Below are 68,754 nucleotides of genomic sequence, written 5' to 3'. Positions count from 1 at the left end.
CACAAATAGTAAATAAATATCTTATTATATTTTTTTCATAATCAATTGGTCCAAATATTCTATATTAATAAATATTTATAGGGTTATACAATTATAATTATAGTCTTATATGGGTTAGTTTGTCAAAACATGTAAGATATTAAAAATGATTTAAACAACTAAACTGATGGATTAGCAAATTCATAGATATATAGATTGTTTATATGTAAATCTAAATTTACATAATAACAAAGTTTATAATTAACATTAGATCAATGTATACTTAATTAACGTATACTTTTATTTTACTAATATACAAATTTTACTGTTTAAAATTAAAATATGATAACAATTTATTGATTTAAAAAATAAATAACAAAAATAAATTATATCTAAACAAAAAAGATAAATGCAACTTACATTAGAAATAAAAAATAAAACATTCTCGTGTGGACGCACGGGGTTAAAATCTAGTAATCCTTTAAAACTCATGAATACATATGGTAAAAGCTTTAGCTTGCTTTCTTGCTCCCCAAGAAAGTAATTTTTTATTAGTTTGGTGAAGTATATTTACTATATGTTTCACAACGGCCAGGATAATGTCGCTGTAGGCCACCTCCAACTTTAGTTTAGAGCACTGCGATGGAGAAAAAAAAAATGTTATTTTCGACAAGTTAAAGCTCATTTGATTTGGAGGTGGATAAAAAGTAGAGAACGAAATTGAAATATATTCTGCTTACTTGTAGATGTAAGAGATGATTCCAAGAATCACACAGAGAAGAATGATATCGATGCAGAAGTTGCGACTTGATCTCATCTGCAATCTCCAACCAAGTTTAGCACAAAGTTGTCACAAGGAAATGATTGAAATTTCCAAGAACCAGATTCTGATTTAGCTTTTATACCTTCACAAGCTGTTGCTTGAGCCGAACATTGGTGTTCTTCAAATCCGAAGTTGCTCCATCAACCTACAACAATCGTAGAGAAATTATATGTCATCGTTTTTTTTTTCTACTGACAAATGAGGAGGAAGAATTCATCAATTTGAAAATGAATCTCACCTTTGTTTCCATTTCGTCCATCAATGAGACTTGCTTGTCAAGTTCCTGAAACCGAAAAATGTAAATCTCCATCGGATATGTAGAAAATCTCTTGTTACATGGGATATGACAAAACAACGAACCTCGTTCATATCACGCGCTAAGTTCTTTAGTGCGTCCAAACCTTCTGATATGACATCAAGACCCTCGTCCTAAAGAAAAGCAAGAACATATACACTAATCAAAAATTCTCAATGACGAAAGAACAAAAAAAAAAAAAAAAGCTGATCGATGAAATTCAAGCACCTGTTTCTTTCGTCTCATCTCATATTCTTGTCTAAACTGGCTGGATTCTTCAGTTTGTTGGAAAAACCCATCATCCATGTCTTCCTCTAATGGTAACCACACAAAAAAAGAAATAACTCATGTTTATCTTTACATAGCGTTAAAAATAAACACAAAGAGGAAAGAAATATTTCTTACCAGACATATCAAACTTGATGTTCTTGTTGGGTGCAGAAGCACCTCCCCATTCATTATTAGCTTGTTTTGTTGCATGTTGATTTCCATCAGGTATCACTTGAATCCTATCAGCTAGTGCGATAACTAGATCGCATCGCGATTCTCGTTCCTCTTTTGTAAGCCCTTTGACCTGTATGGGATACAAAGTTAATCGAAAGTTTGAACACAACCAATTTGATGATATTTCTTCATATTTGACTCATTTGTGAATTAACAATAAGTAATTATAAAGTTAACCTTCTTAACGGCGAGTTTCTGCAGTTTAACAACATCTTCAGCTAAACGAGCTTTTGTCCTTCGAACCTCAGCATTCATGGCCACAGCTGCAGCTCTATTGTTCTCCGTTGATGCCAAATCCGCTTTCTACATAGTTTGATACAAAAATTAAACTCAATAACGTTAGAATTCACTGAATTGTAGCAATGAAACGATATATAAACGCATTTTTCTCATTTTTTCATTAATCTTTCTTTGTTGTTTTTGAGGTGACTTCAAATCCGATATAGACTGTTATTATGAGTGGGCGGATTTTTTTGAATAATACGGTATCCTATTAATTAGGTTTAAGAATAACAAAATTTACTAATCTTATTAAAATCAGGTTTGGGGCGTTATAAATATGGGTCTTAAGGGTTTGTATTATTCATTCATTCACATGATAATAAAGAAATCCTAGAAACGGATATTTCTTCTAAAGAAATACGTTTTTCTCTAAAATTTTCGATTTTCTTCTAGTTTTGATTCGCTAAAATCTCAACATTCTTTGATTTGCTTGAACTGAAAAACAGTAAAATGTTTCCTTTCTGATCGCTATGATTCCAACTCTATTTTAGTATTTTATATTTTAGTCTTTTATAAGCAGAAATCTTGGCATATACAGATTTAAAAACTTTGTAAAGCAAAATCAAGAACAGAGAAATTTCAATGGAGGAGAACAATTTCACAATCGTGACCAAATGAGAGTGAGTATAGGATACGAACGCGGAGAACTGCTTCAATGTCAGAATCAATGGAGGAGTAAAGGTGAGAGAAGGCATCGTCACCAGAAGCTCCAAGCTCACGCTGCTTGTCGACGTCGTACTTGTCATACTTCTTGCAAATCTCTTCGACTCTGAAGATGATATCTATGACCGGCATGTCTCCGTGATTCTTCCTTTTCTTCTTCTTCTTCTTCTGTTACGATTTCTCCGGTTTGGTCCATGTTTCTTAGTCACCACATGAACCTCTTCCTTCTCCATTTTTGGAGACTCTGCATAAACGAGGCGTAGAGCGTAAACGTTGGCATTGAAGGATTCTATTTTTGTCTCTATACTCTATTTTTAAAGTAAAAACGATCTCTAATGATACTCTATATATATCTCGTTCTAAAAATAGAAGAATGATTATGTTAATCCAAATTTAGCTATATAGAGTTACTCTACGTCAAGTGTAATTGTTTAACATAATTTGTTACTAAAAATAGAGAAATATAGTGTTACTGCATGCTCGTGCTTTGGTGGTCCTCTGTCAAATATGTAATGATATACTTGTAGAGCACTTCCCATATGTGATTGTATGACTCTCCACGGATATTCATATCTTCCATGCAATACAAGAGAGATCAATTGAAAGCAAAGGTGATAAAGATTGATGGAATTGGAAAGTGAGCAAGAGATTATATTGGTAATTGAATGAATACAGTATAGAGTTTAATTAGATATTAATAAGAGTTTTTGTGATAGTTAGGGGGTTCAGATGATACGTGTACGATGTTTTCTAGATACCATCATACACATATCATTTACCTATTTGACATTATCATGAATAAGGACACATCTGGATTTTCTTATAGAAAAATTAGTATTTGAATTGTTAGAACAATCGTATCAGCTTCTTCACAATCTTATTCTTCTCTAACGGTAACCACGAACTAAATTCCTAAACTTCGGTTTGATACAGTTTCTGGTGAAAAATAAGGTGAAAAATAACAGAAAGAACTGTTTGAAGCCATCTTTATTCTTTCTAATTGTGAAGGTTAATGAGCACAATGTCAATTTTTATATACTTGTTCAGAATGACAATGTTCACATTGTTATCATCTTTGACAGATCATAAAAGGAGACTTAGATAATTATCTCTATGGTTCTTTGAAAAGCTCGCGACCAATGACAATCCTTCTAATCTCACTTGTCCCCGCGCCTATTTCATAAAGCTTTGCATCTCTCAGAAGGCGTCCCGTTGCATATTCGTTTATGTATCCATTTCCTCCTAAACATTGGATAGCCTGCAACATCAAACCAGATATAATGGACTCAATGGTCAAGAAGTATTCATGGATGATAGTATAAAAAGAAAGCAGAGGAGTAAAAAGGTACTTGACCTGTAAAGCAACCTGTGTTGCTCTTTCGGCTGCACAAAGAATAGTTCCCGCGCAATCCTAGAAGAATAATAACATACAAGAGAGGCTATTAAGCAGATATAGAATGAGGATTCTTTTCATAAGAGATAACGAGAAGGGATGATCAAAAAATCACCTTTGGGTCAACTTTCCCATTGTCACACTCCCTTGCAACAGAGTAGACATATGACCTGAGATATACCAAAAGCAACATCTTTTTTCTTTAAAGCTCATTTTCGGCTGTTATGGACGAAATGAGTTTCAGAGTTTTTGAGAGATGTTTTTCTACCTTGAAGACTGTAATGCAGTGTACATGTCAGCAACTTTACCCTGAGTCATCCAACATACTTTAAAGATTATCACGATTGAAAGTTAAGAATTTTGGAACCTTTATGTTAAGGATGCTCAAAGATTAACCTGTATAAACTGGAACTCCCCAACAGGACGACCAAACTGTTCTCTCTGGCGTATATATGGAAGTACAGTGTCGAGGCATGCCTGCATGATCCCTAAGGGCCCAGCTGCTAAAACAAGTCTCTCTAAATCCAGACCTGACATCAGAACATACACTCCTGCACGTAGAAAAACACTATGTCCATAAGACAAGTATAGAGAAGGGGCTTGTAGCCTCGGATCAAGAAATTGTACCAAGCGTGGAGATCAAAGTAAAACGATGAAGTTGCAGCAATAGAGAATGAAGTGCAACTTATCCATCAACCTAAAGAATCAAAGTAAAAAGATGAAGTTGCAGCAATCAAAACCTTTTCCTTCCTTGCCAAGAATGTTATCTTCTGGAACAAAGCAATTCTCAAAAACAAGCTCACACCTGCTCAGAAGAGGAGACATATATCAGATAACAAGAGGCAATGAAGAAGGACTTTAATTTAGACAGAGAATCCTGAGAAAATAGGGGATTACGTGTCGCTTCCTCGCATTCCCAGTTTGTCCAGTTTCTGAGCAGTACTAAATCTGCAAAACCACCACTATCAGAGATAGATTTGAAGAACTATCTCTCAAGATCATAGAGAGGCAGTTTCGACTTCGGGAAACAAGATTGAGAAAAAAAATACCCGGTCATGCCCTTCTCTATAACGAAAGCTGTGATTCCTTTAGAACCTGCTTTTGTATCAGTTTTGGCGTAAACAATCTGATTGAACCAAGCAAACAAATGGTAGAAAATTGTTAAAACTAAAAAAAAAGAAAGTATGCGGCTATGTGCCATTCAAATTCAGACAGTTAACATATTAGCTAAACTGCATTACCAGTGTTTCAGCAGACGGACCATTAGTGCACCACATCTTGTTGCCATTTATTATATAGCCACCATCCACCTTATCAGCCTTGCATTTCATGCTGACAACATCTGAACCAGCTGTATAAAGATCATAAAACTAAAATCAGAATAAATCGTTCACTATACATATATGTCTCTCTCTCTCTCTCTCTCTCTCTCTCTCTCTCTCTCTCTCTCTCTCTCTTTCTTTATCCAAACGGTATGCATCTTACCATTGGGTTCACTCATTGCAAGTGCACCAACATGCTCTCCACTGATAAGCTTCATAACAGCAAAATCATTAGTTAGCTAAACTCGTAAGGAGAGATCTCAAAAGAGTTCACAAATGAAGAAAAATCGAACTATAAAAAGCCAAATATCAGTCTTATTTCCATTCATATCACTAATAAGGTGAGATACTAATTTTCTGATAAACTCAGATGAAACCGTACCTTTGGCAAATACTTCTGCTTTTGGGCTATAGTTCCATTCCTCACCTGTAAAGTAGTAGTAGTAGTAAATAAGTCTCCTCTCTTGAGTTAACAAAAGCTCAGATATTGCAAGTTTTGTCACTTTGTGAGCGCTTATATTTACCAATTGATTGATGCAAAGGTTGGAATGGGCACCGTAAGACAGAGCAACTGACCCCGAGGCCCGACTAATTTCCTCCATTGCTATACAATGATACAAGTAACCAAGACCTAGACCTCCATATTCCTCTGCAGGCAAACCAGAGGATTATGAGTCAAGGTTCCCTTCTAGACATATATGCTAAAGAAACAAAAAACTTCACCATTGAGCTAATAGCAAAAGCTTATGATATGTGATAGGACAGAAATCTACCTGGTGCAGTGATTCCATGGAGATTAAACTCACCCATTAGCTTCCATAAGTTGACATCCTAAGTGAGAAATGTATTAAAAGATTAGGTTTGGGAGATATATATAAGCAACAAAAACCATAAGAGGAAGGAATGAAAAAGACTAGAAATCAAGACAAACCTTTGGAAATGAGTTTGTTCGATCGATTCTTTCTGCGTGAGGAGCGATAACATCTTGTGCAAACTTGGATACACTTTCTTTAAACTGCAGTTGCAATGTCAATGAAAAAAAAATTTAAAAAAAATAAAAAAATTACAGAGGGATTCAAGAACGTTTCATGAACTTTGAAAATCAGGAAAGTCCAAGAAAGGAAAAAAAACTGGTGACAAGCATTAACAACCACAATCACACTAAACAACCCCATTTGATATCAACACAAAACAAGATGCAGACCAAAGTTCCGATTTTTAAACCGGCATAATAGCTGGAAGATTTTTGGGAAATAAACTTCGTACAGACACAAACACAGAGATAATGGAGAGAAGAGAGAGAGAACCTGTAACTGAGTGTCGTCGAAGAGGAGGGACGAAGAGAGAGAAGAGTAGTAGTGTCTCCTCCGCGTCTTGACGGCGTAACCGAGAATCGATCTAGCGGCCAAAAACCTCTGCATCTTGCGATATTTTGGTAATCAGATCGACGGCACTAGGAAGATTGTGTTCGTGTAAGTATGCAGAAAACGTTTTTTTATTAGAGACCCAAATATACGCTTCCAAATTGAGATTAAATAATGAAATAGCAAATGAAGACGAAGAAGAAGAAGCTGATAAGGATTGTGAAATAGAGATATGAACAATGAGTCACGCACGGTCCGACAAAAGTCCGAGGTTCCGTATACCACTTTGATCTTTATTATTTAGAAATCAATCATCTTTATCAATAAATTAGACACCTTTCTCTTCTGTTTCCTCACACTTTAGTTGAATCAATAAAAACATCCTTTTTCTTTTCATCTCTTGAGGAACGACAATTCATACGAAAATGGTAATAAAGAAGACATAACAGGCAAGATATGCTAAAGAAAGCATACAAACAACAAAACCTCAATGCCATCTGCTTAATCTATTTCGTATATATAAATCTTGCTGTTCCCAAAATGTAAATGTAAGATTCTTTTTTCAAGAGTGAAGAGGAAACAGAGCTGATTTTTTTTTTTAATTTACATTTACAAATGCTGTTTCTCCTATTGGCTAATATCACCTTAGAACACAGCTTTTTTGGAGTAACTATCGACTCAAAAAAAAAAAAAACCCCCTATCCCACATACATTTACCAATTTAAAAGCCTCCTTTAATTTTTCCAGTCTTTCATTTACTTAAATATAATCTTTCCCTCCTTTGCAAATACAAAAAACAACCTGCAACGATAGAGAAACTTCAGATTCATAGAGTTGATATAGTAGTTGTAAAGAAAAAGGTTACGAGATGTCAAGAACTCTGGCTTTTTACCTTTGCATAAAGCGCCTGAAGGTGCCAAGCACAGAGGAGAATCAAGGAAATCTTGGTAAACTCTGGCTCTGATGATCCATTTGATTGTTCGGTGCATATGCGTACTTAAAGAATCAAAGGAACACCGAATTATCCCGCCAAAAAAACACAAACAAGCGAGGAGGCTATACATCGTACATACAAACCAAAACTCATCTCATTCTGAGTCTGAATCAATTGAGAGAAACAGCCGAGGTCTTACTGAACGCTTTTGCCGAGGAAATGAGAACGGACTATCTGATCTTTGACTACTTGCCTTCTCTTGTCTATTGTCGTTCATCCCCAGAAGCAACGACGCTGCAAGTATGCAGATTATACAGTCAGTAACAATTATAGTGATGAATACATATCTTTTCCTTCTTATGCAACATTGCAAATTCACAACACGCAGTATTAATTATCCCTAAATGTTTCAGTTTTAGTCAGGGGAACGAACCAGTCTCTGACAGTGTATCCAAAGCACCATCTCTCGTTGATACTGGATTGGTTCCGTTATGTCCATTTGCTCCTATCGTCTCACCATGATCACCGAGCCTAAGAGAGATCCAATCATCACTGTGGATTCCGTTTGACATCTCAGCTTGATTTTTGAAATCGGACTGAGCTGAGGTCTCTGGTCTTGTTGGCAGAAATATCTGAAGCGAGGGATCGTCTCTACTAAATGCCAGAGGATTGTCGACTAATCCATTGTTTGCAATTGCTTCAGATTGTCCAACAGACTCTGGAACCATAGGAATAGATGGCATTGACGATGTATTTGGAGCCATAGAGTAACCACTATTTATTGCAGGGTCACAGTTCAGTGGACCAACTAAACCCTCTGATACATCAGCATCAGATGCAAATAGTTGGAACCCTGGCCCACCTTGGGTTTCTGAAGGCAACTGCCAAAGGCGCATATCATAATCATCATCATCGTTTGTGAAAAGACCCAAGCCTGAATTGCCTGCAGCCGCTGCGTGAGGAGGATCTTCATGATATGAGTTAGCAATATCAGGTGCGTGCAATGAAAAATTTACCACGCCATCAGCTTGATTCTCATTGTATCTCTCAGTGATAACAACATCGTTCTCTTCCTCAGAATCACTTAAAACGATTACTTCGTTATTACTAGCTGCTGCTGGTTGATGATTCCTATCAGGAAAGTTATAGCCTGAATCTACATTCATGGATAGAGAGTCAAGTTCCATCCCGTTGTTTCCAAAATCAAAGGTTCCAACAGCATCCTGGTTAACGCTAGGGTCATCACCATCTCTACCACTTCCACTGGCACTACTGCTCATTGGTATAAGATTCTGCTTCTCTTGCCTATTGCTGGAAGATAAACCATTAATATTCGGTTTGCTGACTTCCCAAATGCCATTGCGATTCTTCCTTATTCCAAGTTTCAGAGGTGTTGGGCCATCTGAGCAACCTTCTTGTTTGATTGGTGTCAGCATTTCCATCTTGGGTTTGATCTCATCAATGGTGGGGAAAAGACTACCATCAGGTTTGTGCCATTGTGAGAGTTCCCCTAATTCCCTGCGCTCACTCTCACTTTTGAACTTCCCACGCCAACAACCATCAGGCTTCATTTCAATTTCAGTTAACTCTTCATCACAACGTCTCATCTGCCATGCATAAAGACGACCTTTATTAATGTCGATTGATGAATTTAATCATAGAAATATCAAGAATGCTAATAGTCTACAAAATTGTACCTTTGATGTGATTCGGTTAAAATATGGATCCACGATGATATGCTCAAGAGAGTAATTTTTCAGACAAATGGGACACTGCCACTGTAATTAAACAAAACAAATAACAACTAAACTCAGTTACCAATATGAACATCCCACAATTATCTAGACTATGATAGAATACCTACCTTTCTGGAACGTTGGTTCAGCTCCACAAACACCTCAAGGTCAAAACATCCCATATGCACACAGGGTTTAAATCTACCAGCAACTTTCATCCGAGACCCGCTCATCTAATAACACAAACAGAAACGTACCTCAAATAGTCAATAAGATAAACAACAACTGTGATTACAAAAACTTATTTATAGTGAGCTACATCTACTTACAGGACAGCGGAGATTAACACCAAAGAAGTCAGCGACAACCTCAATGTCACTATCACTGTCGGCATTATCATTTCCAGCTGCACCTCCAATACATCGACGTACACGTGCAAGAGCATCTTCAAAAGGCTCGCCTTTAGCCTCCTCTGGGATCATATTTAGGACCTAGGTGAAAAATAAATGTGAATTTTAAGGAAATATAATGTTTGAGCATTAGAGAACACTAGAGTTGGTGATGAATATTGACTTAATTTTTTAACGTCTCTCATGCAGTAAATATAAGTACCTGTTGCAGAGACCTTCGCTTCACAAGTCTTACACCCAAACAAAAAATGCGGGAGTCACATCCACTCAAGGATATCTTGTTAATTCCATCCCTAATACAAGGAGTAATCTGCCAACAAAAAAATGCAATGAGAGCATACTAAATCACGAACAGCAAGAGTTTATTTTTTGAGAAAGCATAGTATTATTAAACAACAAAGAAAGGTAGCAGGTAGGGATGAAAAACATACAATTGGTCCATCATCGCGGCCATTGGCCCCAAGAAGCTGTGACCCAGGTCGGTTAATAGCACGAACAGGTATACCTATAAAATAGTGAGGTAGTTTTTGAGAGCAAATTTATTCCAAGGAATTCAATGTCTATTCATACACGTATGATTATGTGTTTGAAACCCATTCAGTTTACCAAGAGATGCTAATAACACAAAATTAGTTTACATATCAAAACCAAGCTCTGAATTTCACTAGCATACCATTGACCTGCAGATCAGCATATTGAGGCCACTGTATTCTGAACAGAACTTTGTCATTCAAGAGCATACACCAAGCCTGAAAACAAAGCAGATTCCACTACCAATTAGAAAACACATACGCATATATAATCTTACATATCTAACCTAGTTGTAAAACCAGCAACCTGAACATCGTACTCCTGTTTCACCAATAAGTCTCTGTCCGTCCTTGTTATTTGAAATGTTCTGTCCACACTCTGTATTGGGTTTGCACTGAAAATATTGCAGAGTTTAAGAATAAGAAAAAACCATCAATTTTTGAAGTTTAAGCAAGCGTGGTGAATCTGGCTAGGAAACAGTCATGATTCCTCTTTCTAAATACTAGAATGAACATAAAGTCCCATCAAAAGGCTAAGTGACTAGGCTTCACCTCATGACTCAATTGAAATCAACCCCATATTCAGAAACAGTATGCATTGCGTAAGACGTAAATCTTAGAAAAATTATATATTACACATAGCAGAAGTGCTTCAGCTTTCCAAACTAAAAAAGTGCTGATAGTTGTACTTCCAAGATTGGGATTAGAGTACATAAATCTATATACGATACCTACAAAAAAAACTTGGTACACTTACCCATCAGTTGGAATGTTCGTAACAGTCAATCTCACCGGTAACAATGTATGTGCCACTGTGAGCCAAAATCTGCACATTTAAGACCATATAAGACAGCCAAAATATGTCATAACCTGGTTAACCTAAAGATAAATTCACATTTAGCAACAAAGTTAGAATTATCTTCAATGCTGGACATATATGAACAAAGATCAAAGAGGAAAAAATGTAGCAAGCTGGACAGAATTGTCTGTATTAAGGAGAGATACAAATAAACTTTTAATCATTAATCTCATAGTCAGGAGAAAAAGGGAAAGTTCCTGAGCATCTTACGGGTCAGCTCGGGTAAGTCGACATATTTCACAGTAAAAGGAATCAGGAAGCGGTGGATTTCCTCCCATAGGCTTCTCCGGGATAATAACACAGCCAACATGCTCCCAGACATGGCATTTCGGATCCTCGCACTGAAAATTACAAATCATAATTGAGATCGTAATAAGGTATCACCAAAAATTTTACTGAGCCATAAAACACCAAGAAGCTGCTGCTAAATTAATTGTGTCACAAACTTACCTGTATCATTGACTCTGTCTCCAGTGAGCTTCCACAAATACAACGAACTTTAATATTTGGTTGAAAGGAATCTTCGAGCTCTCCCTTAACTTTCACATTACTGATATCTGAACTAACTTGTCCTTTCGATGCTAGGTCACTTGCCCCAGATGCTTGCATTCTCCTGTGGAAAACACAAATTTATGGTACTGGAAAGAAAATCACTGGTCACAAAGAGATAACATGGCCTACCATAAGAAAGCCGTGGCTAAAGCAAGCACTCACCTATATGTATCGTTCACTAGTTTTGCAACTTTTTCCCTTGCCACGACATCCTTTTTAGACCACAACCTGGCAACTGTCAGTAAACAGTAAGTAATGGAGAAAAACTCTTATCAGAAGATGGTGCGCCAGCACTGAAATGGTTTCTTTGATCACAGTTAGGTATGAACACATAAACATGATTGCTCAATATACCTTGCTCATTGGAAAGAATGGCCAAGATCCGCTCGACAAGGTCCTGCACAAGCCAATTGCGAAAGAAAACATAGTTCATATTTAACGACAATCCAAATTGGTACGCAACTACGCCTATGAGCTTACATAGTAGATAACACTCTATTCCAAATAGATGGATATGCCAGAACTTCGCTATTAGCAACTCCATTACAATTTTATGACAATAATAACTCCCAAAATGATAAAAAGTCCAATAATTTACAGAGTTCCAAACCATAATTCAAGTGCAAGATTAGCAAAAAAGAGTTTTTTACCTGCTTCTTTCCCTGTTTAGAAAGTCCCAACTGAGTAAGCACATCCTTGAGCTCCTTTATCCGGAAATATGCAAGTTTCTCCTGAAAATATATCAGATGAAACACTGAGCTTAAGTAAACCAAGATAATCAAATTCACTGCGAACACGAACAATGTTTTTTTCTGCAACGACATCAAATCAGACTCTGAGATTGACTAACACCAAGATCAAATACACAGACAACAGTAATAAACCATAAATCCAAACATAGGATCTCAATCTCCCCATGTCATGTGAGAAGCAGACTGTGCCTAATAACCATCAGGAATTGTACTACCAAAGTTAAATACCTAATAACTTCCAGAAACTAAGTAATGTTCGTGAGACAGAGCATCATTTTCTTCTACTCAGTAGTATAGTAAATCGATCTTCAGGCCGAACATGAGCAACAAAAAACTAAAAACCAATGTCTTTAAAAACCTCTGCTCAATTATCAAGCATTTAAAGTATTCGAATTTAATCCACAAGCATAAGCATCTAGACAATACCTTGCAACTAGCGACCAAATCCATCTCTTAAACCCCACCACAACGACGAGAAGCAGCAGCTCGGTTTCAAAATCACACAAGCCCGGAAAAATTAGTAACAAAGCCGGAGAATTTCACAGCATACAGTCTCCATACAGCAGCCGATCTAAACAAAACGAAAATGATCATTCAAAATTAAAATCAATTTCCCTGAAGAAACTCACCAATTAGCAGCAACAAAAATCTCAATCGAATAATTACCCAGGGATCGGATACTGCATATCAAATCATCAGTGAATTGATATATCAATTGGGAAAGTTAGTCCTCCACAGCTTTCGATTTCGAACGACGCCGACAATGTTCCCAGTTTTCGGATTTTTTATTTTATTTTACCAAAGAGAACAAAAAACCAGAGAGATCGATTTTTTTTTCCTGAGACGAAAGGAAAGAAAAGTATAACCGGACCAAATGCTGATTATCAAATCCGGTTTAATTTATTGCAATACGTCCGGGTTAAGTTCCAGTGTGCTCACGTACAAGTACCAAAGTGTCTCATAAACTATAAACCTCACCTAACTTTCCGTCTTTGTTTGTCTTTTCTTCTCTTACAGAAACGTATCATATCGTATGTATATGTTTTGACTTTCTAGTAGTATTATCTGGTGTAATCTGATCTCGCCACCTCAAAATATGTAAAACCGTTGAAACATAAAAATCGGTTTCATGTTTCTCGAGAAAGGCTAATTCGTACTTAAAAACAATCTCCAAAGGTTTCTCTCACTTTTTTCTTTAAAATGAATGAAATAAATTCAAAATAGGTAGAGTTTTACTCTAATAGTCTCCCTCATTTTTCTTTCAAAAAAGAATATTTTAAGTATATTTTTTTCTTATTTTATTATTAATTACAAATAACACTCATTATTTCTAATTTTACAAATTATACCCAATTATTTAAGAAATTATGAAATTTAAGCAAAAAAAACCTTATAAAATTTATAAAATTACTTATAAGATTTCATAAGATTACTTATCAGAATTTATAAGATTTATTATATTATTTTATTATTACCTTGTCAAAATGTCTATGTTGTATTAAAAATTATATTTTCACATTTTTATTTATAAATTTAATTAATATTGATTTATATGTATATTTTAAAAACCATAATATTTTATTTGTATAGTAAATAAAAGTTTAAAACTTTGTTTAGATATAGATGAGATACATGTAAAACTATAAGGATTATTTTGCAAATAAATAAAGTTAAAAAGTAAAATGAGAATAGTGTTCCCTCAAATTTGATGTAATACTGTTCATAAACTCATTTTTTCCCTCAAAATAAAGTTTCATTGGAGAAGAGTTTTCCTCATTTTTTGATGTTTTCCCTCAAAATGAGAGACCATTGGAGATAGTCTTAAGGTGGTTATTTTTAAAATTAGTAAAAACTTCCTCCACTGAATTCGAAAAATACATTATCATTATATTTTTGAAATTAAATAATAGACAAATATGATCTATTAAAATTATTACAATTAAATTTTTAAAAAAGAAGTTTTTTTTTCTCTCTCACTTCCTCTCTCACTTCTATCATTGAGAAAAGAATCAGTTTTTCTCCCATATCTAAATATTCCAATCAAAATCAGATATTTTTTTATTTACAGATAATAAATTCCGATTAGATCGGACTTTTTTTGTTTGTCGAAATCATCTTGCTATTTCACTTTGTTGATTTTCTCTATTTAAATGCTTCATTAATTTTAAGACCATGTCCATTAGGGTCTGTTAACCCATTTTTGGCCCAAAATCTTAGGAGAAACTGATTTTTTTTAAAAGCTTTATTCGATGAACCCGTATGCTAAATAGCATACTTATCAACTTGTCTCTTAAGCAACGTGTCAGCAGGAAATTGGTTGAATATTTGGGGATGATAATTGAATTATTATTTTATCAACCCGTCACAAATGCTAAAAGTATTATTATTTTAAATTTAACAACTCCTAAAACAGTCTTACTAATGGACATGCTCTAAGTGGAGTGACATGATTTCATTTCGGTAGAGAAATCATGGTCTCACTGCAATTTAGCAAAGGTTTCTGGCTTTCGGACGTTAGAAGCCATTTCTCCTCTGCATATGGATCCTCTTATATTTGAGGCGGTGATAATTGGATTTGGTATATGTGTTAGGGATTTTCTTCTTCGACCTTGGGAATCATCTTCTCTTAGGCTGGGAGTTTGAGATCTCCCTAGATCCTCTATCAAAAGCCTTGTTCAAAGTGATGAAGAATTAGTCATGAGTTAATGATGATCGGCGGTGTATTTTATGGAGAGGTATATTCTCCGATCAAGGATACTCACGGGATCTACAAGGAGGAGTAAGCAAAAGGCGATGAAGCATTGGTTTCGTGTGGCTGCATGATGGTCCACTTAGCTAACGGAGAAATTTTCAGGCGGTGGCTGTGTTGTCGACGAATCTTATCGGTGGGATAATTGGCAAAACAACGCAAATGTTCTTAGCCTCACACGTGTCTTAGATATGTGTAAAGTATTACATGTGTCTAATGGTTTATAATGGATCTGTATTGGGCTTCCTTTATATATTGTGTTGGGTCTTGATTTGCGTTGTAATTTGCTCTGGCCAAGGTTATAAAACGAAATGACGACAAAAAAAAATATTACAATTAAAATTTTTTTGCCCCTTAGATGTAGGTTATCACAAAGTATTTTTTTAATATCAGCATTTTTGTTTGTCCCTTAAAAAAAAATGATATAAACAATGATAAAATGCTGATACAAACTTTTATTAGATAAAATTCAGCTTTTTGTCAAACTTTTATATTTCTATTAGTTTCTAAATCATGTTGTATATACTCTTATATGAATCTATTGATGAAGTTGTTTTTCCCTTCTTTTGTTTCTTTTAGCCAATCGGATTTTTTTTTTTTAACATCTATTTTTATTAATATGAAAATCAAGTTACATAACAATAACAATACATAAAAATAAACATACAAAGCAATAAGACAACAAAGATGAGTTTGAACAATTTTTCCTTCAGAGTTTTTTGCGCTGTAAGAGTGTCCACACTATCCTTCCTTGTAATCGCATTTGATCTGATGCGATTTTTTTTTTGCTATGATCCATCCTTTCTCCTGTTGTATGTCATTGACACATTCCAAAATAAGAACTAAAGATATTCTTCGAATAAGAATCTAATTTATTGATTCATTCGATAGAAATTTTTTTTGGAATTGCCAATTTTCAACAACTGTACGAATGTCGCCATACCACAAGGAGATTGCATCTTCCGTTCCAAAACCTCGTCCCTTCCATGGCGGTTTCCATGGTGATTGTTTCCATAACAACGCTATATCCAGCAAAGTAAACACACCAGGAAAAATCGAACCAAAATCCCAACTTCGCCGACCATTATCTTCAATTCTGAACCATGGTGGTTTCCATGGCAATTCTTTCCATAGCAAAGTGGTTATGGTTAGAACACAACCACCCTTATAAACCGTCTCCAACATATAAATAGTAAGAAAAATATGAGAAATCACCGGGAAACACCACCAACCATTGTATGATTATATTAAAAAAAAATTCTTTTTTAATGTTGGATGATTTTTTTCTTAATACTGTAACCGTCTCAAATCGTCTTATTTCAAGGATTTTCAACCTCTGGCAGCGGCTCTTCTCATTTCTTCTTTTCTTCATAATTAATCTAAAATTCTATAGATATGATTTTAATAAAAGTGATGTTTGTTACATCCATGGAGAAAGACGAAAGACTGTAATGATCTGTTCTAGAAATCAAATCTGATTTCTAAAAAACTTCAACGAGCCATCTTCGTTGGCGAGATTTTCATCCTTTTACTTTTCTCTCCACAAATTTCAACACAATTTGTCGGTTCATATATGTAAATGTTCTGTCTCTCATTGATAGAATAGCTTTCCGGCAACTATGGCTTGATTGTGTTTCTCGGCATCCTTCCTACTGATATGAACTGTATACATTAGTGATATTCTGGCATCAATTTATCAAAACACTTTTTCTATGCTACCATATTCCACCGCTTTTGTGGGATATTTCTAGCCAGTATGTCTTCAATTTCTCTTCTTGAGGTTCCTTTTCTCCGCTTTCCAAACAAACATTTTTGATATTGTTGGTTATTCGTTTGGTTTGTTATCTAATTTGGATTTGTATACATACAAATTCATCGCATTTAGGATCTGAAAAATTGGTTGTGGAAAGACATATTCAGGAAGAAGTTTGGGTGAAACGACCAGCAAATTGCAAAGATATTATTTTGATTTGCCCCTGTTGTTATTCCCCATTATCATCAATTGTGATTGACAATCTCCAATACCGATTGCAAAATATAATTGTCGATGTTGACAATTCACCAAAAATTTCACAAACGTAGGTATATGTTTATAGGACAGATTTGAGATGTATCATTGTTATTGGGTCTCTTTTGTACCTCAAGACAATATATATTCTATGTTTGGATGTTTTAAATGATGGTGAGCGGTTAAGAATTTGTGAAGATGAGACAAAGAATTCTCAAGAATTATGGTGTTCCATAATAAAGTATGGTTCTCCAAACCTTTTTTCTTTGGATTCACTTTCCATCAGTTTTAGTATGCTTCTGAAAAGTCCACTTTGGCAACAACTACAGGGAATAGGACTTCTTGGAACTTTCAATATATGTATTTGCAAACTTTATAGAACACAAGATAAAACCAAAGACACTAGTAGGAAGCGATTTCACATATTGAATTCAAAGGGGAGAAAAGTAAAGTCATTTAACGAGGGATCAAAATCAAAGCCAAACCCTGATAAGAAGACTTAGGTACAGAAGTCTTAATATCCAATTGTAGAAACAAAATTTTATATAACAGAAGTCTTGAGTTTTATCATAAGATTTAGTCAAGAGTTGCTAACCAAACACAATTCATATTGAAAAAGAATATAAAAAGGGAAAATAACAGACTTACTCATCTGTTAGAAAGTAAGAATTTTGTTAAATTCACTTTTCATAGTATGTCATTTTTAACATATAATGCATATGTAATAATTTAATATGAAATTTTCAACATATTATGCATAGGTTACAGTATTGACTAACCCTTCATATTTTTGGCCTTACTAGACTAACCTTACGATTTTAGTCTAATACGATTTTATTCACATCTTGAATATTATTACAAAAATGTCATTCTACTTAATAAAATTTAAAAAAAATTGATTTTTCAAATATTAATTAAATCAAACAATTTTATCCCAATATTCTATGTTATTACAAAAATAGCATTTTGATATTTTTTTTTATAAATTATTTTTTCAGAATTCAAATTTATTTCTTGTCGGACAAACTATTTTTTAACAAAAAAAATAAATCAAAAAAAAAAATAATAATAATACAAAACCAAAAAAAACTCCAATTCATCTTGTTTTCTCTCCAAAGGCGCTGCTCTTCCTTCCATTCCTCTCTTGCTCTCCTTTTTTCTTTTTCTTTTTTGTTTTTGTTAAATTTTGTTGCATGAATAATTACCTCTATGAACTTTAAAGCATTGATGTTTAAGATCAAGAAAAAGAGGACTAGCCCTACTGATTTTTTGTACCAAGGCGCCTCCAACGTTTCCAAGCTCGAAGATTTAGATCTTCCCATAGCTTCTACAATTCGTTCTGCTATTACGAGAGTTTTCTTTCTTAATTTTTGAATTCTTTGATTTTTTTCTAGATCTGGGTTTTTGGAACTAGTATCGATGATAAACTAAGGAGATGCGGCGGTTGGCGGTGACAAGAAAACTTTTTTTGTTGCAGATAACTTGTTTAATCTGTGGTTTTCATTGACGGAACGAGATTCCGGTGAAAGAAAAAAGATTATCCGGTGGAGAATGTTAAAGAGAGTATTTTTTGTTGTAAAGTTTGTAATATGTGATGGTAGATTTATTTGAAAAATAATATGTGGTTTGATAGATTTATAAGTTATTTGAAGGTAGATTTATTTGATAAAACGATATGTGGTTTGGTAGATTTATTAGTTATTTGATGGTAAATTATTTTAGAAACAATATGTGGTTTGGTAGATTTATTAATTATTTGGTAAATTTATTTTAAAACGCTATGTGGTTTGGTAGTTTTTTATTAGTTATTTTATGGTAGATTTATTTGTTAATGATGGTACATTTATTATTTTATATGATGGTAGAATTGTTAGTTATTTGATGGTAAATTTATTTGAAAATGATATATGATATAATAGATTTATTTGAACTGTGAATATGAATGATGCCATTTGTTTGTTCTTCTCTGACAGGTTATGCGCTTCATATGGCAGACAAGTCTCTGACGGAATTTCCGGCATCGATCTAGCGTGTTTTACTACGAATTGTAGATTTGGATTTGGTAGATTCATTTTTAAACTGATGGTAGATTTGTTTTGAAATTATGATAAAATTATTATTGAAGTGATGTAAGTCTATATTTGAATTTGTACAAATGATAATTAGATTTTAAATGATGATAGCTTTGTTTTCAAATATAATTGTCGCAAAACACCGAATCAAACATTTCATTTATTTTTTATTATATATGCTAGTGATATTACCATTCAGTTTTTTTGGTCTTATATGTTCACTTTGATGTATAACCAAAGTGAGTGACATGTTAACCAAAACACATGACTAAAGTCATATAACATTGTAGTGTTCAAAAACTTAATGTAAACTGAGTTAAATATAACAGAATATTCACAAATAAAAAAAGCATAAGTTAAAAGATGAATAAAAAAACTGATGTCTGTGTTATGAAGTATTTTTCTTCTATACTATAGTACTAAGTGATAAACAGAGTTCAAATTAGATGTTTATCTTTATAACACATCATTTACCTGATACCAATTATCCCTTTCTTATGCAGCCATCGTGATCTATGTACTAAATTCATTGTGATCTATGGCCCAATAATCTTCTGTGATCGGATTTAAAGTTTTCTACAAACTCATGCAAAAAAAAGTCAATGGTTACAAAACCAAACCGCATATAACCATGGAACAAGTATACCACATGTAAGAAACATGTTTACCACATATACTATAACAATACTACAAAACAAGTCTACTACACCTCTGGTTTTTGTTTTTGTAGATTGCAATTTACGTTTAGGGCCAAAAAATAATTTGCTGTGAAAAAGTCAAATGTCTACCGCACTCATTGTACATAAGTCTACTGCAAGCATTGTACATCAATCTACCACAAGTCATGTAAATATTTCTACCATTCATAAAAGTCTACCATCAAGCTCAATATAAATCTACCAAATCGAGTATCTTAGTAAATACTAAAGTTTTTAAGTCTACTCTATTAAATTCATTTTAAGTCTACCATACGTGAAATAATTCTACCAAGTACTTCAAAATCTACCACAACTACGAACAAATCTACCAATAGTTTCTAAGTCTACCATACCTATTGGTAAATCTACCAACGTTTGACTTGAATTTAAATCTACCACACTGCTAATAAATCTACCAATTCCATAACAAATCTACCACACTGCTAATAAATCTACCAATTCCATAACAAATCTACCATAAAAGAGATAAATATATTGTCATGTTAACTTAAATTTTAGTAAATAACTCTACTACCAAAATGAATAAGTCTACCAATTCGGCTATTAACCCATTGTTAACAAATCTATTAACAAAGTCAAACATTTCTTGTAAGTCAACAAATTAGTTAAAAAGTCTACCAATACATAAATAAGTATGTCATATATGACAAAATATCTACAGAAAATAAAAATCTACCGTGTCATTAAGATATTTCTACCAAAAAAGTCTATCAAAAGTTTACAAATCTACCGACTTTTGACTAATCTATCATCCAAAATCTTGCGTTGACTAATATCTGATAAGTCTACCTAAAAAAATAATAGACTTTTGAATTTTGAAGCGACGTTTTTTGCCTAAGTGAAGGTATTTTTGTAATTATGTTTTTTACCAAAGGCGAAAAATGTATTTTAGGAATGTTAGACTAGTTTTATAATAAAAATAAAAATATGTCAAACAAATAATAAACATAGATTTAAAGGTTAGTATAATAATCTTCCATAATTTAGTTTTTGGAAGTATTGTATATTGGCTTAAATTGTTTGCCTAAAAAAAAAAAAGAATACAATGATGAAGTTAATAAAAGGTAGCTGAGATTCAACCGAACTAACTAACATTATATTATTGTTTTCGACTATACATATATAGAAATAACGAAGTCCACAGTTTATGCAGTTTCTGACAAATACAATCAACATTATTTTGAAACCTTCTTTTTCTTAGCGTCGGTGACATTATTTGATAACTCTATGCACTATAAACGTATATAAATTCACTCCAAGTAAATACACGTTTACAACAATTTCGTCTTTTACATCAACCATTTTTTATCGCATATATGATATAACCAAATCTTTGTCCACTCTTTTGAACATCCAAAACCCAAAGTCCCTTGTTACGTGTTTGAAAACCTCATGCCACAATCGGGTACGATGAACATGTAGCAACACCTACCAAAAAATCAAAGAAAAAATCAATGGGAGAGAAACAGAACTATAAACCAAATTTGAGAGAAATAAACCGAACCAAACCAAACCTAAATTCTGTTTTTCAATTTCATTTCTTCTTTACTAAACCGAACTAAACTGAAAAAAATAGAAACTAATTTTTAAAAAAAGCTTACCACACATATTCTTCCCCATTTCCATCTTGAAGTAGCCATTGTCTCCCCAATCACCTCCCCATGAGTTCTTTATAAGCCAGTACGGGACACCGTCTTCAACTCCATAACCAACTGCTAACACAGCATGGTTTACATCCTGTTCTCACCAAAAGACCCGGTTAACTCACCAAACCAAAAACGAATCTCTGTTGGTAATTGTAACATTTGTAAAAGAAAAAGAAAAAAACTCACCATTGGAGTGTTTCCACAAGTATTGCTAGTAAAAACTCCCTTCTTGTAGAATCTGAATTCATGTACAACCTCAAATGCAACACTCACTGGCCTTACTAACCCCACCGCATGCTTCAGTTCATCTTCTGCACCCTATTGGTATATTTTGTTTATATATTAGGAAATGGATCATCTTAGCAGGTTAAAGTGAATTCAATCTCAAAATTATGTTGTTACTTGGGTGATGTTGACAGAGTCGAGGACTTGTACGCCGATGTTTTCAGCCGAGAATCTGCAGCTACTGTCTTTTCCGATGTAAGGATAAGCCTCCTCTGTGTCGATTCCACCGTTGTATCTGATGTATTCAAATGCTTGGGAAGGAAGTCCACCATGACAACCAAAGTTATTGAAAGTTCCAGCACAGTCCACAAGCTGCTGCTCTGAGAGAGATATTTCTTTTCCAAATGCCTGATGGTAAGCTGCCTCAAGAGCTCCAGTTGTGCTGAATTGAAATTTGGATCATATATATCAGAGATTATGATCTTTCTTGCATCAAGAAAACACTGAAATTTCATGAGATGATGGTTCAATATGTTTTCACCTGAATGTCCAGCAAGATCCACAATGACCTTGCTCTTTGACAGGGCTAACAATACCATCTTCTCTCCAGTCTTTCTGCATTTACACAATCTCAGAACTCAGACCCATATTTTTCAAATGTCATTTGAACTATAAAGAATCGACCAAGCAGCAGAATTTATAATCTCCAAAGAGCTAAAGATGGTTACTGTTTCTGGAAGTGCAGCTTCAGTGATCTTATGGCTGCCTTTAGAAGTCGCTGAGCAGTTTTGAGCAGCTCCAAGACTGTGTCTTTGAAACTCTTGCCATGTCAAATCAGCAAACTCTGTATAGAAATTCATTAACATAAAAAACAAAACATTTTCAGGTGGCTCAAAGTCAACCAATCACCAAAAAAAAGAAACTGAACAAATCTTGGAGTGAGACAACTTAAAAGCCTAAAAGAAACAGAACACAGTCTTAAGTCTTACGATTAAGAGATAGTGTGTAAGGTAAGCCTTTCTTGTTGGTGGATCTGATTAAACCGAGATTCTCCTTGAAAACCGAGAACCGGAGCTTCATCTCCTCCGGGCTCTGATACCTCTTCCCATATCTTCAAAAACACAAAACTTTTGAAATTTGAATTCGATTTCAAAATAAGTCAACGGCGAGAATATTACCGGTGAGCGAAGCGAGAAAAGGAGAGTACATGGCGAGACTGTCCAAGTATCTGGAGGAAGGTCTCATCAGCTTCCTGGAGTTTACCGGAGACCATCCTGATTGGATTGGATTCGTCGAATCCGATCGCTTTCGCCGTCGCCGCCGCAACGAGAATCAACAGGATCGCCCAAGATAGAATTAGTCTTAAAGACATGGCTTCTCTTTGATTGTTTTACTCTTCAAAATGCTTCTACGTGAGTGTAAAGTCAAGCACTGTTACGAAGAAGAAGAAGAAGGAAGAAGATGGAGGGAGATTGACAGATTGTATATCTATCTCAATCGCTACCTTCGAGATTTGATTTCTGTTTCTGTCTTTTGTCATATTACGTCTACGCGGGACCCAGTTTCCAGAGGTGCAGTACACGTGTTGGATTTTTATTCGTTGCTTTTTAGCGTCAATAATTGGATCCTGACGTGTAAACGTGACATACAATATGGTTCATCTGACTTAGTAGAAAAACATTATTTTGTGAATGGTCGTTAGTTTGCATTGGTATGAGTAAAAAAAAAACACATTATCTCCATGAATCAATTAAGTGAATAACTAAATTTCAATAAAGTATTAAAGATATAACCATGGATTTACTAAAACGAAGCAAGTAACAATTAACTAGTTTTTTGACGATTCTATCCTCTTTGACATACATATAGACAGTTTATCTACTGTACAAATTGTTACCCTATAATTTTATTTTTTCTGTTATTAATATCATATTAGTTAATTCAATCTTGTATAATTACATAAAAATACTGATTTATTTTCACGTCTAATATGATTTGAATTATTGAAAACTAACATATTTTTTTCATACGTGAATAGTATCACCAATAACATAACAAGTCTATTTTTAATTTTTATCAATAACAAGTCTATTTTAAATTCATATACACTACTATTAAAGTCTAACATGACTTTAATTTCGAAAAACAAACCCATATTTTTTTTTCATATGTCAATAATGACACTAATAACATAGAAATTCTATATTTAATCAATAATATAATAGGTCTATATATACAAAAATATTAGGGAATCAAAATATTTTTAACTGATTTTGGAAAGTCACAATATTTTATTGAAAAACTATTGACAAAGTCAGTTAATCTACTTATCTGTATTGTATATTAATCTTTTTCTATCTATCATCATCTTCAGTGGTACAAAAGAGAAACAATTATGTTCCACGTATAGAACATGCTTAAGTTAATATAGACAATCTATGTGTTTTATACATATGCCAACTTTTTTGAATACATTACATATTAGGATTTAAATTGAATATTATAAATATTTACATTGACCAAAATACAAATATATAAAATAGTATGAATTTGATAAGTATAATAGACGAGGAGACGAGATGAGTAAAATAGAAAGAAAAATTTAATAGATTACACTAATATGAAACGAGTTGGGGATTATCTGAGGAGACAAGGGGGAGAATATTGTGGGAAGAGAGAAGGAGAATCAAGGGGGAGAAACATATAATCTGGTGGAAATTGAAATTTCTATGTGATTCTTCGGTGAAGTTATTCATAATGACGATAGTGTTGGTGCAGAGAAACAAAGGATAATATTTTTTTCATATGTCAATAATGACACTAATAACATAGAAAGTCTATATTTAATCAGTAATATAATAGATCTATTTATATTCCCTCCGTTTCACAAAGAGTGTCGTTTTAAGGTTTTATTTTTGTTTCACAAAGAGTGTCGTTTTATATTTTCAATGCAAAATTTTAAACAATATTCCAGTTTTAACTCTATTAATTTAATGTATTTATTAGATAAAAACAAGTTATTTAATGTATTAATAAGAGATAAAATTGTACTTTTAATAATTTTCTTAATATGTGTGAAAAATGTCAGAATGACACTCTTTATGAAACGGAGGGAGTACAAAATATTAGGGAGTCAAAATATTTTTTAACTGATTTTGGAAATTAAAGTTAAAATATTTTATCGAGAAACTATTGACAAAATCAGTTAATCTATTTATCTGTATTTTATATTAATCTTTTTCTCTATATCATCATCTTTAGTGGTACAAAAGAGAGAAAATTATGTTGCAGGTAGAACATGCCTAAGTTAATATAGACAATCTATGTGTTTTATATATAGGCCGATTTTTTTTAATACATTACATATTAGGATTTAAATTGAATATTATAAATATTTACATTGATCAAAATACAAAAAATATAAAATAGTATGGATTTGATAAGTATAATAGATGGGGAGACGAGATGAGTAAAATAGAAAGGAAAATTTAATAGATTACACCAATATTAAAAGAGTAGGAGATATCTGAGGAGGCAAGGGGGAGAATATTGTGGGAGGAGAGAAGGAGAATCAAAGGGGGATAAGGAGGAGAATATTGTGGAAATCAAAATTTCTTTTGTGATTGTTCGGTGAAGTTGTTGATAATGACGGTGGTGTAGGTGCAGAAAAAATGTGAAACACTGTTGGAAAGAACGAAGGAAAGAGAGAGGATGAAGCATTGTGCGAGAGAACGAAGGAAAGAGAGAGGATGGAGCACTGTGTGAGAGAACAAAAGAAAGAGAGATGAGGAAGGAAAGAGAGAGGAGAAAAGAAAGAGAGAGTGAAAGAAGAAATTAAAAAAATGATAAAAAAGTATTAATAAAGAATATATAGAAAATATTATGTTCAGTTTTTTTTGGTTAGTTGTTAAATTATAGTTTGTTTGATGATTATTAAATACAATTTCTCTTATCTACATCTACTTCATCTTCAACTTCTCTGATGACTCGGATTCACGTGTGCTCTGTGTTGACGTGGAATTAACTTGTTTCTTCTTGACATTTTTATTGAAGATTAGCGAATTGGATAAGAGAAATTGTGAAACTAGAGAAGGTTTAACGAATATTGAAATGGGGTGAAATTAAGGATTTGCAAAGATGATTTGGGAATTTTTTTTTGTTTCAATATTTTAATTTTAACGAAAAAATTAACGAAAATCAAGACAAATAAACGGTAATTAGTGTTGACTAATTTAGTATCTAATCTGTCCAGGTAAATAACATACATAAGTTCATACCTTTTATGTCTATGTAATTTTTTTTTTTTGTCGTCTTTTGATTAGATCAAAGCCCAACGTAGCAGCTTACAAGATGTTTTCGAAGCCCAACCCGAAACTCATACAATTTAAACCCAACTGAAACCCATTAGAATTAAATCAGATAACTACTGATGACATCACAACACGTGTATAACACGTGGAATTCTAATATGAAACTAGGATTGACACGAGAAACGCCGCAACACCTCGTCGGAATCAACTTCGCCGGTCACCAAATCTGATGAACTCCGACCGTCATGTTGCAGAAATCCAGTAGATCGAGGTTGTCTTCTTCAAAAAAAATCATGTAAAACTTCTTCTACAAATGATTATAGCAGATCCCAATTGATTTTTCTCCTCCATAAAGTCACCTCCGATCATCACCGCTTCATGACTAATTCCCTCCGCCTTGACAAAGGCACTTAGTAGAGGATTTAGGGAGATTCTACTCCCGGTCAGGAGAGGATGATACCATTCGATGGATTAGAGAATTTATCATCACCGGATCTGCAAAACCTGTAGAAGAGACACACAAATCCGAATACAGAAAACCTTTTACCTTATCATATAAAAGCTCACTTTAATCGAATCTTCAACTTTATAAAGATCTTTGCTCCACTAAGGATTAGCAAAGATTAAGATTCAGTGAAGAAACGATCTTAAATAGCAAAAGGAAATCTGAAAAACGGAAAGTGAAAATCCGGTCAAAGCCGGAATATTATTCTCCGATCTAAGTCGGAATCTGATAAAAACAAAAACACATCGATCAAAAGATCGAAAACAAGAGAGAAAAGCATTCTTTCCTTGTGAAAGATTTAAAGAGAGAACAAGGAAAGAAGAAAAAAACTCTCAAAGTATCCTTATGTCTATGTAATTTATTCCTTATTTAAGTAGTCTTTTTTTTTGGGTGCAAGAACATGTAAGTTTTCGGGAAGTTTTCTCATTATAGATGGAACCGACCACCTTTATATCGATCTAATGCCGACAATAGCTCATGTCGGTTTTGGCCCAATTTGGCCCAATCGTTTGTTCCCCATCTCCCTTTATTTAAACCCTAAAGCTGCACCGTGTAGATCGAGAAAGAGTCACCGGCGTTTTCATCCTCAGTTAATTACCAATTTACCATTATCCAACTTCTTCACCGAAACCACCACTCTTCCTCTGATCCCGACCTCGCATCTCTGCTTGCTTCTCGGCCACGTTCTTGTTCATCATCCTCGTACTGTTTCATCGTTAACACCATCTCGACTACATCAGCGTTTACTTTTCACGCGAAAGACTAAAAGTAAGGACTCGTATGCTATTTTCCGCCTTACGATATAATATCTATAAGGTTACGTATAGTCCAAGTCTAAATCGACCTAAGTATCTTATATATATATTTGTTAGGTTTTTATACTATATAGTGTTGTTGATTGTTTGATAACGAGTGATACGAATAAATACTTCAAATCACCTAACATAACCTGAACTTAGTATATGATCTTTCGGTTTGCCAAATTCTAACTCGAATCTCGCTTTTTGCAGAATGCCGAGGACCTTTGAGGAAGCGAAGAAGAGAGCTCATGATCCTCTTTGGGATAACATGGAAACTAAGATCAAACCACGCCCTAAGTACTATGTCGTTCGCGATTGGCCACCAGGCTGCGGACCATTAGCGGCCAAGAAGCAGACTCTTAAAGAAAGTTCAGTGGAAGTCAAAGTACATTCGAGGGAGGAGTCTTGTGGAGTAGAGCAAGGGAACATATGTGTGGAATGTGTGGCAGAGCACACTCCGAAGCGTCTCAAGAAGGAGGAGGATTCCTTTATTATCATCAGCGACAGCGAGTACATTAATATCGAGAGTTCCCAAGGCCTTGAAGAATCAACAAGCCTTCATGATCTTGAAGAACCTAAGAGTCTCGATTCTGTTCCTGACTCCGATCCTGAGTATGTCACGGGGACACTGAGGGGTTAGAGCTGTGTTCCACTGTAGTTGGACCGGTTTTCTTTCATTTATTCGAGTTGTTGCTTTACCTAATGTGAGGAAACAGAGAAAAACATGTCACACGGACTAAGACATCGTGTCTTCTCCTCTAGTCCGATCCCAAGACGCTCCTGGCATCTGTTACTTGGATTCTCCACCAATTGGATATATATTCTGATAGATTGACTTTCTAGCTGAATGTTCTATCTTGTAACCTAATAAACTATTCACTGTGACACTATAACATAAGTCTGTGATTTGGTTTTACTTCATGAGTAGATTCAATTCGTTTTTCTCTTTGGTAAGTTAACAGTGCTGTGGAGAGTTACTTTGCTATGTGGTTGATGGGGAGATGATAAACTGTTCTATCTTTTATTTTTTTCTCTTTTTAGGTTATCTAACTTGAGGGTGGGAAATTTACTTCTTTTTGACAGAGTCTTGATTACATTTTATTTACCGGTAACAAATCTGTCTGATAATGTTGGCTTTTTCAGTAACAAATTGATCTTCCTATACTACTACACACCATTTTTCTACTATGGGAAGAAAGCAAAGGCGATTTAAATTTTGATATGTATATTTCCCTGTTCATTTAATATGGATGATATCTTATAATTTTCATTGTTTCTTTGCTCCATAGTTCATGTCTCTACTTTTTAAGTGTTTTGTGGAAATTGCTCTGTAGGCAAAGACTGCAACTTTTTGCAAGGAAAAGGCGTTACTTGATGAATGATATATTCTTGTAATATTATTTTCCTAGAAAAGTACCAAAATAAAGTAATTTATCAAACCTCTCAAAAATTGTTTTGCTGTTTTCTCTGGAGTTATTCTCTATTGTTTTGTTATGATATGTCACTCGCGTTTTTGTTTAAATTATATTCAAGTCAGCTGTGTGATGCCTATTTGTGAATATATTTGCAAGTTGGCTGACAATATTTTCCTTAGCAATTTCTACGAATTGTGGACGAGATATGGAATGTTGACATTTTAGTTTGACTTTTCCTGAAGTTATGACTAGACCTAGTTTCTGTAGCTCAAGAGATTGCTTGTTACCAAAGAAAAAAAATTATTTCCACCAATTTCAGACTCTCTCTTTCAGTAGCTATGGCTTTTAGACTTCATCTTGTTTTGATCATCTCATGCGTTCATCTGATTTGCCTGTCAAGTCAACAACAAGAAACCGGGTTTGTCTACAATGGCTTCGAACAAGCAGCAGATATTTTTATGGGTGGGTTCGCCAGGATCCTACCTGGTGGACTTTTACAGTTGACAAATACTACAGAGTTACAAACGGGCCATGCTTTCTACAAGCAACCATTTGATTTTGATCAATCTTCATCATCACTCTCGTTCTTTACACATTTCGTGTGTGCGCTGGTGCCTCCTAAGTTGGGAGCTGATGGTGGCCATGGGATTGCCTTTGTTGTATCTCCTTCCATGGACCTCTCTCATGCACTCGCAACTCAGTACATGGGCGTCTTCAGCAACCCAACAAATGCTACTTCCTCTTCTTCTTCTCATCTACTGGCTATTGAGCTTGATACTGTCAAGACAATAGAGTATAATGAGTTGGAAAAGCCTCATGTTGGGATTGATCTGAACAGCCCCATATCTGTTGAATCTGCTCTTCCTTCTTATTTTTCCAACACCTTAAAGAAGAATATCAGCATAAATCTCCTGAGTGGGAAGCCTATCCAGGTCTGGGTGGATTACGATGGATCTTCCTTAAATGTTTCTCTGGCCCCTATAGAAATTAAGAAACCAGATCAGCCTCTTATGTCAAGATCCATCAACCTGTCTGAAATATTTCAAGATAAGATGTATGTTGGGTTCTCTGCATCAACAGGGAACCTTCTCAGTAACCATTATATACTTGGGTGGAGTTTTAGTAGAAGCAAAGAGCTATTACAGGCCTTGGACCTCTCTAAACTCCCTCTGGTTCCTCCTCCTAGAGAGGAGAAAAAGGAACTATCTCCACTGCTTATTGGTTTGATCATCTTATTGGTGATCCTTGTGCTGGTGGTTCTTGGGCGAGTTTATTTGTATAGGAGAAACAAGTATGCAGAAGTAAGAGAATCTTGGGAAAAGGAATACGGTCCACATCGATTCTCTTACAAGTCTCTGTACAAAGCAACAAAAGGGTTTGGCAGAGATTGTCGTGTTGGGAAAGGTGGGTTTGGAGAAGTCTACAAAGGAATTCTTCCCTTGAGCAGGCAAATAGCTGTGAAAAGACTTTCACACGATGCAGAGCAAGGAATGAAACAGTTTGTGGCAGAAGTTGTGACTATGGGAAGTCTACAGCATCGAAACTTGGTTCCTCTTCTTGGTTATTGCAGGAGAAAAGGTGAGTTACTTTTGGTCTCTGAGTACATGCCTAATGGTAGTCTTGACCAGTACTTGTTTAATAACCAAAACCCATCTCCTTCATGGTTGCAAAGGATCTCTATTCTTAAGGATATTGCCTCTGCTCTCAGTTACTTGCATACAGGAGCCACACAAGTTGTTTTGCACAGGGATATAAAAGCTTCTAACGTCATGTTAGATTCCAATTTCAATGGGAGGTTAGGTGATTTTGGTATGGCAAAGTTTTATGATCATGGAGCCAACCTATCTGCAACAGCAGCTGTGGGAACCATAGGTTACATGGCACCTGAGCTAATAACAATGGGAACTTCTACAAAAACCGATGTTTATGCCTTTGGTGCTTTCCTTCTTGAGGTAACTTGTGGAAGGCGACCTATGGAACCTGAGCTGTCAGTGGAACATAAATATTTGGTCAAGTGGGTCTGTGAATGCTGGAAGAGCGCTTCTTTACTCGAGGCCAGAGATCCAAGATTGGGAAGAGATTTCTCAGCTGAGGAAGTCGAGTTGGTTCTGAAACTCGGTTTGCTCTGCACAAATGCTGTGCCAGAATCAAGACCTGCCATGGCACAAGTGGTGCAATACCTAAACCTGGACCTGCCCTTACCGGATTTCTCGCCGTATACTCCAGGTATTGGAGCTTTTATGCCAGTCTCAATGGAAGCCTTATCTGCTATTGTGTTCCCCAGTTTGAGGAACTCATCGTTTTCTATGTTTGTTACTCACACGATCTTGGAAGGGCATGGGAGATGAGATTTTTAAGAAACTGTGTATTTCTCTGTATCTAAATCTGTTTGGCTACTACAATGTTTTAAACTTTAAAGCCACAACTATGTTGTTGATTGATAATGTAAAGTAAAACAGCTAGTCTTCCTCATCTTCTTGTCTTTGTAAGCAGCGTTGAAATAAACTTAATATACTCAAAAAGCTGTTTATCTATTAGAAACTATGTTTTACCATAAAAAGAGATCTAAATGAACAATTAACAAATCATCAACTTACAACATTATTATTTTTCTATGGTGAAATGCAGAAACCAATTAGAATAAGACTTATCTCTCTGTCTATAACCTATGATTTGGAGAAAAAGTTCACAAATCATCTGATCCAACATAAACTTCTCTCTACACAAAAACAATTCGATGGCCTTCCTGAGAAAACGAAGAACAACAAAAATCTCATCTTTATTCACCAGAAACTCCGAGGTATCAATGACGACCATCTTGATTCTCTCTCTGTCTCAGAAACAGATTTAGAATACCTTCGAGACTTATGAATCCTCATTTTAACACCAGGGACTTTCCGTGCAATCGCTTGCCATATCATCTGCACTGCATCATCTACTTTCGACGGAAAATGGAACTCATAGAATTTCTCCACTTCCTTTAATCTATTCCACATCCGTGTCCATTCCTCTTTGGTTATTCCCCTTATTAAGTTAACCAGAAAATTCTCTTTCAAGGCATCAGAGGTGCGAACAAACACCGAGAACTCAGAATAATCAATAACGTCCTCAAAAGGAAGCTCAATGTCGTCACTGATGATGACAGGTACGCAGTGACTGGCAATGGCGTCAAAGAGACGGTTTGATGAAGGAGTGTCTCCAGCAATGTTGAGACAGAACTTGGAGTTGTGCATTCCCTGGCTTGCTTTGTTTACGCCTCCGTTTCTCACACTCCCAAACGAGAAATGCACGTCTTTCTCATCTTGCAAGAGGTAGAACAATTCTTGACGCACAAACCCTCCCTGAGATATTATAACACATTAAAGCAAACCAATATTCAATATTTGAGCAAGGCAACGTAGAGGAGAATTCACTTGAATTAAAACATCAGAATCCGATTTGTGAAGAACAATAACAAAACAACAAGCACTAAAGCAAGGCAACAGAAGAACAATTCTTGACCCACAAACCCTCCCTGAGATATTATAACACATTGAAGCAAACCAATATTCAGTGTTTAATCAAAGCAACGTAGAGGACAGTTCACTTGCATTAAAACACCTGAATCCCATTTGTGAAGAACAATAACGAAACAACAAGCACTAAAGCAAGGCAAACAGAAGAACTCACATCTTTCCTGTAGATGGCACCTTGAAAGTAAAGCAGAATCGGTCTAGTATCGAAACCGGACGTATCGTTTTCGTACCCTTTGATGACATGTTTATAAGGCGCAATAATATCTTTCTCAACGTTGGCCACAGTAGGAGGGTACCTTCCAAAGTCAGAGAGTATAAACATTGCAGGAAACAGCTTATTCCTAGCATCCAACATGCTATTCGGATGATGAGCAAGAACCACATGGTCTCTACCACCAGATCTCTTCCATTCCTCTTGAGTAGTCAAAAAAGCAACAAGCTTTCCTTGCAGATCCTTGTTCCTGCTGGTTTTCTGGTGAGGGTTCACTTTAGAGAACCGATTATAACTCAAAGAAGAGAAAAACGGCACAAAGATAACATCAGCTTCAGTAGAGTTATGAACCCGTTTCGCAGCAATAGCTCTCGGTGCGTTTGGATACTCAGATGCAAGAATATCCAAAGTGAGCCAATACTCAATGCTGTGTTGCAAATTCAAGCCTCCAGGGTAAGGAGGTATATACTTTTGAATATCAGGCCACACACTATTCTTCTTCTCAGGCTTCCAGTCTAACAATCCGAAATGAAACTCAGGATCCATGTCGTACATGTAAACCTTAAGAGGTTCCTTGCTGCATCTACAATTCTCTTTCTCTTGCTTTGCCTCTTTCACATTCACATCGTCAAGGAACGATTTTGATGGAAATGTTGAGCTAAGGAAGCGATTGTGTGCAGTGGAACGCAACACAAAGTAACAAGAGAGAGCAAAGAGGATCGTTGTGACAAGGAATAAGCAGAGGAGGAGGTTTCGGGCTACATACCCGATTGTAGAGCCATTCTTCTCCACCATTGCCATTATGGGAATCACAGAGAGGAATCAAAATTCTCTAAGGAACATCATAAATTAGGGTTTCTAAGGCACAAAACCGGAGAATTTTCACGATTAATCTGGGTAATGTTCCTTCCTTGAGAGGCTAGCTCGATTCCTTACAAATACGATCTACTTTTGAGGATGAAGAAAAGAGAACTTACTTTTTCGAATCGTAACGCGAAAGCGCGATTTGGGTGCTAAGAGGAATGTGGAAGAAGAAGCTTCTCTGAGAAGAATTTCATCTCTCATTGAAGCGGAGAGATTGCGGCGGAGAACAAGGAAGAACAAACGGTGTTGAAGCTTCAGGGATCGGCAAATTTCCTATAATTAACACTTAATTTTAATTTATTTTTATATACTTGTTTCCCTTTTGGTATAAATACGATGCATTGTAATCAATAATTTAATTTAATTTTTATTTTTGTATGTAGAAACAATAATTTAAGTCCCTACATTTATTGTAAGAAACAAAAATAATTAGTGTAGTAACTGACTAACTGTAGTTAAAGAAAATGGGACCGAATTTGAGCCAAACAGAGAAACAGGGAAAATGCTTATTTAATTCTTCAATTATTTGAAATTGGCTCATACTTATTTATATGTAAATTAAAGAAAATTATTAAACATACAATTAATAAATATATTCATATAGAAACACAATTTTTTACTAAAAATGAACATATAAATAATTTTTTGATGATTATTAATAAAAAACAATATGCATGCATACCAAATAAATTTCCAAGTAAGTAATAAACATTAATAAAGTAATAATAGTATCAAAAGATTTAAATAAAACTCTAAAAGACATAATGAAATCTCAAATCTTAACTTTCATATGAACATAAATGTTTATTAAATTTATCATCAAATGAAATGGAAAACATAAGCATACCAACTAAATTACTCTCCAATCCCCATTCTTCCCTTCTATAATTCTAGAATGTGGTCGCCCGTAGGCTCAAAATTGATTTATGAAAGTTCTTCTTTATCACATATGAATTTTTTTCATGTAACTCTCTGACTTAATTGAAATCATATGTTTCATTTCTTCTATAACCAAGTACATACTTCCATCATCAACAATCCCATCAACAAATCCATACTTGAGCATTCCTAGTATGATGATTGTAGGGTTAATTTTTAATGGAGTAAAACTATGTAGTTCTGGTTATTTGAAAAAAAAAAAAATTCTTGATATACTCATATACCGTATAAATGCCGTATGTATGTCAGTATTAATTTGCATTCTATAAACTAATTATATTAGCAAACAACAATTTTGTTCTAACCATATAACATATATACACGCGTAACTGTTGTTTGCTGATCAATTTGGATGTTCGCGTCTAATTTTTTTAAATATATCTTTTTATTTTTTTTCAAAATTAAAATAATAAAAATTAAAATAATCAAACTTCATAAAACAATCAAACTTCATAAACAGTTTGTAAGAAAAGAAAAAATCCCACAAAACATATAGTTTATTGCTGAAATATATATCTTTTTGCATTTTTTCGTGCAAAATTGTTCATTAAACTGTTATAGTCGAATTTTTCAACCATAAATATCTCAAAAGTTTGTTCATACTTTTAGAACTGTTCAAATTTGGATTCAAGAAAAGGTAGAGATTGATCCCTAATATTTTTTTTTTAACAAAAATATGTCTATTTTGAGTGGATGTAGCAAAAATATGGCCCTTTAGAGTGAATGCCCTGGTCATCTCCATCTACCCTCAAAAGGCCGGGCCTGCATACATACAACTGTGTAAGCGATTTTGTAGAACACTGGTTTTTGGATATTAATTTCGTACGAAGAACTATTATTTAGAAATTGTATGATCCTAATCTTCACATATTTGATTCTTTATCCGGCTTTTTTGTGTATTGTATAATTGTTTCTATCATCCATTTAATAAAAGCTCTATTACTCAAAGATTCTTTGGTTATACTAGATAATTACTCATTACAGTAATTTATCATGACTCAAACGGGTAAGTTCGGTTCGATTTCGGTTCAGTTTCGTGTATAAAGCAAGAAATGGGTTTTGACAAATAGAGTAGGACTTTTACTGGATGCTTCTTTAGCAAGTTACCAGTTTACCACATCTCCTCTTCCCATGGTCACGGAACTCAATTATTCAACACACACCTTCGTCTCCAAAAGTATAGCTGAAAAAATCTTTGTTAATTTCATGGATGTCTTTTACCAATTATTGTTTTTTTGTAGGATATTTCATCTTAATTTAATTCGACTTGACATTGTTATAAACGAGAGTAGACTGTACAGACCATTTACTTTTCTAAAGAAGAATTAGTATATTTCTAAATTCTAAGAAAACTATTGTTTTTAGAGTAACTATCACGGTTACATATATAAATAAAAGTCAAAAGTCAACTAATGCCTAGAGAGAATATTTTTCGTGGACTTGGAACATCGAAAATTGGGTTTTAACTCGTTCCCTTATAACTTGAATTTTGTGATTCTTGAAATCCAGAAAACGTTCTTGAAAATCTTCTCTCTATAATCTTCCATTACCAAAATGGCTCAAATAAATCATCATCTTCTTCTTCTTCTCTCTGTAATCTTCTTTGCTAATCTGATTTCTTTTTCATGTCAACAAGACTTGAGTTTCGTCTACAATGGCTTCAACCAAGGCCAAGCCATTCTTCACCTAGACGGCGTTGCAAGATTCCAAAACTCAGACGGATTGTTGCAGCTAACCGATGCCACGGCTCAGAAAATGGGTCACGCTTTTTTCAACCGCCGGTTCGATTTCGGTTCGGTTTCATCTCAATCACTTTCTTTCTCAACTCACTTCGTTTGCGCTTTGGTTCCTAAACCAGGAGCTGATGGTGGTCATGGGATTGCCTTTGTTCTATCATCTTCAATGGATCTCACACAAGCAGATCCAACTCAATACTTAGGACTCTTCAACATCTCAACTAATGGATCTCCTTCTTCTCAGCTTTTAGCTATCGAGCTTGATACCGTCCAGAGCGCAGAGTTTGACGACATCGACAAGAATCATGTCGGTATAGACGTAAACAGCCTCCAATCTGTTGTGTCTGCTCCAGCAAGTTATTATTCAGACAGAGAAAGGACCAACAAAAGCTTGACACTCTTGAGTGGAGATCCAATACAAGTATGGATTGATTATGAAGATACTCTACTCAATGTTACATTAGCTCCTATAAGAGATCAAAAGCCAAGTAAGCCTCTCTTGTCAAGAACGATAAATCTTACAGAAATCTTTCCGGATCGAAAAGCGTTTGTCGGGTTTTCTGCAGCAACTGGATCATTGATCAGTTACCAATACATCTTGGGGTGGAGTTTCAGCAGAAGCAGAGTTTCATTACAGAGTCTTGACTTGTCAAAACTCCCCTCTGTTCCTCGTCCCAAGATACACAAGAAAACATCTCCTCTGCTTATTGTTCTACTGGTTATACTCGCGCTTATAGTAATGGTGGCTCTTGGAGGAGTTTTTGTGTACAGGAGGAAGAAATACGCAGAAGTTAAAGAGCCATGGGAGAAAGAATATGGTCCACTTCGTTATTCTTACAAATCTTTGTATAAAGCAACAAGAGGGTTTAACAAAGATGATCGTCTTGGAAAAGGTGGTTTTGGAGAAGTCTATAAAGGAACTCTACCTCTTGTGGGAGATATAGCGGTGAAGAGACTATCACACGATGCAGAGCAAGGGATGAAACAGTTTGTTGCTGAAGTTGTGACAATGGGAAGCTTGCAGCACAAGAATCTGGTTCCTCTTCTAGGGTATTGCAGGCGCAAAGGAGAGTTATTGCTGGTGTCTAAGTACATGGAAGGAGGTAGTGTTGATCAGTATTTGTTTCACTGTGATAAACCGCCTCTCTCTTGGTCACAAAGACTTGCTATTTTGAAAGATATCGCATCTGCGCTCTGTTACTTGCATACAGGAGCAAGTCAAGTTGTGTTACACCGAGATATCAAAGCTTCTAATGTCATGTTAAATGGGAATTTACAAGGTTTTTTAGGAGATTTTGGGATGGCTAGGTTTGATGATAATGGAGCTAATCTCTCAGCAACAGCAGCTGTAGGAACCATAGGTTACATGGCGCTTGAGCTAACATCAACAGGAACTTCCACTAAGACCGATGTGTATGCATTTGGTGCATTCATGCTTGAAGTAACATGTGGGAGGAGACCATTTGATCCAGACATGCCGGTTGAGAAACGACATTTGGTCAAATGGGTTTTTGAATGCTGGAGAAAGGGCTCACTAGATGAAGCTGTAGATAGAAGATTGAGAAGTAAATTCATCCATGGGGAAGTCGAAATGGTTCTGAAACTTGGGTTGCTATGTACAAGCATTGTACCCGATTCAAGACCAACAATGGAGCAAGTGGTTCAATACATCAACAGACACAAAACGTTGCCTGATTTCTCTCCAGATACTCCTGGAATTGGAGTTTCTACACCGGTGTTAATGGGTTTACCTTCCTTAGCAATCACTTCCACTTCAATGGCCTCATCAGTTTCTTCTTCCTCTGCCAACAACTCAATGTTCATTTCTCACACAATCATTTATGGTGATGGAAGATGAAATCTAACAACTTTCTTCACATTCTTTGGTAGTACAGCTTAGAGATCTCATTGCCGCTCTGGATCATCTATCTCAGCGAGTCCTTAACAATTTTACACTTTTATCACTTCTGTTGTAAAAAAGTTTTTATTTGATTTTTCAAATTTTCCATTAACAGATGTGGAAAATTTCTCTGTATAACTTTTGTCTATACAATGGTTTATAGTATTAGACCATTGTATATAGTTTTACGAAAGCGTGAATTTATTAAAACTCTTAATACAAGAATTGAATTGATGAATTATCGATTCATTACAAATTTTGGAATGAAGAACGAGAAGAGACTGTTGTTACATAGTCATATTAAAACTCAATACATATAATAAAGCCTAACTTCCTCAATGAGAATACATAATTTTGAATATAAGAATAATGTTGACGACCTAGCAACAAGTCAAGATCATATCTTGAGATCTTGGAGAGCAAGACCTAATCACAAGAAGATAACATCCATAACAAGGTGGTATCTGATTCTACTGACCACACTGGAGAAGTGGATTTTGTGTCTTGTCACTGCAACTTCTCATCAGGTCACCAAATCCTTGTGCCCAAAGATGATTGTTATTATTATAGGTAGAGCCCGTCCTGAAATTTAGAGGCTATAAGCAAGGAAATTTTTTTTTTTGGTAAACTAATTTTGATCATAAAATTTTGATTATTCATTTATTTGTCACACTATTAAACCATACAAATCATTAAATCTTTTAAAAAATAGATCCTCCACAAATTTATAAGCTCAAAAACTCCAATTACATGTTTGATTTACTTGTATACTTTTTGACAAAATTTAACATCACTAAGAGATTCATGTTAATTAATTATTGTTGCTCAGGTTTTCTTAATTTTTAATAATAAAAATAATAATTTTGAATTTAAATGAAAATCACAGCTAATCGATATGATTGTAGACAAAAAAGCCAAATTAAGACATGATTATAATTGTCCACTAATGTCATCTCTCTTCACGTATGTTAATTTTTTTTTTAATGTCGTATTAGTGTTTGCTTTGATTTTAATAACAAGTTTATTTATAACAGAAACCTAATTTTCATTAAAAATTCCTCCTATACATTGAAATCGTGGCCAGCCCCATTCACATTATTCACAAACCAATCAAAATAACTAAAAAAAAACAATATTGACGTAAACAAATCATTTACAAGAAAACATCTAAAATTCTCAACAACAAAAATCGATATCGACGTAAAATAAATCATCTACAAGAAAACATCTAAAATTCTCAACAACAGAAATCAACGTAAAACAAATCATCTACAAAAAAACATCTGAAATTCTCGGACAGGATCGCCAATATCACTCCGCTAAGTCGCAGAGTCTGGTTACCAGAGCGATTATCGCCATCAACACCACGAACAAAGAGACTGTGGAAATCTTGCACGGTGTAATATCCATCTCCCTCTCCCATGCATTGAACCATAGAAAAATCAATGCTCCGTAAATATCGCTAATAACGATAAGAGCGACGATTCGTGCTATGCGTTCTTCAATCTGGTATCCAATTAGCAGTGGAAGCAAACTTCCTACACCAAAAGAAATTCCGGCGATCATCGCTTCTAGCAACGAGGTTGACCAACCTACGAGCATCCAACTAGAAAATTTTTAAAACTTTTGTTCTATAATTCATAGGCCGATAACCAGCATATATATTTAGCATCAACAACTTCGATAAATACACTTAGTTGCCCAAAAAAAAAAACATTTGCTTGATAAAGCAGAACTATAATTTAATTTATGCTATTAATAGATCTGTTTATTCATAATTTTATAATGTGTTGTCTTGATCTCTATCTGATATCTTGAATTTTGATGTTTCTCGTATTTAATTGGAATTTCATGGTGTTTTCTTTTCATAAGTACATTTTGTTTTGTATAGATCTTGAAACATAGATTTAATTTTTTCTATTATAAAAAGAAAAAAAAAGAATTGAATGTAAACAATACTATACTTCATCAAATGTCAAGATACCTTAAACTAATTAGTCAAAATATATATTGTATTTATTTGATAGATGTGAGTCACATCATGTGACTTATATAATCTTGTTATAAGTAATTTGATATCTGGCCCCTTATCATTTATTTAAAAATATTTTCAGTTTAAAAAAATTGTCAAAATTACAAAACATAGTCTCAAAGACAAAAAAAAAAAGAAAACAAGAAGAAAAGAATGTAAAGAAAAGGAACATTTGCCAACTTGTTTAATTAAGCAAAATAATAAAGAAAACATAGCTTCCTAGCCTCGAACTTTAGACCCAGATGTAAAAAAAAAAAAAAAGTCTCGGCGATTCACAAATTGGCCCAAACACATGCTTGAGCTTCTGGCCAGGCCCGCCTCTGGTTATACGGAGTCAACGCTTGGTCATAGCTTGGAACAGAGTCAGCTAATTGAGTAAGAGTAGCGTTTTCATGGTTATACAGAAAAATCGAGACCTTGCTCTGATGATGACTCAACGAATCTGTTGCGAAGCTTGATGAAGTTTGATCGTTTGATAAATTCATCAATGTATCCGTTGAGAAGAAGCCAGACGAAGAAGAAGAACCCATAAAGTTTTGATTTTTTTGTTCCTCGGCCATTGAAGAACCGGATAAAACCGCAAGGCGGCTCCGGTCTGACTCGGTTTGATGATCGTGGAGGTAAAGAACCTGACGAAGCCTTTCTTGTAATATCTGTAAATGATTTTCCAAAGAATCTTCAATCTCCAAGACTTTCTGCGAGAATTTGTTGTCTTCTCCTTCTCTCTTCTTCTCGTCGTGGATCTTCTTGTTTAAGAACTGAGAAAGGTTTGTGCTTTTCTTGTTTTTCTCTTTGTCGCTTAGTTTGCTAAACCTCTCGGCCATGTCTCTGACTTTGGATTGATCTTCCGGCCATGTCTTGATGAGTTCTCCGTCACGATTGTAATAGATTACGCAGAGTTCGATCTCGCATAAAGTAGAAAGCTCGTAGGCTTTGTTGAGAAGTGTCTGTTCTCTCCGAGAAATATCCGTCTTCTTTTTCGCAGAAGGAATGTTTTTGTTGACAGAGGAAGACGATTTCTTGAAACTGGTTTGCTTTCTTCTCACGGACAATTTGGATTTCATCTTCTTTGTCGAAGAGGAAGAAGAAGATGAAGAATCCATAGTTTACGCGCGAAAGGGCAAAAAAAAAGCTTCAAGATTTGGGGAAGAAGAGAATTGTGATTACCGTGACGAATGTTTAGGGTTGATTACGTATATATACATATATACTTTTGTTGTTGTTAATTGTTGTATAGTCTGGATTGATTGCCTTTTTTTGTGGAGTATGTTAACGCGTTCATTTAATGATCTGATAATTTCCTTTTTCTCTAAATAATATAGCCGTTAGGGATTTTACCGTTGTTTATACATTTTTGTAGTGTATAGAATTAATTAATTTAATGCAGAGATTTGGATAAAAATTGCATAACAATACATGTTGAATTAATACCTTTCCTCTCACTTAGAAACTATGCAGAAGACAAGATCAAAAACTCAACCAACAACAGTTAATTCTTGAAGTTGAAACATTTAAGTAGCTCAAGATATTAGATAAAAAGCATACACAGTTTCTTAAGATCTCTCATCTTCCATGCCCTTCTAAGATCGTGTGAGTAACATACATAGGTATTGATGAATTTCTTGAATTGTGGACACCCAATGGTAGATTCTGCTACCATTGACACTGGCATAAAAGCTCCAATACCTGGAGTATACGGAGAGATATCCGGCAAGGGTAGGTCCAGGCTTAGGTATTGCACGACTTGTGCCATGGTTGGCCTTGATTGTGGCACAGCTTTTGTGCAGAGCAACCCGAGTTTAAGAACTAACTCGACTTCCTCGGATATGAAGTCTCTTCCCAGTTTTGGATCTCTGGTCTCAAGTAAAGAATCCTGTTCACAAACCCATTTGACCAGGTATTGCTTTTCCACAGGCAACACGGGCTCCACAGGTCGCACCAAAGGCATAAACATCAGTTTTTGTAGAAGTTCCCATTGTTATTAGCTCAGGTGCCATGTAACCTATGGTTCCCACAGCTGCTGTTGCAGATAAGTTGGCTCCATGGTCGTGAAACTTTGCCATACCAAAATCACCTAACCTCCCATTGAACTCAGAATCTAACATGACGTTAGAAGCTTTTATATCCCGGTGCAAAACAACTTGCGTGGCTCCTGTAAGCAGGTAACTCAGAGCCGAGGCAATGTCCTTAAGAATAGAGATTCTTTGCAACCATGAAGGAGATGGATTTTGGTTATTAAACAAGTACTGGTCAAGACTACCATTAGGCATGTACTCAGAGACCAAAAGTAACTCACCTTTTCTCCTGCAATAACCAAGAAGAGGAACCAAGTTCCGATGCTGTAAACTTCCCATAGTCACAACTTCAGCCACAAATTGTTTCATTCCTTGCTCTGCATTGTGGGACAGTCTTTTCACAGCTATAAGTCTGCTTCGAGGGAGAGTTCCTTTGTAAACTTCTCCAAACCCACCTTTCCCAACAAGACCATCTCTACGAAAGCCATTTGTTGCTTTGTACAGAGACTTGTAGGAGAATCGGTGCGGGCCGTATTCCTTTTCCCAGGAGTCTCTTACTTCTGCGTACTTGTTTCTCCTGTACCAATAAAGTCCTCCGAGAACCATCATTGCAAGGACCAAGACGACCAAACCAATAAGCAGTGGAGATAGTTTCTCCGGTTCATCTCTCGGAGGAGCCTTCTCTGGTTCGTCTTTAGGAAGAGGAGCCTGAGGGAGATTAGAGAGGTCCAGGGTCTGTAATAATTCTTTGCTCCTACTAAAACTCCACCGAAGAATATACTGGTTACTGGTCAATTGCCCAGTTGATGCAGAAAACCCAAGAAACATTTTATCTTGAAAAAATTCTGAAAGATTGATGGATCTTGATATAAGAGGCCGATCTGGTTTCTGTATTTTTATAGGGGCTAGTGAAACATTTAGCAACGATCCATCATAGTCCACCCAAACTTGGATAGGCTCCCCACTCAGGAGATTTATGCTTATATTATTCGTCAAGGCATTGGAGAAGTAAGATGGGAGAGCAGATTCAACAGATTTTGGGTTGTTCACATTAATCCCAACATGAGGCTTTTCAAGCTCATCAAACTCTATCGAAGTAACAGTATCGAGCTCGATAGCTAGCAGATGAGAAGAAGAAGTCCCATTTCTTGAGATGCTGAAGACGCCCAAGTACTGAGTTGCAGATCCATGAGAGAGATTCATGGAAGGAGATACAACAAAGGCAATCCCATGGCCACCATCAGCTCCCAACTCAGGAGGCACCAGCGCACACACAAAATGAGTGTAGAACGAGAGTGATGAAGATTGATCAAATTCAAATGGTTGCTTGAAGAAAGCATGACCCGTTTGGCGCTCTGTGGTATTTGTCAACTGCAAAAACCCACCAGGAAGGATCTTGGCGAGCCCATCGATAAAAAGATCTGCTCGATCAAAGCCATTGTAGACAAACCCGGTTTCTTGTTGACCTGACAGGGAAATCAGATGAACACAGGAGAAGATCAAAACCAGATGTAGTCTGCAAGTCATTACACTGAAAGAGAGAGTCTGAATCCTATGCATATAATTTTTTCTCTGCTGTAAGAATCAATCTCTGAAACTGCAAAACAATGTCAACTCATAACTTCAGGAGAAGAAGTCAAACTAAGTTTTCAACATTCCATCTCCTCCACATTTACAAACATTTTATTCTACGGAATTATAGCCAGCCAACGATGATAAATTCCCAATAAGCATCACATAGAAGACTTCATAATAATATTAATCAAAGACAAAACCATGACAACGACCATAATTATTGCATAATCTAATCCATCATGTAAATTAAAATAACGTATAAACATTTTATGGTCTACTCTGGTTATTCCAAGGTCAACTGAAGCAAACAAAACCAAGCTTAAGTACTTCCCTTTAGCAGAAATGTTTCATGCTATTCCCATACGAATCTGAAATGCCTTGGAGTATGTTCTAGCATTCAGAAAGTCAAGAGTTAGATAACATATATCCACACATATATCCCAAAAGGTTATCAAACCTCTAGTACTTAGGTACTTGTCCCTTAACTGTTCAGAAGAGACAATCCTATGTCCAAAGAAGCAGTAAACCAACTTTTCTTAGTCATATTGCTCCACAAACTTTGGATTACATATTTTCAATTTAATCAAATTGATGTGATCATGCAACTTTCCTAAGTAAGTCAAACGCAAAACAAGTGAAATCAATTGTCTATTTCCATGATTTTCAAATCAATTTACCAAGAATTTGAGCAAGAAAAAAAAAAAAGCTGACCAAGTCATCTCTCAAGAATTCCAATTTACTTAACATGGAACGAAAGAGTAAGTAACCGGTCATTTTCTCTGCGACTATTGCAAGTCCAATCCCAAATTTATCATCTAATAAACAAAACAACTCTTAAAAATTCCATCTTTATCCAAGAATTTTAAGACGTACAATATACCTGTAGAATTTTAAGCTTTGTTGTTTATCAAACGTTTCCTGCGAAATCTTCTGGTTGAATCGGTCGGAATCTTTCAGAATTGGAGCTGCAAGGTTGAAATCTTCGGTGACTCTCTTTTTCTTTCGCCGGAAGAACAAAGACGACACCGTCGCCGGCAGCGAGAATCCGGAACTGTTGCGACAAGGTCACTCACTAGTGGAGTGTTTAGGCGCGTATTCACGCGTCATTATGGGCTTAAAGATCCTTTTTTAATCACTATAAAATCGGGCCAGTGACTTTAGCCCGTTATTTGGCCCACTTTGAAAGAAAGTAATAACCGGGTAAAATCAAACCGATCCGATCTCTTATTATAATCAGAAGAAAGTAAGAAACTGAACAACCTTAATTTGGTTAATAGTAGAAGTTGTTCTTCAAGATTAAAGCAAAACACACTCAAAATACAACGAAGACAAGGCCTGAAACATTCAGAAGTTAGATGATTGTTCTAGAGAATACACTGCTTCAAATGAGATAACTGTCTTGATACTCAAAAAGTAAGAAACTGAACAATCTTAATTTGGTTAATAGTAGAAGTTGTTCTTCAAGATTAAAGCAAAACACACTCAAAATACAGCGAAGACAAGATCTGAAAACATTCAGAAGTTAGATATGATTGTTCTAGAGAATACACTGCTTCAAATGAGATCACTGTCTTGATACTCAAAACTTGATCACCTGCCACTGTTTGGCCTAGGGAGACGAGACTCAATGTCTTCAGATTCGTCAACTACGTTTAGAGAGCTCTTAGATTCCAATGGCTGTTCATGGTCCTTTGAGTTGTTGGCTGATGAAGAAGACACCGAAGGAGCTGACCAGTTCCTCGAAGTGCACGAGACTGTAAGGGAAGCTGCATCGACCACTACAGGAGTAAACGAGCCGATCCCAAGTGTATAAGGCGAGAAATCAGGCAACGGTAAGTTCCCGTTTAAGTAAAGAACCACTTGTTCCATTGTTGGTCTTGATTCAGGCACGATGTTTGTACATAACAACCCGAGTTTCATAACCAACTCGACTTCCTCCTCGGGTAAGAACTCTCCAACAAGTCTTGGATCTTTAGCATCAAGCAAAGAATCTTTCTTCCAACATTCACAAACCCATTTGATCACATACCGTTTCTCAACTTCCAGCCCTGGTTCCACTGGTTTCCTACCACAAGCTACTTCAAGCATGAAAACACCAAAGGCATAGACATCTGTTACAGTGGAAGCTCCCATAGTTATTAGCTCAGGTGCCATGTACCCAACAGTTCCAACCGCGGCTGTTGTGGCTGCATTGCCTCCATGGTCATGAAACCTAGCCATACCAAAATCTCCTAACCTACCGTTTAACTCAGCGTCTAACATAACGTTAGAAGCTTTGATGTCTCGGTGTACAACAACTTGTTCAGCTCCCGTATGGAGATAAAAGAGAGCCGAGGCTATACCTTTTAGAATCACAAGTCTTTGGGACCAAGAAAGAACCGGAGTTTGGTCATCAAACAAGTGCTGGTCAAGACTACCGTTGGGCATGTACTCGGAGACGAGTAAAAGCTCGCCTTTTCTCCTGCAATACCCAAGAAGTGGGACAAGATTCCTGTGTTTCAGACTTCTCATGCTCACGACTTCAGCCACGAATTGCTTCATCCCTTGTTCACCATCATGAGACACCCTCTTCACAGCAATAGGTTTGCACTCAGGGAGATCTCCTCTATACACTACACCAAAACCTCCTCTTCCCAGAAACCCATCCTTGTGGAACCCTTTTGTTGCTATGTATAAGGATTTGTACGAGAAGCGGTGTGTACCAAACTCCTTTTCCCATGGTTCGTTTACTTCTGCATACTTCTTCTTCCTGTGGTAATAAACTCCTGAAAGAACAGCTATTACTATGATAGCAAGAGCAGCGACCGGAGCGATGATTAGAGCGTATGGTTTCTTATGCTCAACTCTAGGACGAGGAACTCGTGGAAGTTTTGAGATGTCAAGTAGCTGCAAGAACTCCCTGTTTGTGCTGAAACTCCATCCAAGAAGATAATGGTAGCTGATTGCTGTCCCTGTTGCTGCAGAGAACCCAACGAACAATCTTCTACTCGGAAACACTTCTGAGAGATTGATGGGTCGTGACAAAAGAGGCAAACTTGGCTTCTCTGCTTCAAGAGGAGCCAAAGAAACATTGAGTAAAGTTCCTTCATAATCAATCCAGACCTGTATAGGATCACCACTTGAGAGACTAATACTCACATTCTTCTTCTCTGTTTTGGAAAAGTAAGAAGCAGGTGCTGATTCTTCTGAAATGGGATTGTTCACATCGATTCCGACGTGGTTATTGTTCTTCTCACGGAAATCTGAGTTCTTGACAGTGTCGAGCTCAACAGCAAACAGTTGAGAAGAGGCAGATCCATTCGTTGAGGCGTTGAAAATCCCCAAGTATCGAGTTGGTTGCGCCCGGGAGAAATCCACATAAGGAGATATCACAAAGGTAATGCCGTGGCCGCCTTCGAATCCTGGCTTAGGCACAAGAGCACACACGAAATGCGTTGAGAACGAGAGTGGTTTAGAGGAGCTGAAACCAATTGGCTTCTTGATGAAAGCATGACCCATCTGATGCTGCGAATCTTTGGCGAGCTGCAACAATCCATTGGTAAGCCATGTAGCAGACCCATCAAGAGAAAGATTCGCTTGGCCAAAGCCGTTGAAGACAAAGCTGGTGTCCATTGATGAAGTTGACAAAGAGACAAGATGAGAAGAAGTGATCAAAAAGAACAGAAGCAATCCACTAGACATTGCTGCTGATGGAAACAGAGAGCTCTGTGCAGAGAAATATGAAGTAAATATGATTATAAGAACTACAGTGTACTAGCATCATCTGCACTCATTACTGTGACAGCTTGGTAATATTATACAAATCAACATAACTTCTTAACATGGTTTTCAAATGCTCAAATTCAGATATTAGTTTAACAGAAATAATCCAAAACTGGGTCCAAAGAAACAAAGGAAAGTGCTAGAACCGTACTAACAAACTGTAAAAATTTATTAAACTACTCATTTACATGTGTCTTGGATTCAGTACCCACAATCTTTCACCGGATTTTCCTCATATTTCAGCTACTTAAATAATTTCTTATGATGCTTAGCAAGAAAAAATATAGTTTGAAATATACCAGATGAGAGAGATCCACGAGCCAATGCTGCTGATGAATACAAGAGTTCTCGTTCTCTGTGCAGATCTTTTTCCTCTCTGATCGAACTTTGCTGGCTGCAGAAAAGAGGATATAAACTTATGTTAATGGTAATTTTTAATTGGATATGAAGTCTGCATCACATGCATTTGCTTTATTTTTATTGGCTTTATAAACTGGACTGCAACAGGTTGTAAATCTATATAAATTCACGTTGGCAAATATTCTAATTCAGGCATTATTTTAATACATTAGATCCCAACATCAGTCAGAAACAAAGGCAACTGCTAAACGCGGTACCCACAAAAAATTTCATTGAATTAATCATAATGAATTTTAAATGCTAAGTAAAGAAAAAGTGCTCAAAAGTAAAAGGAATCAAAGCCAAGCACCCACCTTTTTATAGAACAGTTAAGTAGGTGCATAGATACAAGCTTAGGCAAGTCAAAACAGAGAAAATAAAGTCTTAACGTTTAAGTCCTCTCCTATTAAAATTCAACTCTGTACAACTCCCAAATTTTGTTTTCTTTTGGCTCTTGACGCGGCTTACTTCAAATTCAACAACCTAACATCCTAAAAACTACACTTTCTTTAAACGATTCCTACTTTTGAAAACTGTAGTCTTTGAAGGTTCAATTCAATATTTATATATTTGAAATAAGTTTTTCTACAGTTTTATAAATCATCTCTCTAATACCACAGACAACAGCTGAATCTGTTACAGATATAATAACATATATGCAGGCTTCAACAGTTTCAAACTTTCAAGAAGAAGCCTCTTAACTTTACCTGTCGAGAACTTGATGATGCTCTCTTGTGATCCCACTCAGCTCCACAAACTGAACTCAGTTCATCTATTGAAGAAAACAAGTGGAAAATAAGAGAACAGATGAGAAATTAATGTGATTAGTTAGAAAATCCATCAAAAAACGAGCATGTAACAACCACAAAGTTTCATAACAATAATATTAGCAACATAACTTGAATTCAAGAACTTTTACATGAAACAAAGATCAGGACAAGATGGGATATATACTCACTTGAAAGGAGAGTCACCTGAAGAAGTTGGAGAAACTCACATGAAACTATCACACTGAAAACGACCCTCCCCAGACAAGTCATTGCATCGTTAACGCTACGAACCGGAACAACTGTTTCTGCGAATCTGGGGCTTGTCGTACAAAAGGTTTTTATCGAATAGAGAAGTCACAGAATGAGATCAAATAAACAGACAGAATGAAGAACAACTTGTAAACATCTGTACAAGAACCTTGTTCACTGGAAAATCAAACTAACTAGAAAGAGAAATGAAGATAGAATGGTTAAAAACAAAAACTTTTGTCAAATTCAACTAAAGCATTTTTACAAAAGACTCCAAACACAACATTCACGTGCTGGATATCTTTGTGAAATATCAAGATATACTTCACAAGTGGATCACAATGGTAACTAGAGTCACTTCATACAAGCCTAGAATGGCTTTACCATTCCCAACAAAAGAATCTAAGATTAGAGGAGCATAGTTCTCAAAGTTTTACCGTCCGTGCCCATGGACAATCGAGTGAGTAACAAATGTAGAGTCGTTGGCTGAGGAAGAAGAGTAAAATGATGCTGACACGGTCTTTGTAGTGGGGGAGGCAAGGAGGGAGTTTGATCCGATCATCAGCGGGGTAAAAGTCCCTATACCAGGAGAATTTGGAGAGATATCAGGCAGCTTTAGGCTTTCGTTTAAGTATTCCACGACTTCTTCCATGGAAGGTCTCAGTTCTGTCACAGCATTTGTGCAAAGCAACCCAAGTTTCAATACCATTTCGACTTCCTCAGCTGAGATTTCACCTCTCATTCTCGGATCCCTAGCTCCGAGCAAAGAAGCCATTTTCCAACATTGGCAAACCCACTGAATTAAATACCGTCTTTCAGCTGGCAACTCAGGTTCAACGGGTCTCCTCCCACATGTTACTTCAAGTAAAAAGGCACCAAAGCCATAAACATCGGTTGCAGTGCAAGCTCCCATTGTAGCAAGCTCCGGTGCCATGTAGCCAATGGTTCCTACAGCAGCAGTTGTAGCAGGGTTTGCCCCATGATCATGGAACCTTGCCATACCAAAGTCCCCTAACCTTCCATTAAATTCAGCGTCTAACATAACATTAGAAGCCTTGATATCCCGGTGGAGAACAACTTGGGGAGCTCCTGTATGCATATAACTGAGAGCTGAAGCTATATCCTTGATGATTATAAGTCTTCGACGCCATGAAAAGGGCGGTTTCTCTTCATGGAATAAGTATTGGTCAAGACTACCATTGGGCATGTATTCAGATACCAGAAGTAACTCACCTTTTCTTCTACAGTACCCAAGAAGTGGAACCATGTTCTTGTGCTTCAGATTACCCATGCTCACGATTTCGGCCACAAACTGCTTCATCCCTTCCTCTGCGTCGTGGGACACTCTTTTCACTGCTACTTGTTCATTGGAAGGCAGAGTTCCTTTGTACACTTCTCCAAAACCTCCTTTCCCAAGAAGTCCATCCTTGTGAAACCCATTAGTTGCATTGTAAAGAGCTTTATAGGAAAAACGGTGTGGACCATATTCTTTTTCCCATTCCTCTCTTACTTCTGCATATTTCCATCTCCTGTACAAATAAGCTGCTCCAAGAGCCAAAAACACAATGACTCCCAGTAATATGAGCAGAACAATAAGCAACGGCGGTGGTCTCTTACTATTAGCTCTGTGAGAAGGAACTCGGGGAAGTTTAGTGACATCCAGGGCCTGCATTGACGCCTTCTTCCTACTAAAACTCCACCCTAGTATGTATTGGTAGCTGATCAATGTCCCTGTTGCTCCAGAGAATCCAAGAAATATCTTTCTATCTGGAAAAGACTCTGAAAGGTTAATAGATCTTGACAAAAGAGGCTGGCTTGGTTTCTGAGTTTTATGAGGTGCCAGCGATACATTAAGTAAATTTCCTCCGTACTCCACCCAGACTTGAATAGGATCTCCACTCAAAAGCGTTATGTTTTCGTTCTTACCTTCTATATCAGAAAAGTAAGCAGCCGGAGCAGATACGATAGACGTAAGGCCATTGACATCGATTCCAACATGATTGGCATCGATGTCATCAAACTCAGCGCTGTGTGCAGTATCTAGTTCCACAGCAACGAGATGAGAAGAGGATGATCCTTGAGTCGAGATGTTGAAAAGTCCCAAGAACTGCGTCGCCTCTGCGTGCGTGAGATCCATGGAGGCAGATAGAACAAAGGCAATACCATGACCACCGTCAAACCTTGGCTTACGCACCAGCGCACACACGAACTGTGTTGAGAAAGAGAGTGATTCAGGTGAAGTGAACTCAAGAGGCTTCTTGAAGAAAGCATGACCCATTTTCTGTCCTGAACCATCGGTCAACTGCAACTGTCCTTTGGGAAGGATTCTTGCAACCCCGTCAGTAGAAAGGTCTTCTTGACGAAAGCCATTGTAGATAAACTCTGTCTCCTGTTGACTTGAGATGCAAATCAGATGAACACAGAAGATAATCCAGATCAGATGCAATCCTTGAGCCATTTGTGACCAAAACAGAGAATCTAACTATCCTGGTCGGATCTTGTGTGTTCTGCAACAATGGTGGATAATAATTTCAGCAGCTGAAACACGGTCAAAGTCAGAACTTCCAAGTATATAAAATGAAGTCCTATCTTATTCAATATATTGAAATTTTCCAGAACAATGCAAACAATTTATGTCTGAGCATTTCAGAGTTGACTTAGAAAATGTAAATGATATTATAACCACGCATTTGCATATTCTAATTCATCACAAGTAAGATATTGAACTGTATAGATGGCTTTGATAAAAAAAAAAAAACTTAGACTTCTCTATCATTAAGAATATTCTCCACTACCCCACAATCATCAAGACCAAGCTCCAGTATATGATTATTTTATGGTCTAAATAAATACTTTCCAACAGAAACAATTCAAAGTCCAGGAAAGCAGTTAATTAGTTATTAATCCTCTAGTGACAAAGGATCAAGGAAATGTACCAAAAATTATATAAAATTAATACATACCAAAGCTGAATTTAAAGGCAAGTTCAACATTCTAACGCCAAACATGAACCAGCACTGAGATCGAGCGGAGGAGAAACAAGCACAGTGTAGCTCGAACACATCGCCTGACTGCGACATCATCTCGGCCGGGAGAATTCAAGACGGAGGTGGAAATGCTCGAGAAGCCGATAGGGTTGCTCCGATTCGCAAATTTGAAATCGAAATCAGAGGCACAAGCTGGGTTTTGAGCCGCGTTAATCTCTATGACTATTCTCTACTACATACGACTCGCTCTCGGAGTAAAAGGACGCCGTTTGATCGATCTGTGGGCCTGTGGCTGTAACTTGTGGGCCTGTGGGCCTCTTTTTGCATCGGTTACTTTCATTGATTTATATTTTTTACTCATCAATGAAAACAAAAGGAATTTCCTTTTCCCTTCTTCTTCTTTTCGATGAACAAAACCTTTTTTTTTTTTTTTTTTGCTAAGATTCGTTGAACAAAACTGATCTTGTAAAAGGAAACAAAACCTAATATAACGTATAAGGAGTTGTCTCTCTATATATAAAGAGAAGCGAAGATAAGAGAACTCAATTGATTTCCCACAAAGTCTCTCTGTCTTCTTACGAGTGACGACCAACAGAACCTGCTTCTCGTTAAAGATTCGTTTGAAGATATGGCAACAACTCTTGGAGATTCTTTCCTCTCAGAGCTTGATGAGTTATCTGACAATGAAGCACCAGATTTTGACGAGAATGTTGGAAAAGAGGAAACCCTAAACTCTGATCATGACCTCGATAGCGTTTCTAACCTACATAAAACTCAGAGATATGCTGATATAATGCAGAAAGTTGAAGAAGCTCTCGAGAATGAAACTGTGCCATACAAACTAATCATGGATTGCAACCAGCTCTTAGTTGATATCGAGGATGAAATCACCATCGTCCACAACTTTATACGTTACAAGTATAGACTCAAGTTCCAAGAGCTTGAGTCGCTTGTACCTCAAGCAATTGATTATGCACGTGTTGTGAAACAAATCGGGAATGAGACGGATTTAACCCTAGTTGATCTGAAGGATCTTCTCAAACAACATACTATTATGACTGTTAAACTTGCTGCTTCAACCACAAAAGGAAAACCTCTGCCAGAGGATGTCCTTCAAAAGACTATGGACGCATGTGATCGAGCTATTGATCTTGATTCCGCCAAGAAGAAGATCCTTGAGTTTACTGAAACCAAGATGGTATGTATCGCACCAAATCTTTCCGCCATTGTCGGGTGTGCTGTTGCAGCCAAGCTCATGGGGACTGCTGGAGGTTTATCGGAGCTTGCTAACATGCCTGCCTGTCACGTTCGACTTCTTGGCAAGAAGAGGAAGAGCCTTGATGGGTTCTCTAGTGCAGCGACACAGTCCTCCCGTGTGGGTTATCTGGAGCAGACTGAGATTTTCCAAAGCACGCCTCCCGAGCTTAGGTTACGCGTTAGCAAGCTCTTAGCTTGCAAATCGACTTTGGCAGCGAGAATCGACGCTGTTAAAGGAGACCCGTCAGGGAAAAATGGAAAAGCTTTCAGGGAAGAGATCAGAAACAAGATTGACAAGTTGCAAGAACCTTGTCTTGCAAGGCAACCTAAGCAACTTCCTGTTCCAAATACTAATCCTAAGAAAAGAAGAGGTGGTCGCCGCCTAAGAAAAACGAAAGAAAGGTATGCAGTGACAGAGATGAGAAAGCAGGCCAACAGGGTGGCATTTGGTGAAACACCCGAAGAGAGCTCACTAGGTGATGGATAAGGTCAAGGATATGGAATGCTTGGCCAGGCTCAGAGCAAGAGGCTGCGAATGTCCAGTGTCCCGAGCAATCTCAAGGCTAAGGTCGCCAAAAAGGTCAGAGAAAGACAGTATTCAGGTGGTACTACTACCTACTCTGGTTTCATGACATCGAGTCTGGCTTTCACTCCTGTGAAGGGAACAGAGCTGCGGAATCCTCATCAAGCTCTAGGATTTGGTAGTGGGACTCAAAGAACTTACTTCTCAAAGTTTACAACTTTCTCCAAGCTCAACAAGATATAAAGTGTTGTTTTTAACTGCTTTATATTCTCTTGTGTTTTAAGGTTAAGTTGCCCATTTAAATACACCGTTAATTGATTCCAAACAAACAAGACCATTTCAAACTTCTTCCCGGAGATCACAAGTTTCACTATAACCTCGGATCTTGAACATTTGAGTTTAAAGTGTCAACTTTTTTTCCAAAGCTAAATAGAAGATCCAAACTAAAAAACACCAACGTTTGGATCAGTTCCTAAAACCCACAAAAACCCGCAAAAACAAAACCATAACTAGACTTTTTTTTATTCTAGCGCTGTTACCGTCACTTACCCTATCAAGCTTTACCTAAACTTTCACAAAACACATAAGCAATCACCTCCTAGGATTCACATTTCTCTCACGGATTATGTTGCGCTCGTCCCATATCGGGCACGAACACGTTGCTTTCTTGTTCTTCCATTCAGCTCCACACGTGTAACAAAACTCGTATCCGCATCTGCGAGCCAAAAAAACCAAAAAGGTCTCTCCTTTCTTTATCCATGGATTGGAATTTCAAAATAGTTTTATGTACAATTCTCTTTTTTAAAAGCAACGTACCTGCATGTTATATGGTAGCATCCCCAAACAAGCTCAACCATATTGTTACACTTTACGCATGCCCTCCACCGCTTGCTTTGTGCCAGAGACTTGAGCATTCCATCCCCGGCGTTCTGATAGGTCTTTGATCTACTGAACTCATCGCAGGTGATGTTGTAGTGCCACGGTACCTTGCACTGCATACAGAAAAACTGCCTACATTTCATGCATTTCCTCGCACCAGATTGCTCAGCTCTAACAAAATACTGTTTGGTATATTCCAAAACTTCGGCTTTGGCCATCAGTTCCGAACACTTTGGATATGGACAGTAGACTTTATCCGAAACGCTAATCGATCCTTCTTTCTTGCGTTGGATCATAACTTCAAGCAGTTTAGGATCCAGAAACTTTGCACAGCACTCCATTTTCACTTCTGATTTGCACCCGTCGCTGGGACAACTAGCTGTTTGACCTCCGAGTAGTTTCACTTCAACATGCTGCTTCATGCAGGAGAAGCAGAAACGGTGGAAACAACCGTCTACCGAGAACATTTTGTCGACTGTGATGCCTTCGTAGCATATCACACAAGTCTCCTTGAAAGATTTGCCGTCGCTGGTTTCCTCAGGCCATTTGATTTGGGACACGATCGCGTCTCTTGCGAGCTTGAACACAAACTTAACATCTTTTCTTGTCAAAAGAAATGGTTGGCAGTATGAGAACTTTTTCTGGAGAAGAGACACTTGGTTTACAAGCGTTGCAACAACGCTCTGCCTAGGTTCTACTCTACCTGTCACCTAGATTACAGAGCAAAACATGACCAGCAATATCAAAGGTTAAAAAATTTCAAAACAGTAAAGGAACCAAGAATAAACTGCAGCTTGTAAGTAATCCAGTAGATACCATAATCCAGATTCAAGTTAGATGATTTGCAAATAACTACAAACACACAGAACAGAAACGAACAATACTGTAAAACGCCAAATTAGCAACTAAAAGGAGTACAAACTTTTCAAGATCAAGAAATGATATTCTCACAAGTCACAATCATTCACAAAATCAAAATCTTTGTCAATGAAAAACGTGGCCCTTCCCAAATCAAAGGTCAAAGCCTCATCCAACCCATTATTGATGATTAGATAACCATAATCCAGATTCAAGTTAGATGATTTGCAAATGATTATGTATCGTATATACACCAAATGTTTAGGTATAAGAATTAAGAGCCATAGTCATTAACATTGTAGTAACGAAAATAAGTCCCAAGTGTTAAATACAACAAACAAACAAAAACAATACCGTAAAGCGCAAACTTGGAGTAAACAAAAAATTAAGATCAAGACTTTGGTATCCTCACAAAGTCACAAACATTCACAAATTCGAAACCTTAGTCAATGAAATCCAAATTTTGAGGTTTCAGGTTAGAGATAACTCACGTAATTGTAGACTTTGAAATCGTCAATGAAGAACGTGACCCTTCCCAAATCAAAGGTCAAAGCTTCATCTAACCCATGAACAATCGCTTCCAGTTCCGCAATTTCTGAGCTTTTAGACTCTTCTGCTCCCAAAACCTTCTTCACCTCCCAAATCAGATTATTCGCCGAGTCACAAATCGCAACACCAACACCACCGACCATGGCCCTCGTGTCTCCAATCATCTCTTCACTCGCTAAACCCTTGCAATAAACCCGGAAGCTCTCAGCCCCAATCGCCGAGAACGAGAAAGGAGCGACTTTGACGACGGAGGAAGAAGAAGCTCCGAGTGAGTAAGGTTTTTGGAAATAGTCACCGTCTCTGCTCCAATCTGAGTCCGGGATGCTCATAATCTCTTTAGCGAACTTCTGATCGTGAATCCGACGGTCTAGATCGACTTTAAGCCTATTCATCTCCTGCTCGCCAAACTCGCGGTCTCGCCTCTCCTGGTCGACTCGAGCAATGTCCTGTAGGATGAGATCAGTGAAGTCGAATTCGTCGGCGTTAGCGTCTCCGCCGGTGAAAGTGGTGACATCCGCGGCGGCGGGAGGAGATTCCGGTGAGGAAGTGTGCGGTGCTCGAGAAGCGGCTAGGGCTTCCTGCATTTGGAGATTGAAAGCCAGATCGTGGTCGCTGGCTAGGGCTTTAGCAGCCATGATCTCTTCACGCTGTTCTTCGAGTATCACAGCGACTTCGTCGTCTTCAATCGTCGCCATTAGGGTTTTCTGATTCTTTCTCGGAGAGCAAGTGGCGGTTACCGTGGTTGAGAAGGAATTCGAAGCGTTCCGAGAAAGACTTGAGCTTTGATATTGGTCTTTTGTTTTTTTTTTGTTTTCCTAATTATTAATGACAATAACGACAAACAAATCAGATTTCGTGGAATATTTGTTCTCGTGGAAAAATGTACCAAATTTTCCAGTCTCATATTCTTTTTTCTTTTGTCGTCCTTCCACTCTCCTATTATTTCTCTAAAAGAACATTGACAAACTTGAGAAACTATATAGTTCCAAAATGCCCAAAAAGAGTAAAAAACATAATAAAAAAACGGTGAAAAATAGTCAATTCACTAAAAACAATTACTCATGAGAAAACCAAAAAGAAAGGAGATAAAGAAATTTTTAAAATTCTTAAATTTCTTACGGTAAAAACAAACTCAGATAATATTAGTACTAGGATACTGGCCCGCACGCATATGCGGACTTGAATGTTTTTATAAATTTTAATTGTATTGGGTATATTGTTAAGTTTATTGGGTCGAATTTTATAAAATTGATAATTGACAGTGTGTGTGGGTACAGTGTTACCACATTTGGGCCGAATGGTATGTTATTAGTTCAAGAATTGAATTGTGTCTTACAATTGGCTATACTTTTTTTGACGTAAATATAAACAATAAGTGATATATAACTGATTAAGTAATTATAATTAGGTATATATAATGAAGAAAGTGTAGATGAAGAATACATGAAATTATGAATAAATACATTAATTTTAAGTTTGTAGATCGTAAGTTATTCATCGAAATGTGACATATGAACATATTTTATAAATTATATGCGAAGATGTATTCATTTATTTCGAAATGTAAATTCATTTGTAAATGGTGATAAATCAGAAAAACTTTGGTATTCATTTATTTCGAAATGTAAATTCATTTAGTAAATTCATTTCGAAATGTATATCGTTTTCCATAAGTTTTTGCTTTTTATTTTTATTTTTTATTATTCACTGGAATTTTTGGGAAAGACTCTAAATATGTGGCAAATTGTTATTTACCTCGAATGAGAATGAATATGTGTAAGAAATACAAACATTTTAATTTGGAATTCTTAATTTGAACTATAACGATTTTCTAATTTTGTAGGATTGTTAGTTTTATTATTTCTCATCGCAGCGATTATGTAAAGTTCTTTTCAAAACTCGCAGATAGTGTTAATTGCTAGAAGCGTGCGGGCCAGTTTTATAAATTAGTAATGTTATTGGATATAGTGTTAATTGTATTTGGTCGAATTGTACAATATTGATAGTTTATAGTGTGTGTTATGATGTACCTATATTTTATGCTCAGTGTTATATATATCCTATTTCTGTTTTATGATTAGTGAAAAAATTATGAAGATCACATATAGAACCTAAAGAACCCATAATTGTGACGATGTATCTTGTTTGAGAAATTGTGATAATTCGGTATAAAGAACATGTCATAGTTCTTGTAATCATTAAGTCAATTAACTGAGAATCGATAAATGACATTAAAAAGAAATTTATTATTGGTTTATAAAGGAAAAATCAAAGACGCAAATACATTAAAAACACAGAAATTATTATGTATAGTAACATGAATTATTCGTAGGAGCATCGTAATCCATTAATTGCTGTTCTGATAACTGCAAAAAAAAAATGTAGAATAAAATTTAATACCAAATATGTAGTTCTCTATAACCAATATAAATAATACAAACAACAAACCTTGAACAGATGGAATTTTCTTGACGGAGGTGGATATTATAAATTGGATAAAAAAATGTTTGAATCTCTGCTTTCGTTTCTGCATAACCTTTTGACAACAAAATCTTCAATATCAAACCATGAACCTTCTGTTAGCAGAGGTTCAAATAAATCATGAAATTGTCGTCTAACCCGAGCGCGTATTGTATGGTCCTTTAGAAATGAAAGAATTTGAATATTTTGGTAGAGAAAAGAATATATGTGAATTAATATAGTTTATTAGTGATACCATAAAAGATAAATTTTACATTCGCATCAGCAAGAAACAATTTTAATGATACGCCCTGATGTGGTATATATTCAAACCACTTTCTCACGAGTTTCACCCGGATGCACCATTCAGTTGACCTGTTGTTCAAGTCTTCAATGTAATCAAGTGGTTCCATTTTCCGAAAAGATGTGAAGACTAAATAAGTTGTTAGTGTTTGTATATATATTGGAAACTTATCAAGAGGTATATAATTTAGGGTTCCAAATATTTCCAACCATGAATTCTAAATAAAACGTATATTGGGTCATTATATCATCAAATATCGGGTTTGGTAAATTAAGTGAGGACATAATATATACAATATATCAACTTTTATAATTGCATTTCTGTTTATGGTAACAATAGGTTTGTTAAATGGAAGACATTGTAATCTTCCATTTAACACTCATTATAATTTATACTATTATTATCTTTGTAAACCAAAATTTAAGAACCTAAATTAAAAGTACATGTTTACACAAACTTTAGAAATTGATATAACACCATTAATAGCAAATAATTAGCGTATGTTAAAAAATATTATGAGAAGTTCAAAAAGCATAATTATAAGCAAGGTTCATAAAAATAAGATAAAAACCATAAACCGACCAAATCTCTTAAGATTCAGCAAAAAAATAAAAAGGTTCAACATTATCCCCAAATATATGGGAATTAAAACAGATATAGTAGAGTTTAAGATGAAATAAAATCGGAGTTGATGTAGGATTTCCGAAATGAAGAGAGAAATCAGAGTTGTTGTTTTTATCACTTTGTCTCATACATACGCATTTTCAAGTAGTTATGAAAAATGGTGATATGGTGCCAGACGTCATGATATAATTTGATCAACATCTTCGTTTGTGGGACTCAAAATAGCACGATGTTGATAAAAGTCTTCAGTATGTTGACTACTTATTAAGTTTCCATACACTTCTTTAACTATAGTTTTCATTGGATCGCCACAATCTTTGATCAATAAATCTTCTGGAATGTCAATATCCACAACGCCATCATTTGGAGTATTGACTTTATCATCACCAACAGCTAATATCCATTCAGAGAATGCCTTAAGTTCAGCGGCAGCGACATCACTTAGTCCACCAAGCAACCTCATATTCTTTGTAAGTTGTAAAACTTTACAATCATCCCATAGTGATGAAGAATTGATTGTTGCCATAACTGTTTCTGATCGGCCAGCATGAGGAATTACCGAAAGTATCTGACGGAAGTCACCTCTAAAAACAACCACCTTCCCACCAAATAGTTTTCTCACAGGTAATCTGATGATATCATTTAAACTTCTATCTAAGTTTTCGAAACAATACTTGCTCATCATCGGAGCCTCATCTCATACAATAAGGTCAGCCCTTTTCATCAAATTGGCAAGATCTGATCCAGGAGGCATATTGCATTGTGTAAAATCATCTGGATTTATTGGGATTCCGAACCTCGAATGTGCTGTTCTACCACCTTCTAACAACAGAGCAGCAATCCCACTCGATGCAGTGTTGATAACTATCTTACCTCTAGATCGAATAGCGGTTGAAAGGCAACTCCAAAGAAATGTTTTACCAGTACCTCCAAAACCATATACAAAGAAACACCACCTTTGTTGTTCAAAACAGCATCCAAAATCTCTTCATAAACACCTTTCTGCTCATCTGTTATCATAGCCGGAAGTCTCTCATTCTCTTTTCTTTGATCCTCAGCATTGTACTTGAGTTCATCATCAATCAATCGGTTGCCGTTGTACTCCATGAAATTATCTGGTTTTGGCATACAGTTCTATTTCTTAAGTGAACGTCCTCTGCTTTCTAAGAAATCCCGAATCTCTTGCAATGCTATATTTTTAATCTGCTCGGTCGATAGATTCAAACCTGAAACAATAACAACACACAAAGATATATTTAAGAATGATGACCAAGTTGGAAATTTTATCTTGTAGAGCAAGCTTCATGTATTAAATAATTACAACTGTTTAATACCTTCATAGCCGCTTTCAAGACGACGTCAGTAAAGTATATCATCAGTCAAATACTCCAAATTTGCTTCCCAGACTACACAAGGTTGTGTTAAACAATCACATAGCAATATTATACTGAAAAAAGCCTGAGATACCATCCTGAAGCCCAGATGCTAGCTTCTTTGATGCCTTCGTTATATTATTTGTCATCATCCAACAATCCTAACACATCACATGCTTCTTTGAAAGTATTAAAGACAACGCCATCAACTGTTTTAATATCATCATAACATTTTGGACCTCTGACTATATTAATTAACATCCTCAGATAGTACGTCTCGTCACCGTTTGGATGGATATGAGCAATCCTTCCAATAGCAAAGCTTCGTTTTCGAGGCTTCCACTCTCTATCCTTTAGATGCCAAACAACTTATGTTGGTAGCTCTGCATAAGTTAGCTTACACGCATCTGGATATTTTTTACATGCTTCAAACCAACCTAGAAACATTGAAACACTAACACCAACCCGTTTCAAAATAGACTCAAGAGTTTCGTCTTCATCATGGACATAAACTTCACGGTTCGGGAGATGGAAGGAAAGTTTTTCCACCGAAACACTCCTATAATGAGTTGGAAAACCTAAAATTCTCCATGTTGCTTCGCAAGCCGAGACATATCTACATTTTAGGGAAAAAAATTAAACGTCTCTAAAATATTATAATCATATAGGCCATGTAATATATAGGATTATTACAAATATACCTGCAGTTATAATAATTCTTAATTTCATCCACAACTCCATCCTCATCTTTGTCTAAAGCCGCAGAGACATAGTCAGGACCCTTATGAATATTTGAAAAGATATTTCACAGCACGCGTTTGAGTGCACCACTCAATATTTATATGTGCACGATAACGTAGCATAAGATCCCTATTGTATGGAACAACATATCCATTGTCAAGATTTATACCATTTTTGGTGAAAAACCTATTATCCCTGCGTCGCCGGTATGATGAAAAGCCGTTTGAATCCATCGAAGTTTCATCATTGAAAGGTCTTGGAAAACTCTTTGAGCATTTCCCGTTCACCATGCAAACATTGTCAGGTTTAGCAGCTCCACATGGTCCATGCATCATATTTTCACCAACAATATTATAAAGGTCTGGATCTGTTTTCTTATCGGGAATATCAGCGCTGATGTACTTATCAATATCATTGGTAGTTCGTAATTTATTCTTATCTTTCAAAAATAACAAAATATGGGCGTGTGGCAAACCCCTCTTCTGGAACTCTATCGTGTAGATAGCTGAAAGACATTATAGTAAAGTTAAAACATGGTATGACTATGATGAATAAATTAAATGACATATAATTTTCACCAATGGATTATTATAACAATAAAACATACTGGCAGCTGTTGGACCAAAAATAGCGCCTTTTTTCTTCGTTAGATCAGTCATCAGATTATCCAGCTTCATCTTAAAAACACGGCACATAATGTCTGGCCTATCCTCTGTTATCAGGTTATATTTCTGGAGATACCGTGTAATCTCGGGCCATTTTGGATTGCACGTAAATGTAATGAACAAATCCGGAAAACCAAAATATTTGCATATGGCCATAGCGTCCAGATAGTGCTGATTCATATACCATGGTCCTTTGGTAAAACTCGCCGGCATATAAATTTTTGGACCTTCTGAACTAAGATTTTCGGCACCCGCTTCAGATGCGTTCTTTATAGTTGTATAGTTATTACAACGAATCTTTTTCTGGTTGAACCACAGATAACGTAGTCTACTGGACTCTATCATGGTATACGCATCCACAAGAAACTGTTGAAAAAGTCTACCTGATCGTTTGATTGTAGGAGCCTCACCACGTCTCTCACAAATCCGGAATGCAAAAAACTCTCGCATTGTTACTGATTTACGTGTCCTAGCCTCGGATTTGTCATACGCAATTGGAATCTTCAGGTGGAAACCGTCCTCGCCATATGGGAACAATAAAGGATATTGGAGAGGAAGATATATAGGATGTAATTCACTAATCCTTTGGAATCCTCCGTCTGTACTGGACTCAATAATGATGTCTCTAGTTTCCATATTCAAAACAAAGTCACCTGGTATCAAAGCTGCAACTTCATCCGAAGTAGGAATATTATGAATTCTTCCATCAGCAGATCTTCCTTCTATCAACCTCAATTTGAATGTTACCCCTCCATCAGCCTCATATCTATCTCTAGCTTGTCTAAATACCTTGACATATGGATTGACTTTGTCAAGCATCTTCTTCAATATTTCCAAGACAGTATACTTGAAATTATCGGTCTCCGCGCCCATAGTCCTAAGAATATAACAAATAGATATTATTCAATAAAGTATGCACATATTATATCTTTAATTAGATAAACATAAAGTATTCGGAAATGAATCAAATACGTACCCATAAGCAGCTATTCTATTGTATAGCTCATTAAGAGTGTCATGGATGTAAAGTTGCAAAAATTTAGGCATCTCTCCAATGTCTGGCACCATATCACCAATTTGATGATAATTCTCCCCATTCATTTTGAAGACATACAGACCACGACCATTGTTAATGGCGTAATCTATTTTTCCACCGAATGACGTGAAAGAGAACATCATATTGTATGCTCTGATGAACTCACGAAAATGTTTACTCAACGCATCCCCTTTGCATAACATTTCTATTAACTCCATTGGAGGATTTCTAAGTTTAGGGAGGACAATTTTCCCCTGCTTACAGCAAAGCGTGAATATGGGTATCAATTGTCTCCTGGATTTTCCTATCCGCTCTCCATACCAAAAATAAGCTCCACAATGTTCACATTCGAAATTTAGATCTCCATCATCATAATATTCTGCCAAGAAATAATTCACATTATAGTGTTATATATGAAAAAAGTATAAACGTATATTATGGTTGAACTCCAAATTGAAATCTTGTGGTTGATCCAAACACATTGGAAACGGTTGTCTGTTGTATATTTACATCTGCATCCACGTTATCAACTTCCATTGCAATTTCTGAAGTTTCACCTTTGTCATAATTAGGATTAATATTTTCATCATAGTCATCATTTTCGTCATCGCTGTGCGCCTCATATCTATTTTGATAAGCTATAAGATAGAAACAATAGCGGTCAATTTTATGTAGTGGATATTGTATAATCCTATATATTAAAAATTGGACAGCATCATACTAATACCTTGAGGATGCTCTTTAATAAAATTCGATCTGGAGTTCTGTGGTCGTATTCTGGAATCATCAGGCTCAGATCCATACGTTTGTGAACCCTTATTTTTTTTAGTGGTTGTTTGAGATCTTGTTTGTCTTCTCGTAACTGTTAATGAAAAAGATAAGTAAAGTATAAAATAAACTAACTTGTGCTGAAAGCTGTTTGTAATGTACATAGAGTTAATAACAAACCTTGATAATTTGTGACGTCAGATAAAGGACTTCTAGAATCATCTAAGTTATTTTTTAAAAAAAAAACTGAGAACAGACACTGTGAAATAGATATTCATTTGAGATCACACATACAAATTAACAAAAAAACAATTACGAAATCTACCTGATTGGTTTGTTATATCGAATAATGTATCGGTATTTTATTCATTTGTGTGGGTGATCGTAGATGAGTTATCAGCAGATGGTGAGTCTTGGAATTGTCTTCGTCTACCGCCTGGACAATATATACGGTAATTTATGGTGTTAATATGTTCAAAATATTTACAGAAATGAAAACATATTGTTTATATATGTAGAAAACTACTCAGCTTGATAACACATTACACTTTTGTAAAGGTGGTGAGGTTTGAGAAATCTTAGGTCGACCACCTACAGAACAGTATACGTTATAAGAATATTTATTTTCTAGATTATTAAGTACTAAACATTAGGGATTTTCTTAATATGCTTACGAAAGGTTGAGTATCAGGAATAGTACTTACGTTTTCGGAGAGGTGGGGAATCATCTCCATGTTGGATGCATTGACTTTTTCCATTGTCACTTTGCGTTTCATTAGAAGATTGTCCAATACTTGAACACCTACGTCTCCCACCTGATTGGACATAAAATAGTTGAGATCTAACGGTTATATAAACAGCCATATGATTACATGTGAACTAACATTTCAAGAGTGGAGGTGAGTTCTCTTTGTTAGATGAGTTATCCTCAGAAGCCATTTTTGAACTTGACCTGTGTATGACTGTTTCAAATTTTAAAATAGTCGATTAAAAATCTATGTAATTCTTTTTCAAAAGAAAGATCTGGTTTAAATTAAATGGTTTCCTAAGATTACGTATTGTCATTCAAATTGCGGTTGTTTAAATTTATTTAATTTTTCATAACAGATCTACCTTCCTTTTATGAACTATCATAAAATATTCTGAGAATTTTGGAATAAATGTATATTCCACTACTAAAGTCATTAAATCGAAACATTTATTGTTATCCCATTTTGCTATATTGGTATAATCGATACTTAAATGCTAATAATATGTGATATCTGATACAGCCGTATGTATCTTTATAAAATACACATATTTCCATTTTCAAATTTATTGATGAATATGATTGAGCCAGATTAAATTTCCATTTGACATTATTTTCTCAAATAATTACCAACATTATAAATTTACATTTAATATACACAGTTATGCGAGTCGTTGTAAATGATTCGTTGATTCAAAATCAACATTTGTATTTAGGTTTGTATTGGCAATAAAAAGGGATTATATTGAAGAATTGAAACTTTGAACATCACGTAGATGAAAACATCTAAAGGATAATTATTTGAAGCAGGAATACAAAATATTCAAAAACATCATTAAAAAGATAATAAGATATTACTGAAAAATACAACACCTAAACCCTAAATTGTTCGATCATCCAGGATGTTAAAGTTGTAATGGAATTATTTCCTAGGACGCTTGTTACTCATGGATTTCGCGGAGGGGTCTTCACTAATGCCGTTACTGTTCATCTGATTGTTTGCATGATGTGACGATCCAAAGGAAGTATTATAAATATCCTGAAAGCATCAAAGATTAATTGAAAAACAATTTAAATTTTTGCAGAACTTCAAAATTGTTGTAAAACATGACGTATATTACTACATACAATTACGGAGGACATATTACCTCTGATCTAGGATCCCACTCGGTAATGGTTAAATCCGAATAACCCTGATCAGCGTGAACAACTACTTGGTTGTCTTTAGGCAACCTATAATTCAAAAAGATATATGGTTAATACAATACTGTTTTAAGATAAGATAAGTGTATATATTACCGACAACATACATATCTTTGAAGTCTTTGACGATCTTGTTGTCAGTATCAAACATAATTTTAGTGGAGTTGAAAGAGTTGGATATTGAAATAACACCTAAAAAAACATAAGAAAATTTCAAGATTTTGCATAACTTGTTAACAGTTACATACAACTATGTGGACTATAATATATTGAGAATTCACGTTTGAACTCTTGAATACGGACAAAGCGCATCAGACAGACCACGACAGATTCCAGATGTTGTTTAATGTACTCAACGGTCATCAATGCATATTCTCCCTATAGAGTACATTTAAGGTGAACATCGCTTGAGGATTGAGTACAGATCGGATACGCATTTTAAAAATATTTTAAAAATATAAGAAAAATATCAACACTTACTTGGTATCACGTAGTGTAATCCACAATTTGCCGATTCTTTTGCCTTTAATTTGAACAAATTTAATACTCCCCACCGTCACAATTTGTCCAATAACATCTTCAATAACAGCATCAAGAAATTAATAATAAAATTAAACGTAATACGTTTAATATAATGAACCAATAAAAAAAACATACCGAAAAGAAGATTTCTGTCCACCTTGCCGTCCTTGATACACTTGAAATCAGTCAAATATTTTTCAAGCACTATTGCTGGAAAATCATAAATTTCATACGCAATGGTTGTCCGGCAGAAATAAATCTTCAATGGCAAAGAAGTAGCCCTAAAAACACCTTGGTACTCTCTTAATAAAAAGCAAGTAATAGAAATAGTTTTGCCTTCAATAAGAAGGCCCTTGTGTTTTTCAAACATTTCTTCATTGCTGGCAGCGTGAATCCTTGATCCCTGTTATGTCGAAGTTTTTATCACTTTGTATAATCAATATAAATCAAGATGAAATAAAAAAGTAAAAGTTAATAAATGACATATCTCCTCATCAATTAAAATCATTTCGACTCTAAAACGTGAATGTTTGTTAATCACTTTCCAGATGTAACATATCTTAGCCCTAACTTGCTGAATGGTAGTAGGATCTAATTTAGCAAAAGGAACAATAGGTGCTCCAGATAGGCGTACTATAGACATTTTGAGAAGATGATAGTATCGTTTCGGCCTTTTGGTATGATGCTATATATATGGAAAACAATTGAGGTGAATAAACCCTAAACTATGAAATTCAAATTAGAGAATATTCATATTGTAGTTGGAAGAAATAGCTACAGTTCAGGAAATGTTTTTAAATTCAAATATTCAAATGGAATGAATTGCCATAGATGAGCGATAATTTAGATACGAAATCTTCATGAATAAATTAAATTAAATATCGAAATATTCTATATAAGCGAGAAATAGATTTAAAAGAGAAAATTTTTAAAATTTGAAAAATGGGCTTCTCAGACGTATAAGGCCAAATAATGTTCTTAAAAACAGATAATTAGGCTGGGTCGGGTATAAAGATCCACGTGTTTATCCGTCTGTGATTTTCTAATTTCTTAATTATTTTATATCATAAAAAACTTGGACAGAATTTACACATCAGCATCATCATCCAATGAAATTGCAGAGTTAGCGACCTTGCCATATTACATTTGACGCGGAAGAAACGTCATCATTGATGTTGGCAAGGGAAGTTTTCTAAGCCAATCAAATTAAAACAAATCGGATTTTTTTCATTAAAGTACATTCTCATTTAATATATAGGATTTTGTTCACTAAATACATTTGAAACCCCTCATTCCAATTTCCAATTTAGGGTTTACATTTGAAACATGTCATGTATAGATGGTCTACTATAGATTACGGGATTATCGATTTGAGTTTATTAATTCTTGATTACGGTTCAATATTCTCTAATTTAGAATAGAGTGATTTACACTGAAAGACACTTTCACAACTTATTCTTACAAAAAGACACTTTCAGCTATTAGAGGACTTTTTCTGTACTTTAAACACTGTTCACACCAAAATAATCCGAAATTGCCTCCCGTGTTCACGAAAACGGTGGATGTAAACTCGTGGATACCGAATTAAACCCAGATTTTAAAAACAATAATTATTTTTCCTCTTCTGTTTTGTATTGTATTTTTCTGTATTGTAAAGATATAAAACAATTTTTTTTATTAGATTGAATTCTAATTTTATTTTGTCTTTGTTTTAAGACCCATTATGCTATACTTTATTTATCAAACAAGAAAATTTTCAATTAACCTTTATAAAAAATTAAAAACAAAATCAGAAATCTACTTAGATATCCATTCACAAAATACGATGTGGATGATACATTATGGACATATAACATGGACATGATTGCGTGGATATGTTTTCATTCAAATATTCGACGTGAATATACATTTTGCATTGTCCACAATGTGGACATGATTGCATGGATATGTTTTCATTGATATATTCGGTATATATATATATATTTTATATTATCCATAATCTATCCATAATCTGTCCATGTTATTGACAATATAAATGTATATCCACGTCGAATATATCAATAAAAATATATTCACGCAATCGTGTCCATGTTATATGTTCATTATGCATCATCCACATCGTATTTTGTGAATGGATATCTAAGTAGATTTCTGATTTTTTTTTTTAGTTTTTTATAAAGGTTATTTGAAAAGTTTTTTGTTTGATAAATAAAGTATAGCATAATGATCTTAAAACAATGGCAAAATAAAATTAGAATTTATTCTAACAAAAAAAAATATTTTAAATCTTTCACAATACAGAAAAATACGAAACAAAACAAAAAGGGAAAAATAATTAATGTTTTTAAAATATGGGTTTAATTCGGTTATCCACCAGTTCATATCCACCGTTATCGTGAACACGAAGGAAAATTTCGGAATGAAAAATAGAAAAGTCACATAA

The 68,754-nt window shown here is 35.6% G+C and overlaps 12 protein-coding genes and 1 pseudogene across 16 annotated transcripts; 3 read left to right on the top strand and 10 right to left on the bottom strand.

Annotated features, from left to right (window-relative positions):
- Positions 1-541: 541 nt before the first annotated feature.
- LOC18014102 (syntaxin-72) lies at positions 542-2,708 on the bottom strand. The gene is made up of 9 exons (XM_006418986.2): positions 2,523-2,708; positions 1,779-1,904; positions 1,503-1,671; positions 1,326-1,411; positions 1,163-1,231; positions 1,041-1,085; positions 885-947; positions 720-796; positions 542-616 (listed from the first exon to the last, which is right to left on the bottom strand). Exons 1-9 carry the CDS (start codon positions 2,676-2,678, stop codon positions 604-606), a joined length of 804 nt encoding a protein of 267 aa, XP_006419049.1. The 5' UTR covers positions 2,679-2,708; the 3' UTR covers positions 542-603.
- An 810-nt stretch (positions 2,709-3,518) lies between these two features.
- On the bottom strand, positions 3,519-6,859 carry LOC18014153 (isovaleryl-CoA dehydrogenase, mitochondrial). The gene is made up of 15 exons (XM_006418984.2): positions 6,569-6,859; positions 6,193-6,276; positions 6,035-6,092; positions 5,786-5,910; positions 5,644-5,688; positions 5,425-5,473; positions 5,181-5,290; positions 4,989-5,065; positions 4,837-4,887; positions 4,680-4,744; positions 4,336-4,490; positions 4,208-4,248; positions 4,055-4,109; positions 3,901-3,957; positions 3,519-3,804 (listed from the first exon to the last, which is right to left on the bottom strand). Exons 1-15 carry the CDS (start codon positions 6,680-6,682, stop codon positions 3,658-3,660), a joined length of 1,233 nt encoding a protein of 410 aa, XP_006419047.1. The 5' UTR covers positions 6,683-6,859; the 3' UTR covers positions 3,519-3,657.
- Positions 6,860-7,123: 264 nt separating this feature from the next.
- On the bottom strand, positions 7,124-13,235 carry LOC18014152 (E3 SUMO-protein ligase SIZ1). Of its 4 annotated transcripts, XM_006418982.2 has the most exons (18): positions 13,065-13,235; positions 12,825-12,969; positions 12,297-12,377; positions 12,001-12,043; positions 11,809-11,881; positions 11,545-11,707; positions 11,305-11,435; positions 10,993-11,061; positions 10,543-10,630; positions 10,379-10,454; positions 10,137-10,210; positions 9,908-10,015; positions 9,625-9,786; positions 9,424-9,528; positions 9,257-9,337; positions 7,993-9,166; positions 7,518-7,853; positions 7,124-7,426 (listed from the first exon to the last, which is right to left on the bottom strand). In XM_006418982.2, the coding sequence occupies exons 2-17, from the start codon at positions 12,846-12,848 to the stop codon at positions 7,714-7,716; spliced, it is 2,592 nt and encodes an 863-aa protein (XP_006419045.1). In that variant the 5' UTR covers positions 12,849-12,969; positions 13,065-13,235; the 3' UTR covers positions 7,124-7,426; positions 7,518-7,713. The 4 variants fall into 4 exon arrangements, with proteins under 4 accessions (XP_006419045.1, XP_024009498.1, XP_024009499.1 ...); XM_024153730.1 differs by lacking the exon at positions 13,065-13,235 and having other exon boundaries at positions 11,809-11,874; XM_024153731.1 differs by lacking the exon at positions 13,065-13,235 and having other exon boundaries at positions 11,545-11,732; positions 12,825-12,910.
- Positions 13,236-21,020: 7,785 nt separating this feature from the next.
- LOC18013762 (thiol protease aleurain-like) lies at positions 21,021-23,330 on the bottom strand. Its single transcript, XM_006418980.2, has 8 exons — positions 22,996-23,330; positions 22,807-22,928; positions 22,546-22,661; positions 22,359-22,432; positions 21,995-22,259; positions 21,779-21,910; positions 21,548-21,683; positions 21,021-21,374 (listed from the first exon to the last, which is right to left on the bottom strand). The coding sequence occupies exons 1-8, from the start codon at positions 23,187-23,189 to the stop codon at positions 21,337-21,339; spliced, it is 1,077 nt and encodes a 358-aa protein (XP_006419043.1). The 5' UTR covers positions 23,190-23,330; the 3' UTR covers positions 21,021-21,336.
- Positions 23,331-29,155: 5,825 nt separating this feature from the next.
- Positions 29,156-31,233, top strand: LOC18013761 (L-type lectin-domain containing receptor kinase I.3). Its single transcript, XM_006418979.2, has one exon. The coding sequence runs from the start codon at positions 29,186-29,188 to the stop codon at positions 31,193-31,195; it is 2,010 nt and encodes a 669-aa protein (XP_006419042.1). The 5' UTR covers positions 29,156-29,185; the 3' UTR covers positions 31,196-31,233.
- A 136-nt stretch (positions 31,234-31,369) lies between these two features.
- On the bottom strand, positions 31,370-33,701 carry LOC18013760 (probable arabinosyltransferase ARAD1). The gene is made up of 2 exons (XM_006418978.2): positions 32,517-33,701; positions 31,370-32,188 (listed from the first exon to the last, which is right to left on the bottom strand). Exons 1-2 carry the CDS (start codon positions 33,372-33,374, stop codon positions 31,631-31,633), a joined length of 1,416 nt encoding a protein of 471 aa, XP_006419041.1. The 5' UTR covers positions 33,375-33,701; the 3' UTR covers positions 31,370-31,630.
- A 2,226-nt stretch (positions 33,702-35,927) lies between these two features.
- Positions 35,928-38,204, top strand: LOC18014119 (putative L-type lectin-domain containing receptor kinase I.1). Its single transcript, XM_006418977.2, has one exon. The coding sequence runs from the start codon at positions 35,931-35,933 to the stop codon at positions 37,968-37,970; it is 2,040 nt and encodes a 679-aa protein (XP_006419040.1). The 5' UTR covers positions 35,928-35,930; the 3' UTR covers positions 37,971-38,204.
- A 2,112-nt stretch (positions 38,205-40,316) lies between these two features.
- Positions 40,317-41,147, bottom strand: LOC18014118 (agamous-like MADS-box protein AGL53). The gene has a single exon (XM_006418976.1). It carries the CDS (start codon positions 41,145-41,147, stop codon positions 40,317-40,319), a length of 831 nt encoding a protein of 276 aa, XP_006419039.1.
- Positions 41,148-41,592: 445 nt separating this feature from the next.
- LOC112084641 (L-type lectin-domain containing receptor kinase I.3-like) lies at positions 41,593-44,726 on the bottom strand. Its single transcript, XM_024153907.1, is given in 4 exon segments — positions 41,593-41,682; positions 41,684-41,981; positions 41,983-44,024; positions 44,515-44,726. Coding segments are annotated over 3 exon segments (2,010 nt in total). The 5' UTR covers positions 43,620-44,024; positions 44,515-44,726; the 3' UTR covers positions 41,593-41,607.
- A 379-nt stretch (positions 44,727-45,105) lies between these two features.
- Positions 45,106-48,839, bottom strand: LOC112084340 (probable L-type lectin-domain containing receptor kinase I.5). 2 transcript variants are annotated; one of them, XM_024153455.1, is made up of 4 exons: positions 48,754-48,839; positions 48,503-48,567; positions 47,696-47,790; positions 45,106-47,235 (listed from the first exon to the last, which is right to left on the bottom strand). In XM_024153455.1, the coding sequence occupies exons 1-4, from the start codon at positions 48,833-48,835 to the stop codon at positions 45,225-45,227; spliced, it is 2,253 nt and encodes a 750-aa protein (XP_024009223.1). In that variant the 5' UTR covers positions 48,836-48,839; the 3' UTR covers positions 45,106-45,224. The 2 variants fall into 2 exon arrangements, with proteins under 2 accessions (XP_024009223.1, XP_024009224.1); XM_024153456.1 differs by lacking the exons at positions 48,503-48,567; positions 48,754-48,839 and having other exon boundaries at positions 45,106-47,339; positions 47,696-47,792.
- A 235-nt stretch (positions 48,840-49,074) lies between these two features.
- LOC112084675 (probable L-type lectin-domain containing receptor kinase I.6) lies at positions 49,075-52,004 on the bottom strand. The gene is made up of 2 exons (XM_024153973.1): positions 51,778-52,004; positions 49,075-51,321 (listed from the first exon to the last, which is right to left on the bottom strand). The coding sequence occupies exon 2, from the start codon at positions 51,270-51,272 to the stop codon at positions 49,248-49,250; it is 2,025 nt and encodes a 674-aa protein (XP_024009741.1). The 5' UTR covers positions 51,273-51,321; positions 51,778-52,004; the 3' UTR covers positions 49,075-49,247.
- A 425-nt stretch (positions 52,005-52,429) lies between these two features.
- On the top strand, positions 52,430-53,824 carry LOC18014117 (annotated as a pseudogene).
- Positions 53,825-53,920: 96 nt separating this feature from the next.
- Positions 53,921-56,646, bottom strand: LOC18013521. Its single transcript, XM_006418974.2, has 3 exons — positions 55,810-56,646; positions 54,398-55,170; positions 53,921-54,296 (listed from the first exon to the last, which is right to left on the bottom strand). Exons 1-3 carry the CDS (start codon positions 56,560-56,562, stop codon positions 54,173-54,175), a joined length of 1,650 nt encoding a protein of 549 aa, XP_006419037.1. The 5' UTR covers positions 56,563-56,646; the 3' UTR covers positions 53,921-54,172.
- Between the last annotated feature and the right edge of the window lie 12,108 nt (positions 56,647-68,754).

This window comes from Eutrema salsugineum, unplaced genomic scaffold (genome assembly GCF_000478725.1).
Source record: "Eutrema salsugineum unplaced genomic scaffold, Eutsalg1_0 scaffold_4, whole genome shotgun sequence".
Lineage (NCBI taxonomy): Eukaryota > Viridiplantae > Streptophyta > Magnoliopsida > Brassicales > Brassicaceae > Eutrema > Eutrema salsugineum.
Note: the sequence above shows the minus strand (reverse complement) of the source record. Positions and strands in the feature narration are given on the sequence as shown.

Bases quoted from the DNA above. Each gene is read 5' to 3' on its own strand.
- LOC18014102 (XM_006418986.2), bottom strand. From the start codon at position 2,678: ATGCCGGTCATAGATATCATCTTCAGAGTCGAAGAGATTTGCAAGAAG. The intron at 1,232-1,325 runs GTGCTTGAATTT...GCTTTTCTTTAG, and splicing joins AGATGAGACGAAAGAAACAG to GACGAGGGTCTTGATGTCAT. The intron at 797-884 runs GTATAAAAGCTA...TGGAGATTGCAG, and splicing joins TCAAGCAACAGCTTGTGAAG to ATGAGATCAAGTCGCAACTT.
- LOC18014153 (XM_006418984.2), bottom strand. From the start codon at position 6,682: ATGCAGAGGTTTTTGGCCGCTAGATCGATTCTCGGTTACGCCGTCAAG. The intron at 5,689-5,785 runs GTAAATATAAGC...ACTACTTTACAG, and splicing joins ACCTTTGCATCAATCAATTG to GTGAGGAATGGAACTATAGC. The intron at 5,066-5,180 runs GTAATGCAGTTT...TGGTTCAATCAG, and splicing joins GTCCGTCTGCTGAAACACTG to ATTGTTTACGCCAAAACTGA.
- LOC18014152 (XM_006418982.2), bottom strand. From the start codon at position 12,848: ATGGATTTGGTCGCTAGTTGCAAG. The intron at 11,708-11,808 runs GTGAGTGCTTGC...TGTTTTCCACAG, and splicing joins CTAGTGAACGATACATATAG to GAGAATGCAAGCATCTGGGG. The intron at 11,436-11,544 runs GTAAGTTTGTGA...TGTAATTTTCAG, and splicing joins AGACAGAGTCAATGATACAG to TGCGAGGATCCGAAATGCCA.
- LOC18013762 (XM_006418980.2), bottom strand. From the start codon at position 23,189: ATGTCTTTAAGACTAATTCTATCTTGGGCGATCCTGTTGATTCTCGTT. The intron at 22,662-22,806 runs GTAAGACTTAAG...ATTTCTATACAG, and splicing joins TTACACACTATCTCTTAATC to AGTTTGCTGATTTGACATGG. The intron at 21,911-21,994 runs GTAACAACATAA...ATATACCAATAG, and splicing joins ACTCTGTCAACATCACCCAA to GGTGCAGAAGATGAACTGAA.
- LOC18013761 (XM_006418979.2), top strand. From the start codon at position 29,186: ATGGCTTTTAGACTTCATCTTGTTTTGATCATCTCATGCGTTCATCTG.
- LOC18013760 (XM_006418978.2), bottom strand. From the start codon at position 33,374: ATGGCAATGGTGGAGAAGAATGGCTCTACAATCGGGTATGTAGCCCGA. The intron at 32,189-32,516 runs GTGAGTTCTTCT...ATAATATCTCAG, and splicing joins GTGCCATCTACAGGAAAGAT to GGAGGGTTTGTGCGTCAAGA.
- LOC18014119 (XM_006418977.2), top strand. From the start codon at position 35,931: ATGGCTCAAATAAATCATCATCTTCTTCTTCTTCTCTCTGTAATCTTC.
- LOC18014118 (XM_006418976.1), bottom strand. From the start codon at position 41,147: ATGGATTCTTCATCTTCTTCTTCCTCTTCGACAAAGAAGATGAAATCC.
- LOC112084340 (XM_024153455.1), bottom strand. From the start codon at position 48,835: ATGACTTGTCTGGGGAGGGTCGTTTTCAGTGTGATAGTTTCATGTGAG. The intron at 48,568-48,753 runs GTGAGTATATAT...TTTCTTCAATAG, and splicing joins TCAGGTGACTCTCCTTTCAA to ATGAACTGAGTTCAGTTTGT. The intron at 47,236-47,695 runs GTATATTTCAAA...AATGGACACCAG, and splicing joins TCGTGGATCTCTCTCATCTG to CTTTGTCTTCAACGGCTTTG.
- LOC112084675 (XM_024153973.1), bottom strand. From the start codon at position 51,272: ATGGCTCAAGGATTGCATCTGATCTGGATTATCTTCTGTGTTCATCTG.
- LOC18013521 (XM_006418974.2), bottom strand. From the start codon at position 56,562: ATGGCGACGATTGAAGACGACGAAGTCGCTGTGATACTCGAAGAACAG. The intron at 55,171-55,809 runs GTGAGTTATCTC...TCTGTAATCTAG, and splicing joins ATTTCAAAGTCTACAATTAC to GTGACAGGTAGAGTAGAACC. The intron at 54,297-54,397 runs GTACGTTGCTTT...TTTGGCTCGCAG, and splicing joins TGCTACCATATAACATGCAG to ATGCGGATACGAGTTTTGTT.